The sequence below is a fragment of the Sminthopsis crassicaudata genome, chromosome 3 (assembly GCF_048593235.1).
Source record: "Sminthopsis crassicaudata isolate SCR6 chromosome 3, ASM4859323v1, whole genome shotgun sequence".
NCBI classification, from domain to species: Eukaryota; Metazoa; Chordata; class Mammalia; order Dasyuromorphia; family Dasyuridae; genus Sminthopsis; species Sminthopsis crassicaudata.
The window spans coordinates 594,603,521-594,664,468 of NC_133619.1; the positions used below are offsets into that span (position 1 = coordinate 594,603,521).

The 60,948-nt window shown below is 43.2% G+C and overlaps 2 protein-coding genes and 1 long non-coding RNA gene across 8 annotated transcripts; 2 read left to right on the forward strand and 1 right to left on the reverse strand.

The window, feature by feature from the left end:
* Positions 1-4,130: 4,130 nt before the first annotated feature.
* Positions 4,131-6,116, reverse strand: LOC141559962 (uncharacterized). The gene is made up of 2 exons (XR_012487594.1): positions 5,589-6,116; positions 4,131-5,067 (listed from the first exon to the last, which is right to left on the reverse strand). It is a non-coding gene; the product is annotated as an uncharacterized LOC141559962 (long non-coding RNA).
* Positions 6,117-6,657: 541 nt separating this feature from the next.
* Positions 6,658-39,475, forward strand: KHDRBS1 (KH RNA binding domain containing, signal transduction associated 1). 4 transcript variants are annotated; one of them, XR_012488511.1, is made up of 14 exons: positions 6,658-7,195; positions 16,108-16,232; positions 17,161-17,277; positions 19,366-19,512; positions 21,114-21,247; positions 22,276-22,477; positions 22,798-22,865; positions 23,223-23,281; positions 26,183-26,374; positions 29,296-29,360; positions 29,858-29,980; positions 30,447-30,606; positions 38,346-38,512; positions 39,201-39,475. XR_012488511.1 is itself a non-coding variant. In XM_074305329.1 (9 exons), exons 1-9 carry the CDS (start codon positions 6,793-6,795, stop codon positions 26,278-26,280), a joined length of 1,353 nt encoding a protein of 450 aa, XP_074161430.1. In that variant the 5' UTR covers positions 6,658-6,792; the 3' UTR covers positions 26,281-26,605. The 4 variants fall into 4 exon arrangements, 1 of the variants encoding a protein (XP_074161430.1); XR_012488510.1 differs by lacking the exon at positions 30,447-30,606; XR_012488512.1 differs by lacking the exons at positions 29,858-29,980; positions 30,447-30,606.
* Positions 39,476-45,646: 6,171 nt separating this feature from the next.
* Positions 45,647-60,608, forward strand: TMEM39B (transmembrane protein 39B). 3 transcript variants are annotated; one of them, XM_074305332.1, is made up of 9 exons: positions 45,647-45,951; positions 46,345-46,465; positions 47,817-48,036; positions 48,805-48,888; positions 49,544-49,698; positions 50,200-50,548; positions 55,297-55,484; positions 59,671-59,791; positions 60,177-60,608. In XM_074305332.1, the coding sequence occupies exons 1-9, from the start codon at positions 45,750-45,752 to the stop codon at positions 60,414-60,416; spliced, it is 1,680 nt and encodes a 559-aa protein (XP_074161433.1). In that variant the 5' UTR covers positions 45,647-45,749; the 3' UTR covers positions 60,417-60,608. The 3 variants fall into 3 exon arrangements, with proteins under 3 accessions (XP_074161433.1, XP_074161432.1, XP_074161431.1); XM_074305331.1 differs by having other exon boundaries at positions 45,837-46,035; XM_074305330.1 differs by lacking the exons at positions 45,647-45,951; positions 46,345-46,465 and adding an exon at positions 47,270-47,600.
* Positions 60,609-60,948: the final 340 nt, after the last annotated feature.

Sequence of the window (60,948 nt, forward strand, 5' to 3'; positions counted from 1 at the left end):
GAAGTGTATAGTGATATTCTGGTTCTGCTCATTTCACTCAGCAACAGTTGATGTAAGTCTCTCCAAGCCTCTCTGTATTCCTCCTGCTGGTCATTTCTTACAGAGTAATAATATTCCATAACCTTCATATACCACAATTTACCCAACCATTCTCCAATTGATGGACATCCATTCAACTTCCAGTTTCTAGCTACAACAAAAAGAGCTGCCACAAACATTTTGGCACATACAGGTCCCTTTCCACTCTTTAGTATTTCTTTGGGATATAATCCCAATAACAGCAATGCTGGGTCAAAGGGTATGCACAGTTTGACAACTTTTTGGGCATAGTTCCAAATTGCTCTCCAGAATGGCTGGATTCTTTCACAACTCTACCAACAATGTATCAGTGTCCCAGTTTTCCCACATCCCCTCCAACATTCATCATTATTTGTTCCTGTCATCTTAGCCAATCTGACAGGTGTGTAGTGGTATCTCAGAGTTGTCTTAATTTGCATTTCTCTGATCAATAGTGATTTGGAACACTCTTTCATATGAGTGGAAATAGTTTCAATTTCATCATCTGAGAATTGTCTGTTCATATCCCTTGACCATTTATCAATTGGAGAATGGTTTGGTTTCCTATAAATTAGGGTCAGTTCTCTATATATTTTGGAAATGAGACCTTTGTCAGAACCTTTACTTTTAAAAATATTTTCCCAATTTGTTACTTCCCTTCTAATTTTGTTTGCATTAGTATTGTTTGTACAGAAACTTTTTAGTTTGATGTAATCAAAATCTTCTATTTTGTGATCAATAATGATCTCTAATTCTCCTCTGGTCATAAATTCCTTCCTCCTCCACAGGTCTGATAGGTAGACTATTCTCTGTTCCTCTAATCTATTTATGATCTCATTCTTTATGCCTAAATCATGGACCCATTTTGATCTTATCTTGGTATATGGTGTTAAGTGTGGATCCATATCTAATTTCTGCCATACTAATTTCCAGTTTTCCCAACAGTTTCTTCCGAATAATGAATTTTTGTCCCTAATGTTGGTATCTTTGGGTTTGTCAAAGATTAGATTGCTATAGATGTACCCTTTTTTGTCCTTTGTATCTAATTGTTCCACTGATCTACCGTTCTAATTCTTAGCCAGTACCAAATGGTTTTGGTGACTGCTGCTATATAATATAGCTTTAGATCAGGTACACTTAGACCACCTTCCTCTGACTTTTTTTTCATTAGTTCCCTTGCAATTCTCGACCTTTTATTCTTCCATATGAATTTTGTTATTTTTTCTAGGTCATTAAAATAGTTTCTTGGGAGTCTGATTGGTATAGCACTAAATAAATAGATTAGTTTGGGGAATAGTGTCATCTTTATTATATTCGCTCGGCCTATCCAAGAGCACTGAATGTCTTTCCAATTATTTAAATCTGACTTTATTTTTGTGTCAAGTGTTTTGTAATTTTTCTCATATAATTCCTGACTATTCTTTGGTAGATGGATTCCCAAATACTTTATACTCTCAACATTTGTTTGGAATGGAATTTCTCTTTGTATCTCTTGCTGTTGCATTTTGTTGGTGATATATAAGAATGCTGAGGATTTATGTGGATTTATTTTGTATCCTGCCACTTTGCTAAAATTCTGAATTATTTCTAATAGCCTTTTAGCAGAGTCTTTGGGGTTCTCTAAGTATACCATCATGTCATCTGCAAAGAGTCATTTCTTACAGAGCAATAATATTCCATAACCTTCATATACCATAATTTACCCATCCATTCATTTTCCAGTTTCTAGCCACTACGTAAAAAGCTGCCACAAACATTTTGGCACATACAGGTCCTTTCCCCTCTTTAGTATTTCTTTGGGATATAAGCCCAGTAGTAGCACTGCTGGATCAAAGGATATGCAGAGTTTGATAACTTTTTGGGCATAGTTCCAAATTGCTCTCCAGAATGGCCGGATTCTTTCACAACTCCACCAACAATGCATTAGTGTCCCAGTTTTCCCATATTCCCTCCAACATTCATCATATTCATTCCTGTCATCTTAGCCAATCTGACAGGTGTGTAGTGGCATCTCAGAGATGTATTAATTTGCATTTCTCTGATCAATAGTGATTTGGAACACTCTTTCATATGAGTGAATATAGTTTCAATTTCATCATCTGAGAATTGTCTGTTCATATCCTTTGACCATTTATCAATTGGAGAATGGGTTGATTTCTTATAAATTAGGGTCAGTTCTCTATATAATTTGGAAATGAGGCCTTTATCAGAACCTTTAACTGTAAAAATATTTTCCCAATTTGTTACTTCCCTTCTAATCTTGTTTGCATTAATTTTGTTTGTACAGAAACTTTTTAATTTGATGTAATCAAAAATCTATTTTGTGATCAATAATGATCTCTAGTTCTCCTCTGGTCATAAATTCCTTCCTCCTCCACAGGTCTGAGAGGTAGACTATCCTCTGTTCCTCTATTTATGATCTCATTCTTTATGCCTAAGTCATGGACCCATTTTGATCTTATCTTGGTATATGGTGTTAAGTGTGGATCCATATCTAATTTCTGCCATACTAATTTCCAGTTTTCCCAACAGTTTTTTTCAAATAATGAATTTTTATCCCAAATGTTGGTATCTTTGGGTTTGTCAAACACTAGATTGCTATAGTTGTACCCTTTTTTGTCCTTTGTACCTAATCTGTTCCACTGATCGACTGGTCTATTTCTTAGCCAATACCAAATAGTTTTGGTGACTGCTGTTGAGCATCAATTCTAATGGCCATTTTGGTTCTGACCTTTCCTGTCCAAAGATCTTTTGTCTTTCTCAGAGAAAAAGAAATAAAATATGAATCGAGGTTATTTTTCCTGCTCTCTGTTGTCAGCATTATCCCATCCGTTTCGATAATAATGATCCCTTTTGGGATAATAATGAGTAGATACACAATATGAGTAAAGAGATTGTAAGAAAGTACCCACTTGCCTTTGATGGGTTTAAGTCACTAAACCTGGATGTATCTTAAGAATACTCAAAAGAACTGGTCGATATGATCGGCTAGCCATTCTGTGATCTTTGAAAGATTATGAAGAATGGGGGCCTGGAGTTTTGCAAATGTTTTCCTGATTTTCAAAAAAAGGGAAGAGAATATGTAGTTTAGAAACTATAGGTCAGTGACCTTGATTTAATTCCTGGCAAAATTCTAGAACATATAAAGGCTTATAACTATCTAGAATAAGGAAGCAATGATCATAAAGAATCAGCAAGACTTCATCAGGAACAGGTCATGCCAATCTAACTTTTCTTGTTCTCTTTTCCCTGATAAGTAAAGTAGGCTGGCGGATAGGGAAAATGCTGTAGACAAGATACTTAGATTTTAGGAGAATGCTCTATGTCTTGTGGTATTCTGTGCAATAAAATAGAATATTGATCAGATAATAGTATAGTTCCATAGATCCAGTATATCCATTGGTTAGAACCAATATAGTCATTAATGGGTCAATGCCAATTTTTTTTAAAAAGGTCTGCAGTTGGCCTGTTGCTTAGCCCTCTACTGTTTAATATTTTTACCCAAGACTAAAATAAAGGTATAAGTGGCATACCTTTCAAATTTGTAGATAACAAAAAGCTGGGAAGTATAGTTAAAACATTCACTGATAAAAGTCATAGAGAGATTCTTAGAAGAAACTCCTTGAAATGAATTGTAGGGGCTGAAACTCCAAAATCAGACAACCTAGCACTTCCATCCGTTGTGAGACAATGGCTCTATATACATAGATGAGATAGTGATGTGATGGCTCTCCACACCTTTGGTACTTGCTGAATGTTTGATGTTGAGCTAATTGGAGGCAAGGATTGGAGGTGGGGGAGGGGGGAGGGGAACCAGAGTCACTTGGCGGCAGGATGAGGAGGAGAGAGGCTGGAGACTCCAGACTCCAGGATACATCTTTGGCAAGCGGAGTGGCAGCTTGCCTGACTCCTTCACTTCTCCCCCTAAAGACCAAGGACTTTCATTTATCCTGACTTTGGCTGACCCTGAAGCCTTCCAGGGAGCTAGCCCGTATTTTACAATGAACATTAATTCCAGTACTTGTTTATCACAAGACCATTTAAACACACACACACACACACCGAACAATAGATATCATCTCAAAAAATGAAATTTAATAAGAATAAAGTCATGTTTGCCTTCCCACACTCCACCCCAAGTCAACATCACAAATACAATTTGGATCAAGTGTTGGTGAGACAGTCTACCTGAAAAAAATATTTTGGAGGTTTAGTGGAATGAAAGATCAATATGAGTTTTTAAAAAGTGATGATATATATTGGATTACTTGCGATCTAAGGGAGGAGGTGGGGGAAAGGAGGAGAAAATCTGAAACACAAGGCTATGCAAGGGTCAATGTCAAATTATCTGTGCATATGTTTTGAAAATAAAAAGCTTTGTTTAAAAAAAAAAAAAAAAAAAAGCAAACAAACAAAAAAAGTGACGATATTCCATCCAAGAAAGCTTAAAGTGATCTTTGGCTCCAATAAGAGAAGTATAGTGTGCAGAACCACCAGAAAACCTCTGTAAAGGTCTTGTCAAAGCATATCCAGGGGTCTGTGTGCCCCATTCTAAATAGGACACATCCTGACGATGGCAACCATGATAAAGAGGCCACTGAAAAATGAGGATCAGGGGCAGCTAGGGGGCGCAGTGGATAGAGCACCAGCCCTGAATTCAGGAGGACCCGAGTTCTAATTTGGTCTCAGACACTTAACATTTCCTAGCTGTGTGACCCTGGGCAAGTCACTTAACCCTAGCCACAGGGGGGGGAAAAGAAAAAAAAAATGAGGATCATTTGTAGGGTTTTTTAGCCTGGGGAAAAATGTCTTAGGATGGCTATAACAACAACCTTGCAGCATTTGAAGGATTTACTAGGATCACAGATTTACAGCAAGAAGCCCCTTTAGAGGTAATTTTTGTTTAACACCTTGTAGGAGGGGTGATTTGTGTAAATTCTTTATGCAAAGTCAGGTGGTTGTCCTTCCTTCTCGAAGATGACCATGACATCACGGAGGTGAGGCCGGAACCTGTAAGTGAATGGGATTAATTTGAGATGGACTGTGTAAAGTCACCAATCTCACTTTCTCCTCCAGAGCCATCAGTGGCTGTTTGTATGTATGTATATAAAGAGAGAGAGAGAGAGAGAGAGAGAGAGAGAGAGAGAGAGAGAGAGAGAGAGAGAGAGAGAGAGAGAGAGAGAGAGAGAGAGAGAGAGAGAGACACACACAGACAGAGACAGGGAGAGACAGAGACAGAGAGAGAGAGACACACACAGAGAGACACAGAGAGACAGAGAGACAGAGAGACAGAGAGAGAGATCTGTCCCTATTTAAATATCTGTCTATCAGAGGTATAGATCTCTGCTGTTACTCTCCAAACACTGAAGAGTAGATGAGATCCAAGAAAAGACAGCTAGAAAAGACTTTTAAAAGTCTCTTGTCTTTTCTTCACTAGCAATTAAACGTCAGTTTTGATTCTGATCCGTGAGATTTAGAACGTTCTCGTTATTCACTGGGTGGGATGAAAGTGGAGTGATTTGGGGAGTTACCTGTAATTCGATACAGATGAAGTAGGAAAAAAAACTCCAGGGATCCCCGAGCTCGTCATCACCTGTGACAAAGCTTTCTCGCGTTTCGAGCGGGAGCTGAGGGGAGAGCCTACTATTCCTGCTCACTCTTAGCTCCTGCCTTCAATCTCCCTTTCTCTAAAAAGCCGTTAACAAGCCAGTTCGCCTCAATAACCAGGGCCTGTCCCTCGTTTCTGGTTTGTCCCACGCGCCATCTCTTTGGCCGTTGGCATGTTCTCTCTCCCATTAGGCAGCGAGCTCTTTGAGGGCAGGGGCCGTTTTGGGATTTTTCCCGCCTTTTATCCCGCCGGCGCCTGTCTCATAGTAGGCACTTTCCCAGATGTTTATTGACTGGCTGAGCCTGAGTCTGAGCAGCCAGCTAGGTCTCGAGTCGGCCACTGCAGGCTAGGAGACCGACGTGGAAAGTCAGTTCCATCCCCCTCACCTTTTCCCCAAGCCTCTTTCCCTATTCGGTCATTCCTTCTGCTCCCTTCTACTTCCTTCCTAATCCCTTCCCCTCCTCCCCTCCTCCCCTCCTCCCCTCCTCCCCTCCCCCCGCCGGGCCTTAAACCCCCTCCTCCTTAGGCACCTCTCTATTTTCTAAGATCCCTTCGTCTTTTCCCTTCCCCCAGGGACTGTTAGAAGGGGCGGGGCTCCTAGCTGAGGCAAATCGAGTTCTCCCAGAGCCCGCGGGGCAGCGTTCAGACAAAGACATTCCACAGCCCCCGCCCCAGCCCGCTGCCCGCCCGCAGGGGGTGGAGACACGTGTCCGCTCTACAACTTGGTCACGTGTTACTAGGAGCGAGAGAAGGCTGGCGCGTGCGTACTGGTCTTAGGCAGACTCGGCTGGCTCTCCTCCACCGGCTGGTCTGTGGAGGCCGTCGACGTGAGGGGGGGTTAACAAGGTGCGCGCTGATGGTGGCGCGCAGGCGCCGTGGCCGAGTCGGGGACTTTGTTCTTGGTTCTGGGAGCAGGGCGGCGCCGGTGGCGGGCCGCGCGTGCGCAATCGCTCACTTCCGGTGATCTCTTTCGCTCTCTCGCTGGGTCGCTCTCTCGCTGAGTCGCTCTGATCCGCTCCGGTCGTCCCCGCGCCCGCTCTCCCGCCTCCGCCAACCGCCGCTGTTGCGCGGGCCTCCACCGCCGCCGCGCTCCGTCCCTCAGCCGCCCTCCCGCCCGCTCCGCACTCATGCAGCGCCGGGACGACCCCGTCGCGCGGCTGTGCCGGCCCCTGGGCCGCGGCGGCGCCGTGGATCCCTCAGGCGGCCACCCGCCGCCGCGCCAGGCGCCGTCCCGGCAGCCGCTGCCCTCTCACCGGCCCCGGGGCGGCGGCGGAGGCCCTCGGGGAGGCGGCGGGGGTTCTCGGGCCGCCCCGGCCACGCAGCCGCCGCCGCTGCTGCCGCCGTCTGCCACTGGCGGGGGCCCCGAGGTGGGCGGGGGCGGCCCGGCGCCAGCTCCGACCCCGCTGCTGCCACCCTCCGCCACGGCTGCCGCCAAGATGGAGCCTGAGAACAAGTATCTGCCTGAGCTCATGGCCGAGAAGGACTCCCTGGACCCGTCTTTCACCCACGCCATGCAGCTGCTGGCCGCAGGTGAGCCGGTCCCCCGTGGCGGCTAGCGCAGGTGGGGGCCCGGACCCAACCGGGGGTGGGGGGGGGGGGCGTCGCCGTAACGGCAGTGCCCGGGGTGGCCTCCGCGGAGAGACTTGCGGCCCTGCTCCTGGAGTCCTCCCTCCCTCACCCCTTGCTACGAACCCACGAGAGAGGAGTGGCATTGGGGAAATGTCACGTTAGGTCACGGGTCTGAAAAGGGAAACGAGGGGGAAGGGGTGCCGAGGACTCTGCGGAGCCTGTTTTCCCTCTGTGGAACGAGATGCCTTTGGGCCTCAGTTTATCCTCGCCCCAGCTTGGGGCGGGGTGGAGAAGATTCCTCCCGAACCGCGGCTCTCGCCTTTGTGCCTCTCCCAGGAGCTCCAGCCGTAGCCGGTGCCCGGAGCCTCGAGAGCGCCACGTTTTTGACTGACTGACCACAGGCTGGAGACGGGGAGGGAGCTGCGTTCGGCCCGTCCAGCCCGTGCGGGCCGCGTGTGGACCCGGCCGGGGCGTTCCGGGGAGGGAAGGAGGTCGGGTGAAGTGGGCGGGGCGGGGGGCGCCTGTGGACCGAGAGGTGGGAGGGGGACTGCCGCCGAGAGCGCCGCGCCTCTGTGGCCCCCTCGAGTTGGACTCGGCCCGAGGCTCGGGCGTCCCATTTGCTACGCCGGGAGAAAAGTGTCTTGCTGCCTGGAGGCACAAAGCCGGGGCCTTCTCCCTGAGCTCCTCTACGTCCCCCCTCTCCCGGTTGTTTAACGGCGTGGGATCACCTTGTTCTCCCCTCGAGAATCTGGGAACGGCCCCAGGCCCGGGGGGGGGGGGGGGACCGAAAGCGCGGGGGAGGGGATGCGGGGCGTTCTTTATTCCTTTTCCCAGAGGAGCAGGGATGGAGAGAAGTGCTCGACCGCTTCTCGCCTAAAAAGCCTGTGGTGTTGGTGGGGTGTTTTCTCCTGTGGAGAGCTCACCAGAGAATGGAGATCGCCGGTCTTTGTTCTGGGTGTACTAACACGCTCCGGTCCCCGATCCGCACCATCCAATCACCTGGTGCCTCGGATGTCTCCCTAGCACCACAGCCCATCTGCTTTGTGTTAGCTTCGAGTTGGTGCTCTTTTAATAACCCTTCTTATGAGAGGTTGATTGAGTTCATTAAAATCTGAACCTTCAGGGCTGGAACGTTAGGTTATTTGGCAGCCTTAAACAGCTAAAGAAGAGTTGAAAAAGAAGCGATTTTCCTTTTCTTTGTTCTCTATCTTGAAAGAGGTCTGACTTTAAAAACAAAATCTGAGATTGTCAGCATCCACGTAGTCCAGTTTGCCTCTCATTTGGGATAAGGAGAAGCATTTTTAGATCTCATGTTGTGTTTAGTGTTGCTCACAGTTAATTCTGGGTTGTGTGGTGTTATTCAATTCTTTTGGAAAACTGCATCGGAGGGGATGCTCACCTTTTACATTGAGATGTAATTGTGTTAAATGACACTTAAAGTGTCAGATTGGCTTAGTGTAGTGCAGTCAAAATGACATGGATTGCTTTTCATTAAGCACCTTCTCTTTTGATATGTAAATATTTCTTTGAAAATTACTGGAAGTGATGCTTAAATCTGTGACCCATTTTCAAAAAACCACTGATTTTCTGAAAGAAGGGTCTGATAATTAGGCTTTGTATTGCCGTTGAGTAGTTCCTCATTTGCATTTTAACTACTTAGTTTCTGCTAGCATCTCTCATGAGTAGCTCAATATCCTGGGCATTTATATTTCCAAAAGTATCTAAAAACATGTAAATGAAATGCATCATAAATGGCCTATGTTGTATTTTCCAGGGTTTAGGACTGTAACCACACACATTAACTCTTTAATCTGTGATAAGAGATCACAAGGTTACTAGATCCTTCTACCCTTTTTTAAATAATTTCTCAAAAGATAAGTCTATGTAATGTGAGTTTTAAATGAAAAGTTTCTTAGAGTAACCACCTGAATATATTAATCCTCAAATGCTTGAAGTTTTTCCCTCCTTTGTTAACCTTTTGTTTCCTTCTCAGACAAATTTTAGGAAAACCTTTTCATTTGTTAAGTTTTGGTTTTTCTCTTAATTAGGACCTACATTCTTAGTCTTTTTCATATTATGGGCCCTTGGTCAATCTTGTAAAGCCTATCTTAGAATAATGCTTTTAAATGCATAAAGTAAAATACTGAGAAAATATAAAAGAAATTAATGATATTGAAATACAGGCTTCAAAATATTTTTTAAGAAACAATTCTGTGCATCCCACCTTAAGCGTGGAAGAAGGGACTGGATTAGAGAAATAGTTACCAAATTATACTTTTTATTACAAAAATGCATGTGATTCTATAATCATTAAAAAAAGCTGTCATTCCTGCAAGAATTTGCAGGAAATTTGTTACTTGCAGCATTTTTTTCTTTTCTTTTTTTAAATTAAAGCTTTTTATTTTTCAAAACATGCATGGACAATTCTTCAACATTAGCCCTTGCAAAACTTTGTGTTCCAATTTCCCCCTCTCCTAGATGCCAAATAGTCCAATATTGGTTAAACATGATAGAAATATATGTTAAATCCAATATATGTGTACATATTTATACAATTATTGTGCTGCACAAGAAAAAAGAAGCAAAGTAAAATGCATATAAACAATAACAAGAAGAGTGAAAATGATATGTTGTGAACCACACTCAGTTCCTATAGTCCTCTCCCTGGGTGTAGATGGCTCTCTCCTTCACTGAACAATTGGAACTGGTTTGAATCCTCTCTGTTGAAGAGAGCCACTTCCATCAGAATTGATCATCATATAATCTTGAAAAATATCATTGTTAGGAAAACCAAATGGTAAGGATAAATAAACATTTTTGAAAACTATATTCCAGTTCTGATTTGGGATACTTTTTGTTAAAATATTTCTGAATGAATTGTAACAGTTCATTCAGAATTTCAAATATAAAATAAACCCCAGGAAATACTTTTTAAGACTGTATGAGTGGGCAGTATAGTGGCATGTGTAAATATACTTGTATGAGAATATATTAAAGAAGAAAATAATTTGTATTCTATTCACAAGATAAGCTATAAGCTCTTGACTGTGACTTTAAAAAGAGCCTTGAAATCTACTGTTTTGTGATGTGTCTTAACAATGAAAAGACTTAAATCCTGGGTATCATCAGGAAATGACTAGAAGCAAAAATGAAAACAGCAAAACCTTTCCTGACCCTTTAGAAAATATTGGTTCCTGTGTCTATACTTGGCATGTGTGAAGTTCTGGTCACTGAAGTTAAAGTAAGATGTAACTATTAGAAAAATGTCTAGAGAAGGACAATGAAAATGGATTAAAACATCATAGATAAGATTCAGATTCTTACATGAAAAAATTCAAGGTTGAGAGGGATAGGGACAGAGACTGTACAATGAAGGATAAGGAAAAAGCTAACAGACTTGTTTAACCAAATTGTAGAATAGAAAAGGTGAGAGAATTCCTTGAAGATTAAAAGGAACCTTTTTAAGGTCAGTAAAATAAGATACATACAGCATTGCTTTTGCATAACAGGACTTGTCAAAAAGAAGTACTACAGATTAAAAATATTAATTAAGAAAGGATTGGATAAGTTCTTGAATGGAACTTAAGTTTACTGAATGGTAAATTCAAAGTAGAGGTTATAAGGGAATTGAGAGGTGTTTGTAGTCCACCTTAACTTTTTCCAGTTAACATTCTGAAAGCCAGTTCCCCCCCCCCCCCCCCAAAAGGTCCATGGATGCCTCTAGCAGAGAATAACATGATGGATCTATTATTGACCTGGTCTAATGATAACTATCATAATTTTTTTAGATTAAATTACATCAGATTTAAGCTAGCTTTGTAGATAAATATAGGCTTTTTCATATGTTTTTAAGCATTTTTCTTTCATTCTTTGCTTTTATCTTAAATATGTCAAGCCTCAGCAGACTGAAGTAGGATGTTAATAGGGTGGGAGGCAGAGCTGGGTATATGTTTAAATTTTCATTTAAAATTACTTTTTAATTGGTTTGCAGCCTACTTTTGAATTCTGGGCCTGTTAATTTGCATGACTGCCTGATTCTCAAGCTGCTATTTTGGCATTTACATTCCAGTGTAAGCAAATTTTATCTTGACTTGAAAGTATTAACTTTCTGATTTTTCCCACCAAACTAGTGAGAAAGCTGACCTTGCCATCTTTAAGGGCAAGAGATTCAAACCAATAATAATTGAATGTCCACTGTGTGCGGTAACATCTGTTAGATGCTTTCTATAAGAAGCTTATCAAGTAGAAGAAAGGAAAGACAACAGATATGGAAAGTGAAGCAACAAAAGTGGTAAACAACAGCTCAGAGTAACAGAAGAAATTTTATCTTGTCTTTGGGGATTTGTGACTTTACTGATAGAGAGAACCCCCTTAATTAATGTACTCCAGTGACTGGCTTCTGCAATTTCAATATAGTCTTCAATAAGTGACTTGTTTTGGGTTATCAGATGGGACTTGAACTCAGGGCTCTTGATGACTCAGAGACATGCTCTGTCCTCTTTGCCAGGCTAATTCTTGTCAACAGAAGAGTTGTTACCAAGGTATTTTTTGGACAATGTTATGCTGGGCAGAGCAGTGACCTGAACTTTTATGGAGTTTTCCAGGAACTTAATTTGTAGTAGGCATTCTGAAGAGGGTACTTTACTTTAGATTGAGGGTGATCAGGAAAAGTTTAGATTGAAGTAGGGTTTGAGTTTGAAGAATTGGTTGGAGGAGGTAGGGCAGAGCAACCTAGGCTCAGGTGATAGCACTTGGGAGAAAAAGTCAAGTTCCAAGGGTTCTGCTGTGAATCTATGGTCTGAAGGTATAATTTCAAGGGAGTAATGCATTTTTTCTTAGTTTTTATCAATAGCATGTTTTTATTATTACCTACAGTTGTGAATATCTGCCCCCTTTCTCCTTCCTTCCCCCATCCTTCTAATAAAGCCATCCCTTGTAACAGAAGGGAGAAAAAGCAGGAAAGCAAAATTAGTCAATAAATTAACTGACAATATTTTCTACCTTTCCAGTGTTGCAGTAAGGCATTTTCTCAGTTATGCATTCTTAGGCTTCTTCTGGTAGCAACACAGATTTCTGTATACACATTATTTACTCTAGGAAATGATGGGTTTTCTCTCCACTGAATTTCCTTTGGTCCTTGAGGAAAGTTAAAGATTGCTTCACGAGACAAAAGAATAAAGCACATTTTGCTTAGGAGAAAGCCATTGTTGATGCAGCTGGCTAATCTTTTCTTGAAGATATTTATCACATCCTTGTAACCCCATTCCTTTTTGAAAGAAAGTTGAAGAGAATCCTAGATTCAGCTGGAGAGGTCATTGATTGGGTCAGGGGAAGGTTTATACTATCCAGTCAGAATGACTATCTTCCTTCCTGAAAATCCAGTGGATTGGTTTTCCCATTATTTTGGTTTTAAGTAAAATCCAAATTTCTCATTTAAATTTAAGCTTTTTTTATTCTTCCATATTTAGAGAACTATAGATAAATATATATCTTTTTCATGAGAGCCCTTAATATAGATTAAGATACCGAGCAGATCGCCTTTTTTTTTTTTTTTTTTTTTTTTAAGTTTTTTATTTTCAAAATCTAGGCATCATTTTCTTTTTTTTTTCTATATGCAAATTACTTTATTTTAAAATAAAAGCAATTCTTATAACAAATCTTTTTCTGAATTCAAAACATCAACATCTCAATGTTAAAATAGATTAATCAAAATATAACTTGGAATTACTTTTAAAAATAAACAAGTTCAAATGTAAAAAAAATTGGAGCTAACTGGAAAGAAAAAGTTACTTTTTTGATGTGCTTGTTACAAGGAAGTCAAAATGAGGATACCCTTTTTGATATTACAAGTAGGCATCATCTCTGCAACCTATCAACTCAAAGAATTGTAAAGAAATGAAGATACATAAGCATCTCTGCTAGCTTCATGCTGATATAGAAAACCACATATTAACAGAATCTACATCCCATGTTGTATTTTCATTTATTTCATTAAGCATTTCCTGATTACATTTTAATTTAGATTGGGACACAATCCAGAGTGCTTTGGGTTATATGTGGTCTGAAGACTGATTTGACACCTGTAATTTAGATGGTCTAAACTAAAATGCTGAGGGATTAAATGACTTAGCATGTTTCATGCATGGTTCAGAAGCAGGAATTTAGCTTCCATCTCCCCCACTACTCTGTTGGTGCTCTATCCATTAAGTAATGCTGCCTCAATCCATTATAGGCATCATTTTCAACATTCACCTCTGCAAAAACCTTGTGTTCCAAATTTTCTTTCCCCCTACCCTCTCCCTTAGATGGCAAGTAATCCAACAGTTAAACATGTGCAATTCTTCTATTGATATTCCCACAATTATTATGCTGCATAAGAAAAATGAGATCAGAAAGGGGGGAAAAAAGCAAGCAAACAGCAACAAAAAAAAATGAAAATACTATGTTGTGATCCACACTTAGTCCCCACAATACTCTCTCTGGGTGCAAATGGCTCTCTTCATTGAAAGACCATTGGAACTGGCCTGAACCATTTCATTGTTGAAAAGAGCCATATCCATCAGAATTGATCATCATCACAATCTTGTGTCTGTGTACAATGTCCTCCTGGTTCTACTTATTTCACTTAGCTTATCAGTTCATGTAAGACTGTCCAGGCTTTCCTAAAATCATCCTTCTGATTGTTTCTTACAGAACAATAATATTCCTTAACATTCATATACCATAACTTATTCAGTCATTCTCCATCTGATGGGCATCCACTCAGTTTCCAGTTCCTTGCCACTACTAAAAGGATTGCCACAAACATTTTTGCACATGTAGGTCCTTTAACCTTTTTTATGCAGATCACCTTTTAATTTTCTGTTCTGTAGTTTTAAACAGCTTTAGTTGTTTAACTTCACTGGGTTTTTTTGAGATTTTTTCATCTTTTTAATCATCTTTGTTTCACTTCTCTGAAGCCTTTCCCATTTCTCTACAACCTTTCTAAGAATTAGTATCTAAAACTAGTCATGACTGCTCTAAAGTATACTGCTGCAGAATATAGTAGGACTCCTTTTTAAAGTATTAGAATGAATTAAAAAGGTGAATGAAATCTCAATGTTTTGAACCTTGTAACCTGAACCAGTCTAAAAACTATCCAAACTAACAAAATTAAAAACTATGTTCTGATGAGCTGTGAAAGAACTAACAGAAAGGGCACAGAGAGCCATGATCAAAGATGAACTATTGTGCCTTCCTACAAGTTTATACATTCTATATATTTAAGGCTACAAAAGACCCCCTAAAGTTCATGAAGCTTGGGTTATCAGCTTTTAGTGGGGATTTCTAAACAGGAAGTTTATGCAAATACTATGATGGGGGCAGGATAGAGTGGCAGTGAGAGGGAGATGATACATGGGAACAAGCTTTTTTTAAAATGATAGTTAATAAGAGAAGGGAGGCTGGTGATAAGCTGTCAGTGAGACCCTGAGCATCTAGTACTTAGATAATGAATGAGAAATAGTTTCATCTGAAAAGTGAGAGAGAGTTTTGTGTAGAGGTTCTTAAATATAGGTGATTTAAGTTTAAATGGCTCTTCCTATCTTAACCTGTGTTAATAGAAGAAAAGGTTCATTGTGGTTATCTAGAAAATATATTTACCCAGGAACAAATGAAGCACATTTGGCTCACTATAAAGTTTTAGGAGATGATGCTGTGGTATCAATAGGAGCCTTGAGGTCAAGTCCTGATGTCTCATGGAGATTTGTTCTTGGGGAAAGAGCAGAAACTTGGAGTTGATTTAACACCTCCCTCTTCCCTTAGTCACTGAATAGAGTTACACTTCTGTTCAGTTTCAACTTGACTAAATGATGATTATAAAACTGTTAAGTGCAGGGATTATAAATGATGATGGGAAATTTGGTTCTTAATATAGAAAGAAACATAATAGGAATTTTTTGGTGGGGATTGGTTTCAAACCTAAGGCTTTTATGAGTGCTTGGAGTTATTGGTCTTGAGACTCCTTCCACAGATTGTCATCTCTAACTTTTGGTTCTATCATGCTGTGGTGTGTGGGTGGGGTAATGGAGTGGAAAACCTGTACTTGCCTACAGTTATAACGTAGACATTGGGTAAAGCAGTCCTGATTAAGTAATGGGTGTTTTCTCTGTGGGAGGCCCTGTGCTTCAAGGGGATGCTACTGGAGCCCTGAGTGAGAAAAGGAAAGGATTGAAAATGTCTCTTGGGCTGTCCGTAACCATATTACTGTTTAAGCTGCTATTCCTAAATAATGGCTGGCAGCTTAGTGCAAAAAGCCCTTTCTGATGAGGTCTAAAATAACCATCTTAACCAATTCAACTAAAATAGGTTAAGAAGCTTTCTTCTCTTTGGGCATTTAGTTTGGATTAGATGGCAACAGGAGGTTGCCTTTTGAAGGGTAGAAAGGATGGTACTAAACAGTCTTACAGAGAGCAGATTTCTGTCTGTTTAGTCTCATTTGGAAATTTGAAATTTAATTAACTTCCCCAGATGGTTAAAGGAGTGAGTCATTGGGAAGCAGAAAGTTTGTATTTAGAGAATTGATGTTTCTCTAGTCATACCAACCACATGTGAATTTTGACACTGATACCAAATACAGAATTTCCTTTTTCTTTATTGGAAGTTCAGTGATTCTTGGGAAATCTTTTTAAAGACTTATTTGCTTAGGAAGGTACAGAGCAAAACTGCCTCTACTTATGATTACAGCTGTTGGTGTAAGTGCTTTGAGTAAGATTCTTCCTGAGAGCATGTTGCTTCATTTCCTTGATTCCTTTCATACAGTATTCAAGGTCATAGCTCTAAAGAGACTGAAGAATTTTCCTTTCAAAAGTAAAACGACTGTTTATTCTATTTAGAAATCGAGAAGATTCAGAAGGGTGAATCAAAGAAAGATGATGAGGAGAACTACCTGGATTTATTTTCTCACAGGAACATGAAACTGAAGGAACGAGTCTTGATACCAGTAAAACAGTATCCCAAGGTAAGACAGGGGTCACCTGGAAGATCCTTTCATCTTTTTAGTAGATGTCTCACCAGTCACTAAATGGGTAATTATTTGGGGGAAGGGGATGTTTCATGATGTTTAGAGATTTATTTCAGCACTAAGGAAAACTTAGACTATTTAGTATCTCATTGTCATTTCTGAGCTACCAAAGGATGTTCAGGGAGGTGGTATCATATTTATTTATATATTATCAGGGAATTATTTCTTTTTTGTTTTTGAGTTCCAACTGTAAAAATAAACTGACACTAGAAAACTAGAAATGTTCAACTTCATAAAAGTTGCCTGTTTTAAGAATAAATTAGTTAAACTAAGTATTAATTTAGCCTGAATCCATGGCAAAATCAAATTATCTACTGTAAAAAAATAGTTCAAAAACTCTTTAGTTTGTTGTCTGCATATTTGTGCAGTATATGGTTTTTTAAGGAGGATAAGGGTTTGTGATTGAATGTTTCTTTTTAAGCTATTAATTCCATCAAACATATATCCTTAAATTATATACTACTGTTATTATCCTAATCTGATGCTTCATTGTGACATGGAAGTGATCTTAGGTTCTCAAAAACCATGCTAAGACAATGAAAGCTCTGGGAAAGTCCTTTCCAGCTGAGAAAGACGCTGATGGCAGGAGCCCATTGACAAGTGTGCCATGAGACAAAAGAGACTAAGTGACTTGGAAAGAGTCCTCTTTAAAGAAGCTTGGCCACCAGGGTGGAATGGAAGAAGACTGTAGGAAGAGCAACCATGATGTAGCAAATGGAAAATCCTTAAAGTATCAGAATAAGACAGGATTTAACTGGATCCCTATTACTGGTGGGGACTTTCTTATTCTGAGAATGTTAAAAAATTGTATTCAAACAGTAAGCAATCACATCTAATTGTTGTTGTTCTTTTCATTCCCTATCAGTTTAATTTTGTGGGGAAGATCCTAGGACCTCAGGGGAACACGATCAAAAGACTGCAAGAGGAAACTGGGGCCAAAATATCAGTTTTAGGAAAAGGTTCCATGAGAGACAAAGCAAAGGTAAGTAAGGAAAGGGAAAAAAAATGCTACAGAATTATTTGGACAGCTTGGAAACTGTTGTCTTTGGGAGTAAATATCTTGAGCTCCACTGCATAATGTGATGCCTTCAAGAGTTGGGGACATGCTCTTGTTAACTAAATTTACACGTTTATTGGCAGCTCTGGAAAACCACAGGGACATTTGAAGTATTCTTTTTTAACTTTGCTTCTTTCCATTACCAAACAGGACTTGGACATGGGACATGGCAGAGTTTCTCAGCAACAGCTCAGAAGCGCCAAAGCTTGCTTAGGTTAAAACACAAGGGAGACTGTGAAATAAGAGAAATGTCACCTCTTTCTTGAAAATCAAAAAAGTAGGAGCTAGCAGAGCAGACTAGTTAGTGCTTTTATTATTTTTTTTTCCCTTGTGTGTACTTAAAAACCAATGAGAATATGGTAATGGTGGCTAGTTGTGATAACACACATGATTGGTGTTTGAAAGACATTTGGGGAAACTTTCTTCTTTTAAGGACTTGCTTCTTTCCTTTGTTAATGCAAGTATTTTAATTTTGTTCTGTGATTTTGAACTTGGCAAACAGCAGGTTTGAACATTTGTATTTACAAAGAACAGAACAAGAGGATTATGTATGAAGGGGATGTGAAGGTTGAAGTACGTACTAAATTCATTTGTGTTAGTTCTAAATGCTGTCTTGCATTTCTGTATGTATCACTATTGCTAACTTATCCTTCTCCCTTTCCTCTCAATTCTCCCCTCCCCCCAACAAACAAAAAACCTAAGCCTACATAAAAAGTTAGTATCTTTCTGCAGAACAGATCCATATGTTGGGCCTGATATTTTGTGCCTCAACCTCTTGAAGAGGTTGGGAAACATTTTGTAACTTTGGTCCCTCTGGAGTTGTGATTGTTAGGTCATTGACTTGATCTGAGTTTTTAATTTATTTAAAGCTGTTTTTCTTTACAATGATGTATTTAATCATTGTATAAATTGTTCTGATTTTGCTCACTTAACTCTATCACTTGCATATCTTCCCATGATTGAATCTATACCAAATACAGCTACTTAGTGCTGCAGAAGGGATAATGTACAGTAGAAAGATTAAATTTGGAATCACTAGACTTGATTTGGAATCAGCTCTTTTTCTGTGTGCAATCTTGGGCAAGACTCGTAGTTCTCACTAAGGTTTCTTCCTCTATACAAATGGGGACATTACCCTACTTAGATTATCTCCAAAAATCCGTTCAGTTTAGAATTCTGTTAACTCTTCCGCCCCATAAAAAAAGAAAGAACAAAACCCAAAACAAAAAATAGCCCAAACCCTATAAATCTCCAGAGATAGAACTGGAAGTGATTAGTTCTCAGCTAGAATAAAAATAGGTGCTCTTTTTCCTTACAAAGACTGTAACTTGTATTTTTATTTCTGAATCACCAATATGACAGTCATAAACTAGTGACAAGGTACATGACAATGCCATTGTTGCTGTTGAGCACTAAATTTGGAGCTAGAGATCTAGCTGCCTATGGGATGGTGAGCAAGATTGACTTCTCTGTCCCACCAGTCCTCAGTTTTCTGGTTTGCAAAATAACTAGATTGTATAATCTCTAGAGGTACCTTACCAATTATAAATCTTCAACTGTTCTATTTTGAGGCTTAAGACATGTGAAATTATTCATAGGAACTGATTTTTCTCCCTTCATTTTATTGTTGTTTTTTTTTTTTTCTCTGAATATTTCTTTTTCATTTTCTTTCCCTAGTATCTCATAATAGGGAGAGGACACTAGTTTCCTAAAGGCTATGCCTACAGAACTCACTCTTCTGGAGGTCATATCAAGTGAGATAGGCTCCATGTGTGGACTTTGCTTTGAGAACAATCTTGACTATATTAGGGGATAAGTTTAGTACCCAAGTTTGGGTACTAGCTAATAGATATTTTTGGCCAAAGCAGTTCATGAGGAAGAACATTTAAATAGTGTATTCTGTTCTGCTTTGTTAGTAGGTCCTTGAAACATCAATCTGTAGATGTGAGCATGAATGACTTTTAGGTTGTAGAAATGCTGTATCTTTATGTACCTCTTTTTCCTTTCTCTCAGGAGGAAGAGCTACGCAAAGGAGGAGATCCTAAGTATGCCCACTTAAACATGGATCTGCATGTTTTCATTGAAGTCTTTGGGCCCCCCTGTGAGGCTTATGCCCTCATGGCTCATGCTATGGAAGAAGTCAAGAAGTTCCTTGTTCCGGTAAGTCATCTACGTCACAGAGCTTTGTAGGCCAAGGTGCTGTGGTACATGGTGCTTAGGGAATGGGTCTAAAGGGTCCTGCTCAGAGAGAAAGGGCTTCAAGGGGGCTCTCTGCTTCAGTGTGTGGGGTTAACCTCCTGCACCAGGATGGCTTTTACAGAATACACTCAAATTCCCCTCCCCTCTCTTTTTGTGTGATGTAGTAGAAGAGTGGCTCATATTTCAATCAAGTTTGTCCCCATTGCTGTGCCACTGTAGTTCTTTGGCAGGCCATTGGAAAATAGCAGGTCCAGCAAAATCTGCCTGATTTCTTGTGGATGTACCCTTTTACTTTAAAATGGAGTTTATTCAAAAAGCAAGCCTAAAATGTCTGGGCTCTGCTTACAGTATTACAACTATTGTTGGGAAAATAAATTCCTTTATTTAGGTTCTAATTCCCTTTTTGCTATTAACAAGATAGCTTGTTTTGGGCAAATCCCATAATCTTCAATTGCCTCACTTTTCCTTCTTAAAGATGGGATTGAATTTCGTCAGTTCCTTTTTAGTTCTTAAGAAGTATGATAGGGGGTTGGTGAATTTGTTATATTTTTCAGCTACAAAATATTAAATTTAGGAAATATGGGGGGGTGAATTTTGAAGTATTATTATGATAGAAGAGCTGATTATAATTCATCTACACCCTTAATTCAAGGGACTTTGGATTTTCAGGTAGTCTGTCTATTCCATAAATGAAGTGAATGTTATTCATTTTAATATGAAAATTCCAGTTTAATGTAACAGAAAATGTGAAATGATATTTTACTCAACAAGACTTTTCTTTGCTGTATGAGAATTTGTTAAAGCATTTTGGAATAGTGATATATCCAGCTGTGGTCACTGGATAGAACTATAAATAGTAGATGTATGTATGTTCCCTTGCTGTTTTCTCTCTCTAGCCTCTTTCTCAGGAGAGGTAAATTAAGAAACCTACTATATAATTGAGCTTTGGAGAGACTTGGCAGAGGAATCTCACTTCATTATTGTTATAATGGCAGCCTGAAGGAATCTGAGCACCCAGGCTGGTATTGGTGACTTCATTCCTCTGTATGTGGCAGGCAGGGAGTGAAGACAGTCCCTGTACCCCTCCAAGAGTCGGGGGGGGGGGAAGGTTCAATTACTAGAATGTTCTTTTAACATTTCTACAGGAGTATCCATTTGGAAGGCATAAAAATGCATGAAGCACTAAGAATGAATGGTTGTAATGTTCAAGAGAAATGTGTGAAAAAGACAGGTTGGAGTTTGGATTGGCAAATAGCATTTCATGCTTTTCTGGCTCAGGGCCACTTTTCTCATGGAGAAGAGGGAGCCATTTGGGCATCTTTCCCTCTGGAAACATTTAACTTCGTCTGGGTATAAACAGTTCTAAGTTTTAGGCTAGTCTGTCTCTGTGGCACTTTATTGGAAAAATAGCATGCATTCATTTTTACCCTGGTAGAGAGTCTGTGTCAGTGATAGATATCATTGTTTGAAGTTGGGTTCTACAGATGGTACCAGACTCGACGACCTCTGACATTTCCCAGCAGAAGTTTGAAATGTCACATCTTTTTTATTGTCCTTTTTAGGATATGATGGATGATATCTGCCAGGAACAGTTTCTTGAATTATCTTATCTGAATGGTGTGCCAGAACCTAACCGTGGGCGTGGGGTACCAGTAAGAGGAAGGGGAGCAGCTCCTCCACCTCCACCTGTTCCCAGGTAATTGTGTAGGAGGTAAATACCAAGGGAAAAAGCCTGAAGTGGGAAGTGAGCTCTGCTGCTGCTAACCAGGGATGTCCTGCCAGCACCAAACTTGTCTTTTTGTGGCCCTCCTCAGGCTGCTCTCAGGGTGTCTGGGGCATCTGGGGATTTGTGTTCACATCTGGAATATTGTGTCCGGTTCTAGGTGCTACATTTTAAGAGGGACTTTGAAAAGCTGAAGTGTGTCCAGAGGAGGGTGACCAGGATGGTGAGGGAACTCGAAACCATTGTCATGAGGAATGGTTGGAGGAGCTGGGGGTGTTGGCTCAGGCACGGAGAAGCTCTAGAGGAGCTGTGAACCTGTCAAAGGGAGTAGACTTGTGGCACCAGCGTGCCAGGGTCAGGGAGGCAGACTGCAGGGCACTGAGAAGAAGCACTTGTAATAGCGTGCTGCAATCCTGAAAGGTACTGCCTCCTGAGGAAATGAGTTTCCTCTTGGGAGGGCTCCAACCCAGGCGAGACAGACATTGGATGTCCTGGGCAGGAGCTGAGGTGAGGCCATCTCTATGACATACATCCCCCTCCTATACTGAGGCTTTTCTTGTAAAGTGCTGCTGGGGACCTGTGAAGGGACTGACTCCAGGTGGCGTTAGTCCTGCGGGAGCCATGGGGGGAAAATCTGAGGTGCTCTGCTGCCCCTGAAGTTCTGACAATACCTGAACTTGGGCTAGACAGGCCTAAAGGTCTGCGGGGTCTTTTGACAGGTCCTTCCTCAAGTGCAAACATCTGCACTGTGTTCCTTCAAGTAGTAAGCCGTTCCCCACCATGGGGTTTGAGTCCAGCAAAGCTGTCAGAAGGCCAAATACAGGACTGGCCAATACCAATTTGAGCACTAGGACGGCTGCTTTTGTAAAAGGGACCATTAAAAGCCACAGTTTATGAAATGGAGCCTGTCCTAACTGGGCTGTTGTCTAGCCAAGTCATGTGCTTTGGACACTCGTGTCTAGTCACCTCCCTGGATACTGACTCTCCTCTCTTCTTCACAGGGGCCGTGGTGTCGGGCCTCCCCGGGGAGCCCTGGTCCGTGGTGCTCCAGTGAGAGGGGCCATCACTAGAGGGGCCAGTGTGGCCCGTGGGGTACCCCCCCCTCCAGCAGTAAGGGGAGCCCCTACTCCAAGAGCCCGAGCCACCGGCATCCAGAGAATACCTCTTCCTCCACCCCCAGCACCAGAGACTTACGAAGAATATGTAAGAAACTTGAGCACGGTGTCCCTCCCAGATGAGGGAGGGCCGGATAAGTGTTGGCGTAGATGCTAGAGAGCTAGCAGAACTCTGGATGGGCACAAGGATCCTGCGGGCAGGCCTGCCAGCCAGTCAGTGACAGCTAGCCTTGGGAGGCGGACAGTTGGCCCGGCTCTCACAGCAGGTGTCAGTGGGTCATGTTCTCTGCTGTTTGTCTTACTTGGGCTTTTCCCGTGCCGGCCAGGATGATGCTTGTCTGCTCCCCTAAGACAAATGCCGTGCCTGGCTCACTCCAGTTTGACTTGAGGTGTTTGTGTCTCTTATAGGGATATGACGATACCTATGCTGAGCAAAGTTATGAAGGATACGAAGGCTATTATAGCCAGGGCCAAGGGTAAGTGATTCTCCAAGTGCTTCTCCACTCAGAGGGAAAGAAAATTAGACCACCAAGGACATTTTGAGTGCTAAAGCCAAAAGCAGGAGGTGCTTGTTGTATCTTCTGGTTGTTGTTGCCTGTGTTTTTTTCTGGAGTAATAAGTTATCAAAGTCATTAGAGGTAGTCATCGGAAATTTTTTTTTTTGTTTTTTTTTGTTTTTTGTTTTTGTTTTTAAAGAACAGTTGTGAAATAGTTATTTTGATAGAACTACAGAGTTGTTTCTCCCACTACATTGAAGATCCACCTGTGGGAAATAGATCTGAGGTGCCAGTATTCCCTTGCTGCCTTACTAATTACTTGGCTTCATCTTACAGGGACTCGGAGTATTATGACTATGGACACGGAGAGGCACAAGATTCTTATGAAGCTTATGGTATGTCCTTATGATATAGTGGGAGATGACTGGCATCTGCTCTGTGTTGGCTATTGTTGGCTGGGCCCTAGGGATTGAAGTCCAGGTGGTGAGCCCTCCATGGAGACACACTGAGAGCCCAGCAGTCAGTCTGGGGGCTTAACCTGGAAGCCAGATAAAAGCATGATCACTAGGTTATCCACCCAGATCACAGGAGAGAATCAGTGAAGGGCAGCTTTTGGAATTTGAAGTATGGGAAAATAAAAAGAGCTACAGGTTTAGAAAAAAGATGTCGATACTTTGTTGATACTTTGTTGCAGAAGTTCTCTGCTTTAGCCCAGTGAGTCCAGAATGTTTGTGATGGGTAAACTAAAAAGGCTCCTTGGCAGGCTGCTGGCTTCCTCTTCAACTCTTCCTGGAGCTGTTAACTACAGCACATACGGGGCAGCAACTAACAGAATGGGTTTAGGGACCAGATTCCCAAACCTTGCTGTCCTAGCTAGACAGATAATTTTTGCTTCAAGTTAACAAGATCTTTCGTTTGTTTTATATCATTGGAAATCAAGAAAAAATAAGACCCAAATTCAAAGAGTTCAAGTGTACAGGGAAAGCCTGCCAAGAGGTAGCCTACCAAATGAATGAGTATGTTAATTAGATAATTTGGGACCAGAAGAAGTCAACTTGGTACTATTGGTGGAGAAAGTTTCTACTTCTTTACAGCTTTTTTTTTTTTTTTAAGGAAGTAGAAAAACTACTCAGTTGGGAATCCAGCCCAAGACCCTACTTTTACTAAATATAACCTGTACCAAATTGCTTACTGCCACAGGGCCCCAGTAAATAAAGGACATTGGACTAACACAATTTGCAATGTCTTTTAGCTAATATTCTAGGAGGCTCTAGTATTTGAAGGCTGCCAGAAATCCTTTCCACTGAATTATGGTAGCAAATTGCTAGCCCTCTGGAAGAATATTCCTTTTTTATCTCTAAGTCAGCAGAATCATTGCCTTTCCCATCTCTGTGCTCCCTTTCCCTCAGTCTAGGCTGAATGGATATTTTTCCAGATTGATCTCATTGCCCAATTAAGTTTCAGAATTAATGTGCTTTAGCAAGAGTATTATGTAATAACTTCTGTTATGAAAGTATTACAAAGGAGTATTCTGGAGTAGATATAAGAAAGTATTTTTTGATTTGCCTGCATGAATTTCAGGGAGGTCCTCAGCACAGAACTCAGAGATCAGCAGTTTTCTTCCTGAATCGTTGAAAAGGGGTAGGGAGTGGGGGGTTCACTCTGTGTCTTCTTCCCTTCCTGACTTTTGGGTTAGGCCTCAAAGCTGGCAACATGATATGACTGGCAAAGTTGAGCATCTGCTTGCTTGGGGGAAGCCATGTTTATCAGTTTGAAAGCTAAATGAAGCTGGACAGCTGCCATCAGCAATGTTGGGTGTCTGGAATAGCCTAACAGTGTTTCCCTCCATTGGTGAAACAGCACAGAGAGGTTTCTATTTAGTCAAGTTATGTTTTTTTTTTTTTGTTTGTTTGTTTGTTTGTTTTGTTTTGTTTTTTCTTCTGGATAGGACTAATAGGCTATGCCAGGCTGGAGAAGGCCAGGGAGCTCCATTGTGCTCCCTGTGTGACAGTACCATAAATCTGTTTATCCACTGTCCTTTCCTCTGCTTTCACAAAAACAGAATTAGACATAGAAAATAGTCTTGTTGTGGTCCTCACAGGCCACATCCAAAGAATTTGGAGAGTGTGTTATGGTGGTGGTGGTGGTGGTGGTGGTGGTGGTGGTTGGAGGTGGTGGTGGTTGCTGCTTTTCAAAGGGAACATAGAACTCTTCCATATTTGTGGTAAGATGAAGATGAATTTGAATACTGGCTAGCTGAGGGGTGAATGCATGAGTAGGGATTTAAATTTCATGGAACAGAGATCTCTTTAAGTGTCTATGGTAACCTGTCATAGTTTCCTTTTATGAAAACAATTTGGCCTTCATTTCTGATGCACTATCGTCTCTTAGCTCTTGGCTAAGGGAAGATGCTAACAATCACAGCATTAAGTTTAAACACTTATATGCCTGAACAGCCATTCTGCTCCAGTCCCAGCAATTAGTGCATCTTTGTTGGCTGGTCTTATGAAACATAGGAGGCTAATACAAAAATATGTTTTGCCTGACTACATATGTATAACCTATGTCAAATTGCTTGACTTCTCAATGAGGGGGAAAAGAGAGAGGGAGAGAATTTAAAACAAATGTTATTTGTTTTTACATGTAATTGAGGGAAAATAAAATGTTAAATAAATTTAAAGATAATTAAATAGAAAAACAAAGAAATATAGTCAAAAGGTAGAACTGTTGAGGATAGGTGCGTTACTGCTATTCAGCCTGGCTTATGGGAAGAGAGGCTGCCTTCTAACTTGGAAGAGAGTGATCAGTCACTTAGCAAGGCTGCCCTTCCCCAGATTATAGCTGTTTGTTAGTGCCAGATTTGTCTGGAATACAAATACTATTCCTCCTTTAGGATATGCCCTTAGCTTCTTAACCTCTCCTCTCTTACCTTCCACCCATGTCCATTTCAGAAAGAGCCAAAATAACTAATTTGTTTATATCTCTACTATTTACATAATATAGGATTGTGCCAGGGGAGGCACTTATGTTCTGATCTATAAGCATCCTATGTTTGTCTAGCCAGGAGAATAAAAGAATGGGACCCTGGTGTGCACACTCCCTGGAATCTATCCCAACATGAGAACTTGCCTTGAGTCCTTAGGGAAATATTTTGGAGACATTGGGAAAAGAGTGGGAGAAACTAAAATATTGACAGTAATGCAAAGTTCCCAGAATACAGTGAGCTTCTCTCCACTCAAGTATGGCAGGCTGCCTTCCAGGTGGCTTACAAGCTGTTCTTGCTTTCCTTCCCACAGGTCAAGACGACTGGAATGGGACAAGGCCCTCCCTGAAGGCCCCTCCAGCTAGGCCAGTGAAGGGGTCATACAGAGAGCACCCATATGGACGTTATTAAAACAAACATGAGGGAAAATTATCAGTTATGAGCAAAGTTGTTACTGATTTCTTGTATCTCCCAGGATTCCTGTTGCTTTACCCACAACAGACAAGTAATTGTCTAAATGTTTTTCTTCGTGATTCCCTTCTTCTCCCCCCTTCCTCCATCCTCACCCTGCATTCTGGCTTCTGTATGTAGTATTTTAAAATTAGTTAAAATAGATTTAGGAATATCGAATTAATTTTTTTAAAGTGTGTAGATGCTTTTCTTTCTTTGTTGTTTAAATATAAACACAACTGTACCTTTTATAATAAAAACAGAAGTTGAGTTTAAAAAAAAAAAACTGTTAGTTTCCAAAGTGACATTGCTTGCTTAAGGGTTCTGAAGTTAAGCTTTGTTAACATTCTCTTAGGTTTGGTTTGAGGCAACCCGTAAAGTTGTAGTTGCAGATTCCCAAACTAGGCTACATTTCAAAATTCAGGGCTGTTTTTAAGACTTAAAATCATAATATTAACGGTAGTAGGTGCCACCGTTTAAAAGTAAGCTCAGATGTCAAATACATTTCCTTAAAAGCTTATGGCGGTTGAATCTTAAGTTTAAATTTTTAATATGAAAGATCCTCATGAATTAAATAGCCGGTGTATTTTTTTTAAAAGTTAATTGATTTAAAAAAAAACCAACAAAAAAAATTAGGTTTGTAAAATTGACTTTTTCATATGTGGGTTTTGAAATCTAGCCCCAAACATAGTGTTGAGAGATACTTAGGGAGTAGGTTTTGAAATGGGGTGGGTGGGGAGGGAGACTGAAAGACTGAATTTTACTAGATGCAAGGCTTTTTTTTTTAGCTAAGGAATTAAAAATCACTGCATCTAATAAATCCAGTATTTGAAATCAGAAAGCAAAATATTGCATATGGTTGAGGTTTGCTTTCTGCAAAACCACCAATACTCCTTGGGATGCTGGGGGCTGAAAAAGTACATTGTTTAAACGATATGACAACACTGAGCCAACCCAAATGATGCATTCATTCAAGTATGTCTCAACACTAGCGTTACATAAAAAGGGGACACTGCAGCTGAAAAAAAAAAAAAAAAAAAAAAAAAAGGAAAAAAATCCACTCTGTACATAGGCTAAAGTCCTAATTGGATTTGTACTGTCCTCCCATTTTGTTCTTGAAGATTAAATGCTACATGTGTAAGTCTGCCTAAATAGGTAGCTAAGACTTATGTCAAAATGTCTACAGCAGTTTGTCAATAAAGTTTAGTCCTTTTTTAATCAAAGTAAATGTGATGAATTGTCATTTTTTTGTGGACAATAAAATAGTTTTCTCTCAAATAAACTTAAATTAACTCTAAAGTTAATGGTCTTGTTAAAATTTGAAAGCATTCTTAAAATGGTTGGGTGGGCTGTTTTTTTGTTTTTGTTTTGTTTTGTTTTGTTTTGTTTTTGGGTTTTTGTTTTTTGTTTTTTGTTTTTTTTTTTTAACCAAAAAAGTTTATCTCGAGATGTTAAGTTTTAGTTTAAAAGATAACCAAAGCTTTTTCACCCCCTGGAAATTACCAACAGCAGTTTGACTCAGTCTTGCTAGAGAGAACTGATTTTTGGGGAGGAACAATCAAATGATTTAGAAGGAAACTTCGAGTTATTTCTTTGGACAGGTCCCAGGGCTTAAAACCAAGTATATGAGGCTAGTTTTCAACAGAGGCCCAGGGATCTCTGAATGCAAGTTTGAAATATTTAGTTGAGAACTGAGGAGACTGTATGTGACAGTGGGAAAGCACTCTGGATTTGGAGTCAGACCTGGGTGGGAGTCCCAGTTCTACCACTCACTACCTATGTGACTGTGGGCAAGTCACTCTCCATTTGGGGGCCTCAGTTTCCACCTCTGAATTCTAAACTCCCCTCAGCTCTAAATAACATTTGATTCTCTAAACTGGAAGATGTCTATTCTGAAGCTGCCTGTAGAGGTGTAGTACAGAACCAGGCCTGGTATTAAATCTAAGGGGCTTCCTCCCAAGCCCCTGGGGAACTGAGTTAATGTCTTTATCTTTGACCTAGAATTACAAGCTGTCTCTAAAGCCCTTCTAAAGAGTATTTTGCCTGTTAGAACTGACTGGTGTCCAGATGGTCAGTTGTATTCTTTCCTCACAACCTTCAAGGTTTTTAATACGTGCCCCTCTCTACCACCCCGGGGAGCCACCCAAACTGCTCGGGGGTGAAAAACCCGTTCTGGTATTAAGTGGCAACCTGCTTGCAGCAGTGCATGATGGGGTATTTTTTTTTCTTTTAAAAACACACCAACAAAAAAAATTTGTATTTATAGATTGTGATAAAGTGTAAATAACTGAATTTTCAACCATGGTTTGGAGTCAGCTTTCAGGGCATTATGTCTTGTTTTGATGAAAAGAGATCACTCTATACCCCCCTTTTTAAAGGAAAATTATCGCAAGAGAATCAGGATGTGTAAAGCTAACATGCATCGCAAAAAAACAAAGGTAACCTAAATGTCTGATTTTAATAGCACATATTTCTCTTTTTACATAACCTGTGACGACAACTTGCATAAACAATTCTTTAGCTGTTAATTTCAATGTTAAAAAATTTGCAAAACCTGTTTAAAAGTAGCTGTAAAAAACCCTATGCTGCCGTATAAATTAGCCATAACTCTTAATAATCCTGCCCATTGCAAATGAACTGTAACATCATCTGGGCACAAAGTCTGACATATTAAATGACATAGTGTAAAAATGACAATGATTATAGATTAGACCAACTATGCTACTGCCCCCAAAGCAAAGATTTCTGTTTAGTTATTTTAAAATGTAAAAGGATGACACCCCTCCACACCCCCTCCCAATTTCCCCTATAGATCCCAGTATTTATATTCACAGTCAAATGTTATTTAAAATTCAGTCTTAAATTGCATGTTTCTCTCCTGTAATGTGTAAACTGCATGCAGGATCTCTTTCTCTTGTTTTTGAGTCTCTCGGGCTCCCTGTCAAAAGGACTAATCTATGTTTTCTCCATTTTCAGGTTTTTGAAAACTGTTTTGGAATTTCCTGGAGTAGAATATTTGACTGCTTGGACACCCTAATGTGGTAGGTCCACTTAGATCTCTCTTGGGGGAGAGGGTTATTTGATTTCCCCTTTGTTCTGGTGAATGTACTTAAAATTGGAAGTAAAAATAAGTGAGGAGATGGTCTCTTAAGTTAGAGCGATGATAAGAAAAATTTTAGTTTAACTGAGAATAATATAAGAAAAGTCGATTAGAAATGGTCTCTTAGGATGGTTGGATGGATGGATATAGAAGCTTCTGTGGAAAGATCCCTTAAGTGCTCCATGTCTCAGGGAAGAAAGATAGCTCACAGATTAGGATGGGTGATGTCCAATGGCAGAGAATATTCCTAAAGGTCAAGCCCTTCTCTACCCAAGAATCTTCAGTGGCCACTCCTCAGCTTGGAGTCTGACTTGTTACCTTTGCCAGTGTAGTTGTTAGACTCCCCATTCTCTGGTTTTGTGCTTTTGCAAAAGGCTATAATCCTGGGGTGCCTTCTTTAGATCTGCTTCTTAGACTCAGTCACCTGCTTCTTTCCAGGTTAATTTCCTACAGAAATTCTTTGCTGATCCTTCTAGTTGTGATGTGAGTGATGGTAAGATTAAACATTCTGGCTTGGGAAAGGCTCTTGGAGGTCATCGCGCCATTCTTCCCTTTCTGCAGGTCAGTAAACCAGAAGCCTTTTGTCTTGTTCAAACTTAACATGGGTAGTGAGCAGAGCCTACATTTCAACGCTTTTCACTGTGCCACATACTCTTCTCACTCACAAATTAGACTTTATCTGCTTACATACTAGATGTCTCCCTCTATCACCCCTAACCCAAGATTGTAGGGGTCACTGCTTCTGTCTTCTGAATCTCCACTGGCTAAAATAGTTGTAAGAACTGTTGGTGCTTTTTGAGTTGTAAGTTAAGGGTTCTTAGAGAGCCCTAACCCCTGGTGTCCATGGAGATGACAGATGTAGGCACCAGCAAATAATCTCATTTATTAAAGGGTCATACATCGGCTACATCTACTTCACAGGCTGGTAACCTCAGTGCCTCAGAGGTCAAGTGGAATCATTCAGTCAGCAAGCTTTGTTAAGCACCTGCTAGTTGCTTGACCTTATTGTCTTACTCTTATTGTCAAGTGTACCTCAGCTAGAGAAGCTGTGGAATTCCTGGAGGGAGTCCAGATGGCAAAAACCACCAGGCAACTTGGTCAGGAGCAGCCTCATGATGTTCTCTTTAGGCATTGGGAAGATACCAAATTGTTCCCCTCTGCTTCGGAGGCCACAGCAGGGCTTTAAGGCAAGTTTTACCAAGGAGCCTTTGGCACTTTGAATAAGAAGCATTTTAGGCTGTTCTTTTTTCTTTTTCTTTTCTTTTCTTTTCTTTTTTTTTTTTTTTTTTTTTTTTTTAATTCTTAAAGGTTTTAATACTTTAAAGGTATTAGCAGACTTACCTCAGAGCCAGAAGTTAGTATAAACTTAGATGTATGTACTTTATTCTGCAAAGCATGGGGGGAAATTAGTCTTTTTTTCCCCACTTTATAGGTAAGGAAATAAGGCCTTTAGAAGTGGAATACCTCATTGAACATTTTGCAGATCTGGTCTTAATGCTAAGCAGATGCTCTGGCCAGATTCTCTGGCTTAGTTCCAGGGCTCCAGGTATATCCCCAAGATCCTCAAGAACTGTGAGATTCAAGGCCCTTATTCCTCCTAAGGATAGAGATGCCCGTTGGCCAGGTGAGGAAGGTCGCCGCAGCTCTTGGAGGCTCCCGGTTCTATCTGTTTTGTAGAGGAGCTTTCTCTTCCTAGGCTTAATCCAGCGCTGCTAGTCACAAGTGAGAGACTGTCCCAACACTCAAGCCACTTAGTCTAAGGTTAGGGCAACAACAGGCAAACAGGTAAATAAGCCCAAGATAACTTACAGGAGAGTGCTGGCAGCCAGGTGAGTGAGCCTACTAGCTTCACAGAGAAAAAGGGGACCCCTGAGCTGATCCTCAAGGGAACCAGAAGTAGAGAGAGAGTGGTCCCCCAAGCAAGGCAGGGGGGCTCAAGTACAGTGTATAGTGAGTCGGCCAGTGGTATGACAGCCTGGCATGGGGCAGGACAGCCAGGGGGGAAGTTTGGCTGGGGCACAGGATAACCTGGCTAGAGAGCAGGGCTTGAAGGGAGTGGGCCAAGGAATGTCATAAAGGTAGGATTGACAAGAAGTGGTGACTTGATTGGATATGAGGACCGAGAGACAGTTAAGGACTTCTGTTTTCTGAGCTCTTGTGCCTGAAGATGGTGGTGTCCTCAGAGAGTTTTAAAGGAAGTCTTTGTTAGAGATATGTACAAGATCCAAGTCCAGCACGCAGGTGGCCGTTCAGGACTGGGGCTGTGCATGTGTACTTGGGAGAGGCCCTTGCAAGGGACAAATCCTTGGGAGTCGATGAGAATGCAGAACATAAAAGAGCAGTGGAGGGCACTGCTGTGGTGCACTTTGGGCCTCCAACCCTGCCAGTTCTCATCCTTCTGGCTCCACTGTTGGCCCCAAGAACTACTAAGTTGCATATCCCACCCCACGAGGTTTTGCTTCATTCCGCCACAGCATGATGGCTTTGTGTTCAAATACTCGTCGCCTTAAGCCTGTCCTGCATAACCTTGTGCCTCTGTCTACTCTGTGTGAGCCAGCTGTTACTGGAATTCAGAATGCCAGCTTTTGCATCTCAGCCCATGTCTACCCAACTGCTGTTACCTGGGAGCTCCTCATTGGCTGGGTTACTTTGATGTCACTAGCAGCTGGGGTGTGGGGAGCTGGCCAAACTGCCCGGGGCCCAAGCCGAAGGTTTCTTGGAGGTGAGATGCAGGCCTTTGTGTTGGCCCTGATTTCAGGGCAACTGTGGAAAGCCTCCCCCAGTGGCACACTACGGCCCTGTGGCAGCACAGCTGAGGTGTGGAACTCTCCTGGAAGGGAGAAGCCACACAGGTCGGCCTCTGGAGCCCCAAGATTTTTTTTTTTTTTTTTTCCCTCTGAGGCTGGGGTTAAATGACTTGCCCAGGGTCACACAGCTAGGAAGTGTTTAAGTGTCTGAGACCAGATTTGAACTCGGGTCCTCCTGAATTCAGGGCTGGGGCTCTATCCACTGCGCCACCTAGCTGTCCCCTCTGGAGCCCCAAGATGGCCACTACTGGGGCTGTGGGCCTCTCCTCAATAGCAAGAGGCAGGGAAGGGCCCACTAGTGTAAGAAGTCTTCATCTCATAAACTCTAAGGAGTAGAGAGGAGAGGAGATTCAGGTTTGGGTTTCAAACCAAGCAGGGCTGCATTGGGCAATACAGCCTCTACTATTAGAAAGAGATTGAACTGTTCCTAATCTCAGTGTAGGTTTTTGGTTTCAGTGATAGTCCCCAAGTGCTGAAGCTTTTTCCACACTCAGTGCTGTCTCCCAAGTACCTCAGCGTTAAGAGGGCTGTCAAGCTAGTCAGCTAGCTGGCTGCAAAATTGTTATGTGGGACTTTGTGTAAGAAACATAGGTCATGCATCCCTGTGTATGTGACCCTGGACAAGTTGCCTAACCTGCTGTGATTTATCTGTAAAATGTGGACACAGAGTTTTCTTGAGAATTCAGTATGCCATGATACTTTTAAGTGCTTCCTAACCTTGAAGTGCTATATAAAAGCTGACATTGTTGTTGAAGTTCACAATTCCATCAGCTCAAAAGTTCCTGAATATATCCCTGCCTGCCCTGAAACTATATTGCAGAGTTCATCAGGCATCTTCCAATAACAAGTCCATAAATATTTTCACATAAGTAGACTAAGATTTTGTTTAGGTTAGCTTTATTTTTTAATTCACATTCATTTCTTTTCTCTCCCCATCTTGACAAAGAAAAGACCTTTAGTCAAACAAAACAAATTCTCTCATTACTATGTCCAAAAATACATACCTCATTTTATGTCTTGTGTCCATCACCTATCTTTTAGGAGGTGTGGGAGGGTGGTTGACCACTGGCCTTTTCATTGATTGGTAAGAGCCAGAAGGGAGATTTTGTAGTTTAGTCTGTGGAGCTCAGAAAAGGGCAGGGACTTCCCAAATGGAAGGGTCCATTAATACAGCCCCAGGTGGGCTAATTCCAGATCCCAACATCCTTCCCTTAAATCATGCTGTCTATCACATAGTTAAGAATGTGTCTTCCTATTTTCTTCCCCCTGGGCTTCCATTTCCTCGTTTTTCTCAACACTTATCAATTTCTCCAACATCTTACACTTGAAATACCTAACAGAAAATAGGGAAACGACCATGAGGGCCAGAACTGGCACCTGGTAGCCCCTAGACTCTAGCATGAAGTTTACTCTTGCAATGAAGTGGCAATCTCTCATCTGAGCTTCTTCAATTTTCACCTTCTAGTTGACTCGATTAACAGCTGTCTTGCTTGCTTCTATGGTATTTTGTTTAGAGCCTTTAACACCTGGCTAAAGGATTGTTTCAGGATGCCAGCTCAAAAGAACCCTGGCTGTGGGATGGCATGAGGCATTCCCAGGGATATAAGAGACTGGGCTGGGGTTTCTTCAACTAGAGATTGAAGTTTTAGCGTCTCTGGTGTGTTAGAAGTGCTACTTCCAGGCTCAGAATATTCTTGTTGGAAGGAATCTTCAAGGTCATCTTAGCCCAGTTCCAATGTTGAGTACCGAGTTCCCATCATTCACAATCAAGTCAGTAAACTTGGTTTCAGAGCACTGGGCTAGGTATGGGAAGAGATTAAATTTAGCTACAAATTCATCTGGAATGTGAAACAGACTTGAGGATAATCCTTGCACTGGATGTGTGTGTAAGTGATCGGGTACTGTTCTTTGGCTCTGCCCTGACTTGGTCTCTACTTTCCTGGAGCTTCTTATGACGGCTCTGATGGTCACCTCATCTCTGTTGAAAGATGTCCAGTAATGAGGCCCTGGAATGTCTCCAGAAAGCCCCCTCCAATCTTTGGATCCAAAGTACCTTCCTGGGATGCTGATTCATTGCTTCTGCCTGCTATGATCCCATAGAGAACAGTCCTTTTCCAAAGACAGGATAACCTTAGGTTTAGATTGTGACCTCTTCCCAATCTCTCCTCCAGGCTAAACCAAGCAGCATTTTTCAGCCACTTCTCTTTTGAGTGCTTTATCTGTTTCCTCTCATGTTTGCCCTGACAGATTTGTTTGTTTGTTCTTACATGTACTGGCCAGAACGTAGCCCTTCAGGGGGTCAGGACAGGAATGCCGACTCCTTCCTATTAATGCAGCTAAAGAGCTTTAGATACTTGGTTCCCTTGTTAAGACACTTTTTTTTTTTTTTTTTTTTTGCTCTTTTAATTCATTCACCTCATCACACAACTGCAACTACTATTCTCCAAAGTGATCCACAGCCTCTCAATTGGCAAATCAGGTGATATTTCCTTGGTTCTAATCCTTTTTAACCTGCATTTGGCATTGCTGACACCAACCTATCCACCCCAGGGGCTCGCTGTCTTCCACTTCTCGTCTTATTGCTGCTCTCTCTCCTTTGCTGGCTCATCATCCCATGTTTCTTCCCAGAGCTTCCCTCTTCCCTGTTAGAACATTTCTGTCGAAAGCACTACTCTCCTATCTGTATCTGTGGTCAGTCAACTCAGCATTATCCCTTGCTCGTCATTCTCCCTCACCTTACATAGCCAATTGCTAATCTTGTCATCTCTGTCTTTGAAGCATCTCTCCAGTCTAGCCCTTCTCTTAACTCTCACCCTAGTTCAGCCCCTCTCCACTGATCACTATGGCCCCCTCCTAGTGGATCTCCCTTGCTCTCTCCCTCTCTAATCCATATTACACACACTCATGAAAAAGAATTTTCTTTAAATACAAATTTAACTGACTCCCTTAGTCAGTCCACTCCAGTGGCTTCTCATTGCCTCCAGGATGTTGAGCTGTTAAAGCTCTATGTCCTTGGCCCCAGCCTCAATTAATGTTGTGTGTCCTGTCATGCTTTGTGATCCAGCCAAACTGGTCCCTGTTCTTCCCTCACAACACACTCATCTGGGCCCTTTCTCCTAACCTCTCCCTCTGTTTTCCATCCTTAGATGTAGAAAAAGGACCATCTTCTACACAAATCCTTTCCTGAATAAGAACTTTATTCTGCATGAAGTAGATCCTTTATTCGTTTTGGGTTTTTGTATTTTTATCTCTGCCCCCACCTTGTCTGGGTGCAGATTAAATATTTAATAAAATAACTGGTTATTTTTTCCCTCTCAGTTCCTCTTAGCCACACTGCCCTCTTCTATAGTTCAGAATCTCCCACCACTACCACCGCACCTCTTTTTACCCAAGGGCAAAGCTTCCTATTTCTAATATTTTGAGGATGTTGGGAGATTTCTTCCTTTATTTGGAAGATCTTGGTGCCTTTGGGTCTATCTCTATGCTGCCTCCTCCCAAATTAACGCTCCCTTCTTGTCTGTAGGCCACAGATGGGAATCTGCCTAAATTCTAAGGAACCCAAGTATGAATACATCCTAATAGCACACAGTCATCTGCCCCATCAAAGGTTTTTGCTTCTTGTCTTCCATGGAAGGAAAACAAGCGTGGCCTTCTCTCCAAGGGCAATCTCAGATCCTCAGATTTTTTTTTCTCTTTTCTCTTGCCTGTGGCTACCCCCTTCTCATTCCTCGCCAATTCAACAGCAGCCTGTGTATCAGGCTAGCAGGAAGGTAATGAATATTTAAAGGTCTTGCACTCAAACGGAGCAGCTTGTCTTTAGCAGCTGACAAGTGGGTCAGATTAGAGTTTTTATTGCTTTCCATTACCATCTAGAGATCAGTTATTCCAGAGCCAAGCGGAAAAGGTTCAGGGCTTTCCAAGCCCAATGGCATCCATCAGTACAGCACAGGCTTCTCAGGAGAGAATGAACTAGGTATCCAGTAAATATGTTGACTCCAAATCCCACTGCCAGTGAAAAGGCCACTTTTTTCTTCCTCTTGATAGCTAATGAGGGCAGTAGTTAATTGAACACAATCCTTTTTTTTTCTCTCCCAAGGAGCTATTTTTGAATATCAGGCTGGAATATCCATTCCCTTTATCAGGAGGCAGCTTACCAGGCCCAGATCTGCAAATGGAGGATTTCATCCATTTAAAACCTGTCTCATTGTTCAGAAGCCAACAGAAGTCTCTTTTTTCAGAGTCCAAAGCATTAAAACATTAAATATGTGTATTAGTGTAAAACACCAAAGGCTGAAGCTGTCATCTTCTAGGAACTTGTTTTCATTCCACCAAGGCCCTGTTTTTTCTCATAAAATATGATTCTAAACTTGCTAGAGCTACAACTTTGATGCATACTTTTGCCCTGTTCTCTAGAGTGTTCAAGGGTCCAACTTGTTGGGGAATTTTTCTCTCTCAAATTCAAAAAAGTTAGCTCGGTGGTGTTTTTCTTAAAAGAGCAGCTGTAGACTGTCAGCTGTCTCAGGCCATCTCCAATTGTCTTTGCTTTATAGTCACTTGGGATCTCTTGTTTGTGAAGGAGAGTAATGTGGGGGAAGGGGTGTGGTGGATTCTTTTGATGAGAAGATAATCTCAGGAATAGTGACGAGAGTTTGAAACGTTTCATGTTGCTCTAGATATTTTGGTATCATTCAGGCAGAAAAGGGGAAGAAGCTGCTGTGAAGTTCAGGTTAATTGGGTCCTACTGGTTCTTAATAAACTTCCTGCTAAGTGAGCCTCTTTCCAGGATTTGGTAACTAATCAAAATATTGATTGTTGGTCCCACACCACTATCCAGTTATTTCACCTGCAAGTCAAAGCTAGCAGAGCATGTAATCCTCCCATTTTTCTGCTTGAAAAAAGAAGTTTCTGGCCTTTAATTTTTTTTTTTAAGAGTTGTTTGTTTTGTTTTTGCTTCTGGGAAGTGTCAGTGACTGACCAGACCAGCTTTTTCCCTCACTCCCTATCCTCTTCAGGCTGACAGTCTGCTGCTAGCCCAGGAAATCCTTTGTCAAAGATTAAAAAGGTTTTAGAAATATCCTTTGAAATAGCCTGGTCTCATTCTCCAGTCAGAAATCTATCCCCTTCTATAATATTTTTAACAGATGGTCCCTGGTTAAACATGTTCTATGAAAAGCTACTTATTACTACCAGCGTTGTCTATTTCATGGTTGGTTGATGCTAATTGTCTTATTAACTAAAATGTTTACAACTGTTACTCCTAGTTCTATACATGGGTCAAAGAGAACAAGTCTTGTTTTCTTATATGTAATATCCCTTTAGATACTGAAGACAGTCATGACCACACTTAAGTGTTCTTCAAACTAAATATCCCCTGTGGTGTGGTTTTGTCACCTTCTTGGATGCACACCTCCTTGTTATCTTTAATTAAAATGTTCTCAGGTTTGGGCAATACTTCAGCTCTCAATGAGCATTCAGTTCACAAAACATTTATTAAGCAATACAAGATAAAAATACAAGATAGTGGGAGTGCAAAGACAGACTGAAATGTCTCTTGAGGGACTTTTCGTTTTCTGGGAAATAAAAATATACCTCTAAATGCATGCACAGTTAAGGAAGACAATGCTTAAAAATTGGGTGAGTCAGGCGGAGAGCCTTCTGGTGGAGGGTCGGGACATAGGAAGCATCACAGACCTGCCAGAGAATCTAAGCTTCCCTTAGCAGACCACAAAGTGAGATGATGGGAAGCAGTATTGTCTCCTGCACATTGGATGTCCTGCCTGAGATCTGGGGCAGCTGTTGGCCGTTGACTTTCCCCTTGTCCCCAAATAGGATAATATGAGGTCTGAGGGCCCAGGAAAGCCTGCATATACATTGCCCAAGAAAGGGAAATGTCTTGTAGGAACCAAACCCTGGTAATGGAGGAACTCCTAAGAGAAGAGAATCCCTATTTATATAGTTTCTGCTATGCTCTAGGAACTGTACTCAGATCCTCCCCCAGATACTATGATTATCCCCCATTTTACAGTTGAGGAAACTGAGGCAAAAGCTAAAGTACGTTGGCCAGGGTCACATGGCTAGTGTCTGAGGCAAGATTTGAACTCAGGTCTTCTTGATTCTAGGTTCAGCCCTCTGTTCACTGTGTTGCCTAACCTGCTGCCCCTTCTGGTGAAAGCTAGGCTCCAAAGTTGACGAGTTAAAAAATGGGAAAACTGCTTAAAACGGCTGGAAAATTTGCTGCATATGTCCTGCATTGTACAGATGCAAAAACTGATGCTTAAGGCCACAGGTAATGGTAGTCGAGCCGAATCTTCAAATGTTGTACTTGTGCCATTACTGGTCTTGAGGCCCCTTATCTGTAAAGGGGGGTGGTAGCATATTGGACTATATGGGGGTGATAGTGGAAAATCCCTCCCTACAAACCCGTACCCTAAAAGGTGCTTTTAAGTAGAGTGTCCAGGAAGTCAGAAGACTCACTTCATCCATATTGGGTCTCTGCAGCCACTCAGATAAATTGCTCTGTCTCATAGGAGGACTTCTTTTCAATCTGTAGTCAGCTTTGGGTGCTCAGGTAAACAATTTATTAAGTGCTTCCTGTGTAAATAGCCATGTACAAACAGGATGTGTGGCTCAGTGGGAAGGGAGGGCCTACCTTGAGGAGGACTAGGAAGGGCTGATCTGAGAGGTCACGCCTTTGGGGGAGGGAGGGCAGTGAAAATGCCTGAAATTGGGAGGAGGCAGCCTTGGATGGGAAAGGACTCGGAAGGAAGCTACAAAAGTGCTGCACATGGAGCCAGGAGACCTGCTCCCTTTGGCCCACCTGGGTTAAGTCCATTTCGGTAGGAGAATCAATGTCCTGTGGTCAGCTGGAACCTGGGCTTTGTCAAGTCCTGCTCTGGATCCCGAAAAGAGAGGCTTGGGTTGGCTTCTGAGCCAATGTAGAACAGATGTTCTGATTTCTCGTTTTGTGTTGGCAGGAAGCAGAGTCTCTTCTCTGGGGGAGTGGGAGAACCCCAGGTGCTGCATGGCCACGTGGCCAGCCAGGCCCAGCTGAGTCGGACTGAGGAGAAGCAGGAATGGCCCTTCCCAGCTCTGGGGCCCATGCTGAGGAACCATTGTGTGGGCACATTTCCCCCAGAAGGCTGCCAGGAGGAGAGTGCAGGAGCCCTGTGGGGGTGGGGTACATGCCAAGCCCATGTAATCGGCACTGCCTGCAAGACTTCCAGATGTGAATAAACCGTACTGGTCCTGTCGTGCGTCTCTGCTCCATGCTGCTCCAGGGGCCTACCTCCCACAAAAGGGGGGAACTTAAACTAATGTCAGGCTGGTCAATTCTCTTGTGCCTCGATTTCCTCACCTGTAAAATGAGGATTTGAACCAGGTGGCCTGTGAAGTCCTTTCAAGACCTGAGCCTGTTCAATCTACTCTTCTTACAGATAGAGAAGCTGAAACTAGGTAACCTGCTCAGTATGATCCAATAAGTGCCGGAGGACCTGTTTGAACCTCGGGCTTGGATTCCTATTTCTTGGCTCTTTCCATCCTACTGTGAGCCTTTTAGGTTTTCCCATTCATTCTGCTTGTCCCAATGGCCTATGCCATTGTGCCAGAGGAGTGGGCAGGCCAGGCTCTGTCAAGTGAGGCTGGGATGGGAGCTGTCTGGGGTCTGGGAGAAGCCTCCCTGCTTGAGTCTTTAAAAAACAAACCTGTTTTGCTCCGTCCTGTTTGTATGACCTTGGCTAAGTCACAATGTCTTCTGGGCTTCTGGTTTCTTCATCAATGAGACAGTAGGACTAGTGGCCTTGTGGCCACATCTATGACTCTGATCCCACAGAGGGTCAGGACCTGCCCTGTACTTAGTGCTAACCCCAGATTCAGCCCTCTTTCCACTAAGAAAGTTCATGGTAAGAGAACACAGTGGAAGGAGCCCCATAAATGGCAAAGACTTTAAAAATGGGAGTAGCTGCATGACAGCACTATCTCGGAGTCCTCCCACCTGAGTTTAAAATCCAACCTCGGACATTTCTTATAGCTGTGGGACCCTAAGCAAGACAACCCCAATTGCGTTGCAAAATAAATATATATGTAATGGAAGTTAGGCAAGCCCCTGTCTATTGGGGAGAGGCATTTAAAGATAGTCACTGTCCCCAGAAGTTTCTAGCATGGTAGAACTAAGTACTATAGAAAACTTAAAATTTTAAATTAGGCTTTTTTTTAAAAATTGGCTATCTTCACTGAAAGGAATCAAAGCAGACAGCTCGTGGTGTCCTTGTACCTGAGGCAAAGGCCCCTGAGAACTGTGAGAGAAAAGCCCAGTGAGACAATTGGGGTCCTTGTTCTAAAAGGCAAATCACTTGTGCACTTCATAAGCCCAGGTAGAATGAGTTATGATCTCTAAGGGGCCCTTCAGCTCAAGAACCTATGGAAGGGGTCTGTCTGATACTATTGCCATGGACTTAATGGTTTTGTTCAGACCCTGCTTTCTTGTGGCTCTGGACTCCTCTCAGCCCTGGAAGCTGGATCCTTCTTCCTAACCTCCACTCTCCCTTATCTGCAGAGCAAAGCTCCCTAGGGTCCACGCCAGCTCCTTTAGCAGGTGGGAATTTGGTTTCCAAGGGATATGCTTACAACTTGTCCTCTGGAAGGGGAGGTAGTTGGTGTGGGTCCATTTTGATCCCATGATAGGCTTGAGAAGATGGTTACCCTTCACCCTGATATATACCTTAGGGACAGGAACCCTGCCTATTTGTCACTTCATGCTGGTCACTGCTTTCTGGATGTCTGTGGTCACAGATCGTTCACAAATCTGCAGTATTACAAAAGGATTTTCAGAGTGTCCCTAAAGACAAGCCTAAGAGATAGTTTGTTGAAGCTTAGAAAAAGTCCCTCCTTTTCATTTATTCATTCAGTCAAAAAAACATTTATCAAGCACCTGCTTTGTGCCAACATTGGAACTAGGGCCTGAAGTGCTGACAAAAACATAATAGCCTTTCCCTTCAGGCAATTTACATTTTATATTCCCACTTCTCCAGCTTCAAAGTTTAAAAAGGACTTATCACTACAGCCCTCTAGGAGAGCACTGAAAGTCTTAGCCCCTTGTTATAACTGAAGAAAATAGCAAAGATAAAACCTTTCTAGACCCAATTTCTAGCTCTTTCTCTGAGATTTGGTGGGATCTGTCCTGAGCACCTCCCAAGGTGTTCTCCTCTTGGATCTCTGCAACATTAAACAATTGTGCACTAATTTGTGGACCATAGTTTGTGAGGTTCCCCACACACACATTAATAGACCCCTTTAACCATTACGAATAAAAGCAAACCGCAGTCTTTCCCACCCCCTCTTTGCTTTGCTGCATGAGTGAGTCTGGGGATGTTACTGAGCCATAAATATTTCAACTAGGGCTTTCTCAGGGCGTTGCCAGGGTGATGAGCTGGGGGGGGGCACTTATTCCCAGCTGCCCCTGGGGCTGGAAGTAGGATGGCAGCTCCCTCCCCATTAGGGAGCCTTTACTTTAGGCTTGTTTTTTGTCCGTGGGTCAACCCCAGGGGTGGGGGATGGGGCATGACTGGGAATAGCCCTGGCCCTGAGCCGCCTGCTTCCTGCCTCTCTAGTCTGTTGCCTAGCCCCCCCCCCCCCCAAGGGGCCCCAGGGCATCTCAGATTGCCAAAGCTAAGACCAGCTGTGTTGTCGAGGAAGGAGGAAGGCTGTACCAGTAGCAGGGGCTTTGTCAGTGACAAAGGAAGTGAGGAAATGGGCAGATCGCACTCGGGAGGCCTTTGTCCAAGCTCCCAGCTCCTCTAGTGCACCTGGGCCAGCATCTCCTAAAGACACCCTATTGATAAGAATGAACCAGCTGGCCTAGGATTTGAAGAGCTCAGACCCAGTCACTCAAGCTCTCATGTGCCCCAGGTAGTTTTTTTGCAGAGGAGCTGATAGTTTGCACTTACTTGCATGGGGAAGGGGACTGGAATTCGATCTAGCATTTTGTAAACTGCATTTCTCATAAAGATCTACAGGAGATGGGTTTTCATTATCCTTACTCTGGAAATGAGAGAGCAGAAGTGACTTCAAGTCCCAGAGTTAGGATTTGAGTCTGAGACCTGGACTTTCCCAGCCACCACACTCAGCCCCTCACGCGGCCAGGCTGGAATTAATCTTGACTCCGGCATGCTCAGACCTTCCTCCTTATCCCCCCAGCTGGGCCTCTGGCTTCCTCCAGAGTTCTCACTATTTAAGGCCAAATTCTAGGGACCTTGGTCTGCTAGGATTTTCACTCCCTTTGTTCTCTCAGAGAAAAATAACATGACAACTCCCTTCATTGACCACTAGGTACTGGATGGTCTTGATCCCAGTGCGCTCCTTGCTGTAGATATAAACATGAGTTGCTCCTGTGGTTAGTGAGAACCAGAGGTAAGGCTGGTCTATTAGCAGACAGCGGTTGCAACCCTCCCCTCCCTCCCCCCAAGAAGCTGTGCTTGCTGTGTAGCATCCTAGCAGGCTGAGGGAAACTAAGAGTGAAACATGATGGGGATGAAGGGGTGGGGCCAGTGGGAACAATTCCTGGCTACCCCCTGCCCTCTGGTGGCTAATGTGGGCACTGTACAAGGTCTGGCTTGCCCTCCACTAATCTGAGGATTTAAGAGATCCAGTTTGTCTTTCGTTGTTAGGGACACGAGTGAACTGGAGTGATGTGAGGGAGGACTGCGCGAGCTCACCTACCTCACTTTCCCCTCCAGAGCCACGCAGGACAACTGGAGGGTTCCTAGGAAGCCAAAAGAGATGGTCTATAACCAAGCATTGTCATCAATTCCTTTCCATTCACACCAAACAGTTCAAGTCCTAATGGTGCAGTGGACAGAGCCACCGTTAATCAGGACTCCTCTTCTTCCTGAGTTCAAATCCAGCCTCAGACCCTTAACTGTGTGCTGAATGACCCTGGACCAGTCACTAACCCTGTCTGCCTCAGTTTCCTTACTTCTGACCTGGGTGGGAAAGGAAATGGCAAACCACTCCATTATCTTTTGCCAAGAAGACCCCAAATGGGATTATGGAGAGTCAGATATGACTGAACAATAAAAAAAATTCTACATCTCAAATTCCTACTGCCTGTTGCCATCACCTCTTTCTTAGTCCTTGGGTTGTATACTCAGCTCAGTCCAGTTCAACACATACTAAGCACCTAAAATTACTTCGTACTATCATCAAATATTCATTTGCATATCCATGTAATCTTAGATCTACTTGTAGAGATCAGTTCCTTGAAGGCAAGAACTGTCATTTTTGTCTTTGAACATCTCTAAGGCCTAGCACCATGCTTTGCACACACTGAGTGAGTAAAAAATACTTATTGACCTCCAATAGTCTCTAATGTCCTCCAGCAATACTGAGAGTCAGGAACCTTCCAACATCATCCCTTGTTCTTTGACTTGTCTCATTTGCAAAATTAGGATATTGGACTAGATTATCTAGCTTTATGATCCAGTCCAGTTCGGACATTTATTTTTCATTGTACCCAACTAAATTGCATCATTATTCAGTATGTTAGGTCAGAGACATCTCAGACCAGAAAGGATCACTTCTAATAGGTCAATTCTGAAGAGACTTCCAGAACCCTCTCATTTTCCACCTTCTCAGTGGACCCAGTCCCTGAGTCCAGTCCTGAGCTTGAGCTTCAAGTGACAAGTATGAGGTTGGTTTATCATACTTTGTAGAGGAATTCCTGGGGGAGGAAGCTTGAGTGGCTTCCATAACTCTGCTTCTCTAGGATTCTTCATCTCTAAGGGAAATCCTGAGGGGAAGCATAGTCCTCTTCCTATGACCCAGGTAGCTGGCTGGCCACTGCACGTCCTCCCACTTGCCCTGCTTCCCGGACCACCTAAGGATGTGATTCCAAAGGAAAGGAGAGGCAAGTCTTTTTTTTTTTTTTTTTTATATATATATATATATATATATTTTATAATATTATCCCTTGTATTCATTTTTCCAAATTACCCCCCCTCTCTCTATTCCCTCCCCCCGACGACAGGCAATACCATACATTTTACATGTGTTACAATATAGTCTAAGTACAATACATGTGTGTGAATATCATTTTCTTGTTGCACAATAAACATTAGAATCCGAAGGTACATGCAACCTGGGCAGACAGATTGTAGTGCTAACAATTTACATTCCCCTCCCAGTGTTTCTTCTCTGGGTGTAGCTACCTCTGTCCATCATTGATCAACTGGAAGTGAGTTGGATCTTCTTTATGTTGAAGATTTCCACTTCCATCAGAGTACATCCTCATACAGTATTGTTGTTGAAGTGTACAGTGATCTTCTGGTTCTGCTCATTTCACTCAGCATCAGTTGATTTAAGTCTAGGAGAGGCAAGTCTTAACAGCCCTAGTTGATGTTGTGTAAGAGGCGGGAAATTAGTCTTCAGATGACAGGCAAGAAAACTAAGAAAGACTAAGATGCTAACAATGGGTGTCCTGTTGGCACCCAATGTATCATTTCATGTCGCTCAGGCTGCGTTTTTTTGACATGAAGAACTAGAGGCATTGATTGCACTGTGGCGTTGGGCTCCATTCTGAGTGCTGTGTTCAAAGGACATTAGGGAAAGTCCAGTTTCCAAAGAAAGGTGATTCCTATGATGGAGGTGGGGGATCCTTCTGTCGCTGTCATGAGAAATTGGTTGAGGGCATGCTTCATTTGGAGCAAAGAAGACTTAGAAAAAAGGCTTGAAAGAGCTGACAATTTGTGACTTGAAAGGAGAAGCAGAAGATCAAGGTGTGGAAGCCGGAGGAGGGACCCTCCGCTCCATGTTATGACGGAACTACACAACAGACCGAATTAATTGGGCAACCGAGGGATAACCTTTCACCGAAGGGATTCCAAGGCTGGATCTGTTAAAGCTGTCACAGACTCCTAATGTCCTCTAGGAGAGGGGCGTTCTTGACCTTTTATGAGTCTCGGACCCCCCTGAGCCATTCTCCCAAAAATGTTTTTAAATGCATAAAATTTTAAAAATTACATTGAAATTGTTATTGAAATGGGGGGGAAAAGTTCCTAGGAGGCAGGTTAATTCCCCCTGCACAAAGGCTCAGACCCCCTTTCCTCTCGATGAGTGAAGGGCTGGGGGTCTCCTGTGCCACGTGGCAGTGTGGGTGGAATCATAGTGGGCGTGATGCGCCCAGCGGCAGGACCTGAGTTCTAGTGCTCCTCGCCAGTGACTGGCCATGTGACCGGGGACATCATCCCTCAGAACTCTAAGAGAGCCGAGAGAGCTCTAGATCATCATTCACAGCCCACGCGCCTTAGTTGTACCGAGGGGAGAAATTGAGGCTCAGAGAGGAGAAAGGACCGCCGACTTGGGGGGGGGGGGGGTCTGACCTTTTCTTTGACCCTTTGTAAAAGGGTAGACTAGATGGTCTCTAAAGACCCTTGCAGTTTATTCGAGTATGCCTTTGGAGGTTGTGGAGAGGGAAGAAAAAGAAGAGGGAGAAGAGGACCCTTCCCCAAACAGCCCCCGAGGAGGATCCTTTAATGCACGCCCCCGCTTCTCCTTCCCTCCCTCCCTTCTATGCAAATGAGCAGCAGCACGGGGCGAGAGCGCGCGCCTCAGGCCCAGGCACGGGGTTGCGGTGGTTTGTCCCCTCCCGGCCGCCGTCGCCGCCGACATATTGTCCGCAAGAGCGGCGGCGGCGGCGGCGGCGGCGGCGAGGGGGAGCGCCGGGGGTGGAGATGGGTGAGTGGGGCCGAACCGGGGCGCAATGGACCGGGCTGGGTTAGGCTAGGCGGGGACCGGCTGGAGCAGAGATGAGAACCTTGGGTAATTGTAACGCCGAACCACCGCCCTCTTCAGACCCGAACCTCGCGCCGGGTGTCGGGAGGAGGAAGAAAAGAGAAGGGGAGGGGAAAGGAAGGAGGGGGGCGCGCGCCTCCAGTTAGAGGCGGGGCTTAGAGGGGGGGCGGGTCCTGGTACGGGAGCGGCGCGGCGGGGGCGGGGCCCCTAAAGTCCCAGAGGCTAGGGGGTGTGTGTGTGCAGGCCAGGGGGCGGGGCCGGGCCGCCCGCTGTGGGCGGGTGCCTGCCAGGCTCCTCCCCCCAGTGACTGGTTCTACCCTGTGTTTGGGGGCTCAGGAGGACGGAGAGGCCCCAACAGGACGTCCTACTGCCGAAACCCACTCTGCGAGACGGGTCCGAGCGGCGGGCCCGGGCACGCCTCCAGCTCCTCGGTCACGGGTGTCCGGTCCAGGGCTAGGTGAGCCACCCGCCCCCCTCCCCGGGGCCCAACCCAGGGTGCGAGAGGTTGGGGGATCGAGGGTGAAGGGGCCCGCTCCCGGGGCCGGCACTAAGTGTCCTAAGGTGAAAATAGCGACCACTAGCCCACGGCACTAAGGAGACGCGCTCTGTTGTGACTTTGTGTCTCTTCTGCTGTGGGGGCTTCGGAGGCCCGTGGGAGGGGCGAAAGCTCCGCTCGCGCTCCCGGCCCCGCCCCCGCCCCAAGTCCCTCCCTCAACCCCCAATAAGTACCTGGGACCTTGGGAGAGAATCCTAGAGTGCTTCCTGCAGGGGGCGAGGTTTGAACTGAACTTTTACTCCTAAAAGAGGGAGTGAAGCCTAAGCAGAGAGGCAGGTGCAGAAGGGGGGGGTTCCCGGGCATTTCTGAGGGGCAGAATGATGCAGTTACTGCACAGCATCGAGGAGCATGCTGGGAGAAGGCCAGAAAGGGAGGGGCTGTGGCGAAGTTTTGACTGAACTGGGTAGAAGATAGAAGGGCTGCTACAGAGTTCTGGGCGAGTCTGCGAGGAAGAAGGCCTGCTGTGGCGTGAGGTTGCCGTTGCATCCTCCTGGGTTGGGGGTGATAATCAGCAAGCACCTCCTATTTGCCGAACATGTTTGTGGGGGCTGCAAGATATGGAGCGGATGGAATATTGGCCCGGAGGCGGGAGGACCCGAGCTCATGCGGCCCTAGGCAAGCCGCCTCACCCCAGTTGTCTTGCTCCCTCTCCCCAAAAATTGACCTCTAAGAATGAAGGGAACAGAGGGTGTTATGGAAGACGTCGGAATTGAGTTTGAAAAGTTTTATTTTAGGGCCTGACTGATGGGAGGAAGGGGAAGGTAACACCAAGGTTTTTCATGGGGAGACCAGGTGAAGAACCGGTCGTCCCCCAGACAGAAATAGGGAGTCAGAAGAGGGAGCTAGTTTGTGTGAGACTCTGTTTTGACATGGGAGTTTCAGGCGGGAGTTGTCGGGGGAGATGGCGCTTGGATTACGGATCTCGCCCTGAAAACGTCAGAGTTAGGTGTCCTCCAGGAGGTTCTCATTCACGTGGCCGTAGCTGGGGAGCTCCTCGGAGAGCCATGGGCCTCCACTCCCCCAGACCCGAGTTCAGGTGTGTCAGCCCCGGGAAATCACTTCATCTCCCTTTGCCCCATTTTCTACACCGTTGTGTGGATAAATGAGATATTTATAAAAATCTGGCAGATGATGGGCGCTTCATAGATGCTGATGACCTTCCTTCCACATGCTGCCCCGCCTGGTCCCTTCTCTTGTTCCCCCAGGGGAGGACGGCTCCCTGGTCACCCCTCTCTGATGTTACTCTCCCCAGGAGCAGCTCGGGCACAGGCCTTTCCAGTCCCCCTCTGGCTACTCAGACAGTGATCCCCCTTCGGCACTGCAAGATCCCAGAGCTGCCCGTCCAGCCAAGCATCCTTTTTGAACTGCAGCTCTTCTTCTGCCATCTTGTGGCTCTCTTCGTCCACTACATCAACATCTACAAGACTGTCTGGTGGTACCCTCCTTCTCACCCTCCGTCACACACCTCCCTGGTAGGTTCCTGCTCAGCTCGGGTTTCCCATCTGGAGGTCTGCCTGGAGTCCCAGCATTCCCTCTCAACTCCGGTTACTACTTGAGCACCAAAATTACTCCCCCTCCTCTGGCTCCGTGTTTCCCCCACTCAGAACTGAAAGCTGATACTAAGTGGCCCTCCTCAGCTTCCTCCTCTGAAAAATGGGGGGTTTGGACAAGATGATCCCTAAGAGCCATTTCAGCTCTGACACTCGGTGTGATTCCCTAACATGGAGCCTGTATAGGGAGTTGTGTAAGGGCCAGATCACCATAGAGTACATTTTATGCCTTCTTCCACCTGATCCCACTGTATTCTCAACCCATTCCTGTGAGGTGAGTAGGGCATGAGTTACTGCCATTTAACGTGGCCCCAAAGCAACGTGTAGTCCAGAAGTCACAGAGCCCAAAGCCGAGGGACTTGATCCAAGACTGGGTTCTAGGTTCCCTTCTCTGCTACTGACTTGTAATACCATCATGAGCAGAGTGAATGCCTCTCTTTCAGTGTCAGATTCACCTTTTAAGAATGAGGTAAGTAACGTAGGTAAATCTCTTAGGTCCCTCCTGGCTTTTTAGCTCTTTTTTCTATGTTTCTGCCTTGGGAGCAAAGTGCACACCCTTAAAGGGTGCTTGGGAGGGAAGCATTCTACAAGTTCTAAACCGGTCTGTAAATGGAGCTTATTGGTGTTGGTGGTGGGGAGGAGGGCTCTAAGCACTGCCCTTGGTGATCATTGGACTTCTTTACCTAACAGAACTTCCATCTGATTGACTTCAACGTGCTGGCCGTTACCACCTTGGTCCTGGGTCGGCGACTCATCGGGGCCATCGTGAAGGAGGTGATTATTACCCTTATTACCCAAGTCTGGGTTCTCATCTATTCTATTCCCCCTATGGCCTCCCTCCCCACCCCCTTCCCCAACCCTGATGATGAATGTGTTTCCAAAGTGGCAGCCGCAGCTCCTGCCATAGCCTTCGACGCTAGGGCATTTTTCCACAGCCTGATTTTGCCCACTTGCCAAGATGATCCTCTCTCTTGCTGGACTTGTTTGGAGAAGAACTAAATAAGTGATCTCCCTTCTCAAGACCTCCCATCAGTTCCATGTGTTTCTTAGGGGACAGTTTATTGCTGTATGGACAAGCTTGTGGGATTAGGAGAAAGAGCCTTGGGTTTGGATTCAGAGGATCTGAGTTTAAATCCTGATTCTTCTGTATTTGTTAGCACTTGATGAAGTTACTTAATCACTCTGGGTGTCATTTCCCCATCTTTGAAAGAGTCCAGCCTAGCTTGGATCTCTCTGAAACTTGTCTTTAATCTAAATCCTATGGTCAAGGTAAAGGGGATGGAGATCATCTGCTGTCCCTTTTCTCCTGACTCTTCAAATGTGGGATCGTAGGCTGTTCAGGAGGCAGGGATATGGGAAACTGAAAGATACCCCAGACAGAGAGGGGACACATCCTGCCTAATGAGCATGCGTTCATTCCCCCCGCCAGGCTTCCCAGAGCAGCAAGGTCTCCCTCCCACGTTCGGTCTTCTTGGTCATCACACGCTTTGCCGTCCTCACTGGCACGGGGTGGAGCCTGTGCCGTTCCATCGTCCACCTCTTCAGGACCTACTCCTTCCTTAACCTCCTGTTTCTCTGTTACCCGTAAGTAACCCTTTGCCCTTTCCCAGCTCTCACTCTCCTTGCAGGGGCTCCTTTATAATCTCTCCATTGAAGAGATATGAAAATTGAGACTCAAGAAGTACCCTGACTCAAGATCAGGGGCAGGATCTGCCTTGGACCTAGACCATGATGGAGGTCGGAAGGGGAAAGATGGGATAAGGAATCAAGGCAGGAGGATCCTTACAAGGAGGCAGTGTGGAGTAGTGGGAAGGGCTTTGGACTCACAGGGCTTCGGGAGGATGAGATGAGGTCAGGGACATCAGGACCCTTATAACTGATTTATAAGTTATATCCAGAATCAGACAATCTTAGTTCCCATCCCAATAGTGGGACCTAATTGAGATGAATAGCATTGAGCCAGTCCCTTCACTTTGATCTTTGTTTTTTTAATTTATAAAATTAATGTTTAGGATTAGGTGGTATCTAATGTACCCTCCTATACAATCATGATTATCCCTACAGTCTCTTCTCCCTCCTCCCCAGGTTTGGAATGTACATCCCGTTCCTGCAGCTGAACTATGACTTTCGAAAAACAAACCTCTTCACCCAAGTGGCCAACATTGGTCCTCGGGAGGCGGGAGGCAGCGGGGGCAGCCCTCCTTCCCGGAGCCGGGACTACCTGACGGTTCTGAAAGAGACGTGGAAGCAGCACACGCAGCAGCTGTATGGTTCAGAGGCCATGCCTACCCACGCCTGCTGCCTTTCCCCTGATCTTATCCGCAATGAGGTGGAGTTCCTCAAGATGGATTTCAACTGGCGCATGAAGGAGGTGCTGGTCAGCTCCATGCTCAGTGCCTACTATGTGGCCTTTGTGCCGGTATGGTTTGTGAAGGTAGGTACAGCACACAGCAAAGGTCAGTGCTTCTGTGTAGGAAGCTTCCTGTGTGCCTTCGGGCAGGGGGGCTCCCTGGGCTGGTCTAGAGCTAACTAGTCATTCAGAGTTCTGATGTCCGAGGCCCAGTGGTCAAAACCAGCCTGTGAGGGCTTGTGAGGAGCTTTAGCCCAAGCTGACAGATGAGAAGACTGGGGCTCACAGAAGGGAATTACTGACCTAGCCAGTCAAGTGTCACATTAACCAGCAGGGACTCCACAACTTCCCAGCCCCCAAAACTAGCTCTCCTCTGCCAGGACAGGATCCCATCAGACAGCTCTGGTCATCAGATCCTTTTTAAAACTAGATTAAAGGCAGAAAATCAACTTACCAGGTTCTCAGCCAAGCTTTGGTAAGGGTGTCTCTTTTTAATAGAGACGTCACAGTGTTACAAAGCTAGAACCGAAAGGGTTCTTAGAGATCACTTACTCTGAGCCTAAAGAGGCTAGGTGGTCTGACCAAGGTAATATGGTACATGGCAGAGCTGAACTCGGGACCAGGGGCTCCAAGTGGAGCCTCCAGGTGGAGTGTTCACTACATCCTTTTCTAGTAGCCACTCTCATCCACCCCCACCTTCAGTGTTTCCTTGTGATCAGGGTAAATCTGAGCAGAGTCCAACCCACAAAATAACTTTGTCTGATGATGCAGGTGATACAACAGCATTGTATGTTTCATAGTCTATTCTCTTCACTCAGGAAGAGAACTCTGAAATTCCTCTGAATTCTGAAACATTTATGAATTATTATTTACATCATTATTTTACTCCATCTTTTATTGTTCTCTTGGTTGTACTTTTCCTGTTCTAAATCAGTTCATACAAATTTTCCCACATTTCTTTGAATTCCTATCAATGGGCATCCAACTTGTTTCAAGTTTTTTGATACAATAGAATGCTGCTGTGAATATTTTGTGTTATATGGGCTCTTACTTTTTGTCATTGACCTCCTAAACCCAGTGATAGAATCACTGGTCTCAACTTAGTGATCTTTCTTGCACAATTCCAGTCTTCCAAAACAAAGGAACCTAGTTCAAAGATCCACCAGCAGTGCAATAGTATGGTTGTCTCCAGATGGCTTCTCCAATACTGACTGCTTTTCATCTTTACCAGTTTTCTGGACATGAGGTGAAATATCAAAGTTGTTTGAATTTGCATTTATTTGATTATTGTGATTTACAGCATTTTTTTTCTTATGGTTCTTGATGTTTGTATTTTTCCATACTATCTTTTTGAAAACTATTTCCATCCTTTGACCATTCAGCATAAGGATTAACTTCTAATCATAAATCTGTCAGTTCCTGAAATGCTTTAGGTATAAGATTTCTATTAGAAAAATTTTTTATTTTGTCTTTTGTGATGTATTCTTGTTTGTTTATAAATTTTCCCCAGCCATAGGTGCTGAAAAGATGCCTCCTTCTCTTCTCCCATTTGTTTAAAATGTGGCCTTTCTGCAAAGGACAGTTATTTGTTGTCACATTATTATGGTATCTCAAATTCTTCTCGATAGACAAAGTAGAGAGATGTGAGCTAAATGATGGTCAAAGTTTGAATGACTGAACATATAGATGAGTTATTAATGGTTCAATGTAATCTTAAAAGAAAGGTCTTTAGGTGGAATGCCTTAGAGAACTTAACCTGGACAATTTAATATTTCAATCTTGAAAAAAGATAAATATAATGGATGCTGCCTCAGATGTGAAGGTGATACAAAGCCAAAGAGAGTTTATCCAGTTCTTTCAACAATTGGAATTTAACTAGATCTGGCCATCTGGTTCATGCCAGAATTTTCTTCTAAATTGAATAAGATGGAATTTAGTAGAGATTGATGTAAATCATACCCAGGGGCTCAAAAAAGTCAGTTTCACAAGGAGCTGTGACAAGAACCAAAAAAACAAACTAAAAAAAAACAAAAAAAAAAAAGTCATTGAGAAGATGTAATCATTATTTCCTCTGAAGGAGAGCTGGGCTGGGGGTAGAATGGGTTGGTAAGGTAAAAGACATACAAGCTGAATATAAGTCAACAGTGTGAGAAGGGGGAGAAATGTCTAAAATGTGATTAAATGGCTGATAAGAGTCTGATAGCCAAAGTATATAGGTAACTAATAGCAATATAGAAAACCTCAGAGAGCCATTTCACTTAGTGATCTCATCATTTCCTGTGGGCTTAATTATCAACTCTATGCTGATCATTCTTATATCTGCTTATCCAGCCCTATCCTCTCTCCTTACCTCAAGATTTGAATCTCCAACTGCCTCATCTCAAATTTGTTTTCTCATCAACATCTTCAACTCAACATATCCCAAACTGGACTCATTTCTTCTCACTCCAAACCTTTCTTCCTAACTTCCTTATTACAATTGAAGGTACCATTATTCTCCCAGTCATTCAGACTCAAAACTATTATCTCCTGAAAGAAACTGACTCCTTATTCCCTGTTATTTTCCATATCTGATCTATTTCCAAAGATTATTGATTTTATCTTTGCAGTGTCTCTCAGGACATGTCCCCTCCTCTCCTGTGACATTGCCCTGAGGCAGCCCCTTGTTCCCTCATGTTCAGACTGTTTCGAGAGCCTGCTAGTGAATCAGCCTGCCTTAAGCCTCTCCAGTCTATCTTTTACTCATTTGTCAGTGATCTTCCTAAACCTCAGGTCTGACCACATCACTTCTTGTACCCACTTCAATGGTATCTCATCACCTCCAAGATATAAATATATATCTGGTATAAACATCTTCATATTGGCATTCAAAGCTCTTCCTAATCTGTGCCCCTTATACACACACACACACACACACACACACACACACACACACACACACACACACACACACATACAAATACATACCCTTTTCCAGGTTTTTAAACCTGACCCCCTCTGTGTCCAACTACACTGGTTGTCTTCCTGTTCCTCAAACAAGATACTTCATGATCTGACTCTGGACATTTTTACTGCCTGTCCCCCATGACTGAATGCTCTCCTTCATTTTCACTTTCTGAAGACACTCTCCCCACCATGTTCTCCCTTCCTCCCCTCCTCCTGCTCCTACCCCCCTCACTTCCTTCACGTCCCAGCTAAAATCCCACCTTCTCCCTTAAACATTTCCCAATCCTCATTAATTCTAATGTCTTTGCCTATTGATTATTTCCAATTTATCCTGTATTTATCTTATTTGTATATAATTTTCCACATGCTGTCACTGATCTGCTCCTACCCATCAAATGGGTATGGTTAAATAAATTGTGGTATCTGAGCATAATGAAACTATTTATTACTATGCCACAATGACTGAGGAATACAGGGAAGACTTTTATGAACTGAAGTAAACAGAAGTGGGGAAACAATATACTCAAAGACTATGACATAGTAAATGGCAGAACAACATCAGTCAAAACTAAATGCTACAAAATTATAATAGCCAAGCATGGCCCCAAAGAATAAGAGTCATAATAATAGCCACTAGCATTAATATATATAGCGCATTAAGGTTTGCAAAGCAAACTCATTTGATCCTCACAAAATGAAGTATATGCTATTTATTTTCCTCATTTTAGATATGAGGAAAATAAGGCAAAGGTAAGTGATTTGCTCAAGGTCACACAGCTAGTATCTGAGGCTTAACTTGAACTCAGGTCTCCTGACTTCCCAGTCTTTGTACTCTTATCTATTGTGCTGCCCAGGTTCAAAGAGGAAATGGAAGGCTTCTTTGTAGAGATAGATCATAGATGTCAAAAACAGTTTGTTATATCAACCTTTTTGATACATAGATCAATTCCACAGAAACTCTTTTCTTTTTTAAAAGAAATATTCATTATATAGCTGTGAGACCCTGGGCAAGTCACTTAACCCCAATTGTCTCAGCAAAAAAAGGAAAAAAATAGTCATTTTTGTAAAGGGTGGCTCTTTGGGAGAGGGAAAATTAAGAGAATTAGTGAGATAAAAAAAACCAGAAGATATCAATAAAACTTTATTTTGAAAGATAGGTCAGTTTTGTTGAGACAGCCCCCAAAAAATGATTCTGGGCGGAATTGAGTGTCTCGGTATTCAGGACTAGAATTATAATAGTTCTGCTGGGCTGGGTCATATCTTGAATACTGTATTCAGTTCTAGGAGCTATATTTTAAGAAAGATATGGACAAGCTAGCGGGAGAGGGTACCTAAGATGGTGGGGTAAACCCTAAGGTCATAGAAAGAATGAGTTCTAGAGCGAGTGGGAGATGGTTAGCCAGAACAAGAGAAGGCTTGTTAGAGACAAGTTAGCTGTTTACTAGTATTTAAGTATTTAAGATCACCCCTTGCCTAAGGAATTAGATCAGTTCTGTTTGATCCTAAGGGGAATGGAGGGAAGAGGCAGACTGAAGGTAAGGACAGATTTCCTACTAGAGCTTCCTGGAGATCTCTGGACAGAAACTGGATAACTGGGCTCATCCACTTTGTTTAAAAGGGATTCTTGAATGTTCAAGGTTGAGTTAGATAGGCTGCCTCTGAGGTCCCTTCCAGCTCTGAAGTTTAGTAAATCTAAATCTCTAGTAAACCCAAACTAAAGGTTTACTATCTGGGGGGGGAAAAAAAAAAGAGAGATTCCTATGGGAAAATGATTTTCTCCTTAAGAGAAAGCCTGGGAGCTAATAAAGAGGTAGGCTCCAAGAGGATGGGTCTTTCCTCTTTTCTAATGCTTCCACATTTCCCCCTTCCTTTGTCTCCCTCCCCAGAACACCCATTATTATGACAAGCGCTGGTCCTGTGAGCTCTTCCTGCTGGTGTCCATCAGCACCTCTGTGATCCTCACCCAGCACCTCCTGCCTGCACACTACTGCGACTTGCTCCACAAAGCTGCTGCCCACTTGGGCTGCTGGCAAAAGGTGGACCCTGCCCTCTGCTCCAATGTGCTTCAGCATCAGTAAGTGGGAGTGGGTGGTTAGTGGGATGGTGCTACAGCTGAAGGGAGTTTGGTCACCACTGATGGACTGTGAAAGGGCAGGGGCTCAAGCAGGACTTAGGGCTGTGATCTCCAAAGTTATAGGAGGAAGGACGGAAAAAGCCCCCTCTCTGAAAGAAACCCCTAAGAACTCCCATTTTTAGGTATTTTAACATACTGTCTTCATCTAACTAGGATTTTCAGCAGGCAACTTGGCAGAAAGATTACTGGATTTCAGTCCTGAGGACCTGGGTTTTAAACTCAGTTCTGATATTGTGTGACTCTGGGCATGTCACTCTGCACCTGAAAGTTTTAAGATCCTTTCTAAGCTCTATAATAATAACAGCTGAATTTGCTATAGTGCCTGAAATGTGCCAGCCACTGTGCTAAGCACTTCAAGATTATTATCTCATTTGATCCTCACAACAACCTAGGGATAAACTGAAGCTAGTAGGTATCTAGACCCAACTATTCTGCCATTATGCCACTCAGCTCTGTATAATCTGTGGAAACAAGAGTAGACTTTTTCTACTTGGCCCCTGAATTAGGAATCGTGGATTAACTTCTGAACATCTGGACTTCTGGGTTCAGATTCCTCTGCAGACTCAGATTAGCTGGGTGAACCTGGACAAGTCATTTAAATGCTTTGCACCTAAGTTTCTACATAGGTAAAAATGAGAGGGTTAGACTTGGTGGCTTTTAAGGTCTCTTCCAGATCTAAATCTGTGATGCTGAGCAGTTGTTGAGGAACTTTGCAAAAATGAACTAGCTGCCCCAGGAGGGAAGGTATTCCAGGTGTCTGGTGGAGGCTGACAGAGACGGAGATTTCTGCTCAGGAACATTTTGATGATGCCCTCTGAGGACCTGCACTTCTGCAGTGTACTAATACACCTATTTTACAAAGAGAGAATCTCACTGTCATCATCATCTCCCTTTCTTTGGTCCTTTAAGGTCTGAAAAACCTGTTCCTCACAGCAGTCTCCTGGAAGGCAGCCTGGATATTTCTGATGAGGAAGAGAGTGCTAAGGTTTTAAGTGATTTGTTCAATTACACGTTTGAAACAAAGTCTGAATCCAGGTCTTATAACTCCCAGTCCAGATTCTTAGCCATATGTCCTGCTTCCTTTAAAGAATTTACTTCCACATGTCATTCACTGTCACCACCGCCATAATCTCATGCCTTATTTAATAAAACAGAGTCCTGCTGGGCTGCTGATACAAGTGTATAATCAGACCGAAGCTTTGCTGGTTCATTGTAAAACGCAGAGTTTATTCTTAACCTTGGCGCTTCTGGATTCCAGATATGAACATATTTTAGAAGAAAAAGTTTGATCCAGATCTTCAATACTCAAAAAGGAAGATGATTTAAAGTCTCATTCTGACGGGAGGGCTGCTCTTGCCCCAGGCTCCCTGATCTAAATGAATACCGTGGAGAGAGCCTCTCTCCACCATTATTAAGCCCCTGCTGAGTGTCAGGTGGACAGAAAACAAAGCCACCCTCATCACAAATGGTTCCCATTCTACCAGGGCAGAGGACAAGTACATATAAATCTCTACATAAACATATTGAAAAGAATAAATACAAAGTAAAGGACAAAGGTTCTCTCAAAGAAGGTAGGGCTAATAGTTGATCAGGATGGGTTTCACTTAGCAGAGGGTTGTTTTGGGAAGTGGAAGTGAGGAGTTTGCACACTCCAAAAATGTGTAATGGCCATTTCAGAGGTGTGGAGATAGCCCCATAGAATGTTGCATGGGAAGAACTAAGAGAAGACCAGTTTGGCCAGGATGTGGAGAGTAATGTACAATAGAGCTAGAGATATAGGTTGGGATTAGGGATGTGAAGGTTTTAAAAACAAAGCAGAGGAGATTTTATTTGATCTAAAGGCAATAGGGAGCCATTGGGTCAGATCTACATTTTAGAAAAATCCCTTTGGCAGCATTGGAGAAAATGCAGTGGAGTTAGGGGGAGACTTTGTACAGGAGACCAATTAGGATACTGTTGAAATAATCCAGGCAAGAGGTAATGTTAGCTGTGTTTTCAAGTAAGAGCATAGGGGCCAGTATGAGATGTTGTGGAGACAAAAACAGCAAAATTTGGCAACTGATTGTCTACGTGGAAATAAAACAGAGCCATGCTGGGATAATGTCACGGTTGCAGCCTGGGAAATTGGAAAGATATTGGCACCTTCAACAAAATAGCATTTGTATGTGAAATTTAAGAAATAACCAAATTTATCTCTTAGGTCAGCGACCTTTATTACCAAATGGAATCTATTTGGAATGGAATTAAAGAGCAGCTTTATTTAAAAAAAAATAACAGAATAGTATTTGGAGGGGAGGTGTGGATTTGAAGCAAAGGTAATGAGGGTGAGCTGTTTCCAGGATATCCACTTTGAAATGTTAGTAAGCAGCTGATGACCTGGGACCATAGTTTCTGGAAAATCAGTAGGTCATTGGCATAGTGTTGATCATTAAACTACTGGGAGCTGATGGGACCACCAAGAGAGCTTGTGAAAGGGGAAATGGCTCAGCCAGGTTTAGGAGGAGAACCAGGACATGTCACAAAACCCCAGTGAGAAAGGTGGATGGTGTATCAGATGTAGCAGGTAGAACCAAAAGGGGGGTAAGTGAGGACTAAAAAAAAGACCTTCAAATATGATAGTTCAGTGACCATTGATAGCTTTTGAAAGAGCTGGTTTTTTTCTGGGAGTTGGAGAAAGAGAGGAGAGCTCCAAGGTGATTGCATGGGATGATAGTAGGGTCCATTGAAGGCTTTTTTAAGGATGGGGGAGATGGGGACATGTTTGAAGGAAGGAGCCAGTGGGTAGAAGGGGCATGATTGAAGTCACAGTCAGCTGGAAAAGACAGGAGAGGATGAGAGAGAGCTAAGGAAGGGCAGAGAGATTGCCCTTGGCATTGAAAGGGGCCACTTTATTAGCAAAAACTAAGGGAGTTATCTCAATCAGTAAATTGAAGTTGGAAGGGCAGAGGGACACAGTGTGAACTGAGAGGTCTCAAACCATCCCTGCTATCAAGGGCCTCACAAGCAAACAGATTCTCAAACTTTCCACAAAGTCGTTGAACACTTCAACCCCTGATAGAATCCTGTTTTCCTTCTACGTGGAGTCAGAAAAACCTGGACTCAAGTGCTCACCACAGTTCTCAGGAAGGCAAGTGCCTTCTTGCTCTGATCCTTTGACAGAGAAAGGTTCCCTGAAATCGCCAGTCTGGAGCTCTGAGAAAAGGGGAAGAAGGGATCTCAGACCTGGAAGGGCCTTCCCAGGGCATTCAGACCTTCTTATTCCTGCTCCTCCTACAGGATCTGCTCAGGAAAGCCTCCTGTATTCAGTAGGGAGTTATTAAGTGCTTGCTCCTGGATCTCTCAGGCTGCCAATATATAGAATATAGTATGAGAGCAGTGTGCCAAACCAGGAGATCAGAGAAGACTGCCTGGAAAACGGGGCATTTCTGTTGAACTTTTAAGATTGGTAGAAATTAAGTAGATGGAAAGGGGAAAAGGGTACAGACTTTAGTCAGGAAAGCAGGAAGGATGTACAAGAGAGAACCCGTTTTTCATTACAGATATGAAATTGTATGAAAAACTAAGAAGAGTCTAGATTATCAAGGGCTTTGAATGCCAGGCAAAGCACTTTTAACTCGAATTAATGTCTACAGTCACTAGGGAGTCATGGAAAGGTTTTGAGCTAAGGAGTAACATAGCATTATCTGAACATAAAGCTTTATTCCAGCTCCACAGAGACTGTGGAAAGGAGGACAAGGGAAGACTGCTGCAAGGCTCTTGTGCTGGATGTGAATGATGCCTTTGGCCCCAAACTGGGCAGTGTAGATAACAGCTATTCGTGCCACTTAAGAGCATTCATTCTGTCTTCTTTCCCCTGCTGTGTTACACTGCCAGTTTGTAGGCAAAGTTGACAGAGACTTTAGTAGTAGACCAGCTCCTGGGCCATGTAGGTGAGCGATAAGAGACATGACCCGGCAGAGAGGTGGAGCTGTGAGCCAGGCATCCTCCCTTTTGGTCCAGCTTTACATTGATGGTCACCGGCCTTCATCCCAGCATCAGGGCTTCTGGGGCTCTCCTCAGAGATAGGTCACTGGCTGCAGACAGCAGGGACCTGCTCTGATAGGACGTTGCTGGACTCTCCCCCTAGATGGACAGAGGAATGCATGTGGCCGCAGGGTGTGCTGGTCAAACACAGCAAAAATGTCTACAAAGCCATTGGCCACTACAATGTGGCGGTGCCTTCAGATGTCTCCCACTTCCGCTTCCATGTGAGTACCTTCTCTACCAGAAAATGGGACTTGGAGGGGTGGGCTGAGAGGAACGGGGTAGACCCTGCTGCTTGGGAGAGCCAGGCTCTACTCTGATTCTGCTGTGCTGAATGCCTCCGTCTTTGGGGCACAAAACCAGATCAGACCTTCAGGAGGCTATATTCTATTTTAGTAGATTTGAACACATCTGTACAAGTAAATATAATGCAAATTAATATATTGTGAAGGCAGAGAGGAGATATGAACAGAATGCTTTGTGGAGAGAGCAAAAGGAAAAGGTCCTTTTCCTGGGGCACCCAGGAAGTCTTTCTGGAGGAGGAAGCATCCTGGCTGGGTCTCTGTCCAAAGAACAGCTTGTGGAACATTAACCCTTGCCCTCTGCTAGTTTTTTTTTAGCAAACCACTGAGGATCCTTAATATCCTTCTCTTGCTGGAGGGAGCCGTCATCTTCTATCAGCTGTATTCACTGGTCTCCTCTGAGAAATGGCACCAAACCATTTCTTTGGCACTCATCCTTTTCAGCAACTACTACGCCTTCTTCAAGCTGCTGCGGGACCGGCTGGTGCTGGGCAAGGCGTACTCCTATTCAACTAGCCATCGCCAGGCCGAGCACAAGTTCAGCTGAATTGAGGCTGGCTGGGCCACTTCGATGAGATGGGGCTAGGGGGAGGGAAGAAAAAAAACAACCAAAAAAAAAAAAAAACACAAAAAAAAAAAACAAAACTCAGAGCTCTGTATTTTTGTTACGACTGATTCTTTCTTTGATAACTGATGTAATTAAAAGGAGAAAAGAAATGACATATTTTTGTACTCCCAATGACCTGTGTCTTGTGGTTATTATAGGATGGAGTCAGGAAAGAGACTTTTTAAGACAGCTGAGTCCTAGGGCCCAGTAATTTATGACTGCAGATAACTTCCATTGAGGCAGTTCTGTTTCAGACATTTGTGTAGTTCCGTTTTTTAAGAAATAAATCCAGAATTCAAAATACTTGGATTGGAATGGGCTGCTTTGGTAGGTAATGAGTTCTTCTATCATCAGAGATCTTTAAGCAGAAACCAGATGGCCTTGTGTTTGGGGCAAATTGTAGAAGAAGGTTGTTATTTACGTACCAATAGGTTGGACTAGTTAAGAACTAATATGCCTTCCAATTCTTGAG

Excerpts from the sequence above, each read along its gene's own strand:
- KHDRBS1 (XM_074305329.1), top strand. The coding sequence starts at position 6,793 with ATGCAGCGCCGGGACGACCCCGTCGCGCGGCTGTGCCGGCCCCTGGGC. Across the intron at positions 7,196-16,107 it reads CATGCAGCTGCTGGCCGCAG|AAATCGAGAAGATTCAGAAG; the intron begins GTGAGCCGGTCC and ends TATTCTATTTAG. Across the intron at positions 21,248-22,275 it reads CCACCTCCACCTGTTCCCAG|GGGCCGTGGTGTCGGGCCTC; the intron begins GTAATTGTGTAG and ends TCTTCTTCACAG.
- TMEM39B (XM_074305332.1), top strand. The coding sequence starts at position 45,750 with ATGCACGCCCCCGCTTCTCCTTCCCTCCCTCCCTTCTATGCAAATGAG. Across the intron at positions 48,037-48,804 it reads CTCCGTCACACACCTCCCTG|AACTTCCATCTGATTGACTT; the intron begins GTAGGTTCCTGC and ends TTTACCTAACAG. Across the intron at positions 48,889-49,543 it reads TCGGGGCCATCGTGAAGGAG|GCTTCCCAGAGCAGCAAGGT; the intron begins GTGATTATTACC and ends TCCCCCCGCCAG.